The 72,089-nt window shown below is 41.4% G+C and overlaps 1 protein-coding gene, 1 long non-coding RNA gene and 1 pseudogene across 4 annotated transcripts; 1 reads left to right on the top strand and 2 right to left on the bottom strand.

Annotated features, from left to right (window-relative positions):
• Nucleotides 1–14,020: 14,020 nt before the first annotated feature.
• LOC115340446 lies at nt 14,021–25,912 on the bottom strand (annotated as a pseudogene).
• Nucleotides 25,913–38,185: 12,273 nt separating this feature from the next.
• PENK (proenkephalin) lies at nt 38,186–43,097 on the bottom strand. 2 transcript variants are annotated; one of them, XM_030012713.2, is made up of 3 exons: nt 42,851–43,097; nt 42,137–42,278; nt 38,186–39,164 (listed from the first exon to the last, which is right to left on the bottom strand). In XM_030012713.2, exons 2-3 carry the CDS (start codon nt 42,272–42,274, stop codon nt 38,499–38,501), a joined length of 804 nt encoding a protein of 267 aa, XP_029868573.1. In that variant the 5' UTR covers nt 42,275–42,278; nt 42,851–43,097; the 3' UTR covers nt 38,186–38,498. The 2 variants fall into 2 exon arrangements, with proteins under 2 accessions (XP_029868573.1, XP_029868572.1); XM_030012712.2 differs by lacking the exon at nt 42,851–43,097 and adding an exon at nt 42,430–42,448.
• Nucleotides 43,098–43,558: 461 nt separating this feature from the next.
• Nucleotides 43,559–55,158, top strand: LOC115340849. 2 transcript variants are annotated; one of them, XR_003923214.1, is made up of 5 exons: nt 43,559–43,718; nt 47,490–47,560; nt 49,302–49,442; nt 52,887–53,012; nt 55,101–55,158. It is a non-coding gene; the product is annotated as an uncharacterized LOC115340849 (long non-coding RNA). The 2 variants fall into 2 exon arrangements; XR_003923215.1 differs by lacking the exons at nt 52,887–53,012; nt 55,101–55,158 and adding an exon at nt 50,424–50,602.
• The last annotated feature ends 16,931 nt before the right edge of the window (nt 55,159–72,089 follow it).

Below are 72,089 nucleotides of genomic sequence, written 5' to 3'. Positions count from 1 at the left end.
CAGCCAGGACAGCTGATCCAAAGTGGCCAACGGGGTATTCCATACCATGTGACATCATGCCCAGTATATAAACTGGGGGAGTGGGGGTGAGGGTGTGGATTGCTGCTCCGAAACTAACTGGGCTTTGCTCAGCGAGTGGTGAGCAATTGCATTGTGCATCACTGTATTGGGTTTGTGTGGCAAGGTTTTGGGAGAGGGCAGTTACAGGGGTGGCTTCTGTAAGAAGCTGCTGGAAGCTTCCCCTGTGTCCGACAGCCAAGGCCAGCCGGCTCCAAGACGGACCCGCCACTGGCCAAGGCTGAGCCCATCAGTGACAGTGGCAGCACCTCTGGGATAATGTATTTAAGAAGCGAAAAAAAGTTGCTGGGGCACAGAAACAGCAGCCGGAGAGAGGAGTGAGAACATGTGAGAGAAACAACCCTGCAGACCCCCAGGTCAGTGAAGAAGGAGGGGCAGGAGGTGCTCCAGGCACCGGAGCAGAGATTCCCCTGCAGCCCGTGGGGAAGACCATGGTGAGGCAGGCTGTCCCCCTGCAGCCCAGGGAGGTCCACGGTGGAGCAGATATCCACCTGCAGCCCGGGGAGGACCCCACAGTGGAGCAGGTGGGTGCCCAAAGGACGCTGTGACCCCAAGGGAAGCCCGTGCTGGAGCAGGCTCCTGGTAGGACCTAAGGCCCCATGCAGAGAGGAGCCCACGCTGGAGCAGGTTTTCTGGCAGGACTTGTGACCCCGTGGGGCACCCATGCTGGAGCAGTCCGTGCCTGAAGGACTGCAGGCCATGGGAGTGACCCACGCTGGAGCAGGGGAAGAGTGTGAGGAGTCCTGCCCCTGAAGAGGATGAAGCGGCAGAGACAACGTGTGATGAACTGACCACAACACCCATTCCCCATCCCCCTGCGCTGCAGGGGTGGGGGGTAGGTAGAGAATTTGGGAGTGAAGCTGTGCCTGGGAAGAAGGGAGGGGTGGGGGGAAGGTGTTTTAAGATTTGGTTTTATTTCTCATTACCCTACTCTGGTTTGGTTGGCAATAAATTAAGTTAATTTTCTCCAAGTCAAGTCTGTTTTGCCTGTGATGGTAATTGGTTGAGTGATCTCTCCCTCTCCTTATCTTGACCCATGAGCCTTTTGTTATATTTTTCTCTCCCCTGTCTAGCTGAGGCGGGGAGTGATAGAGCAGCTGCATGGTGCTTAGTTGCTGGCTGGGGTTAAACTACGACAGTACCTTAGCAATTTGCATGATAATAAAGAGATAAAAAACCTCAGAATTTGAACCCAAACTTCACATCTTCATCAGTATTTTTCATGACATGTTTACCTTTCTGAAGTTGTGAATAAGAAATGGGAAGCAATTCTTTTAGCCAAGACCACACTCACTAAAGCTGTTTTGGAAATGGGAACTACTAATTCCTAACCTCAATAGCATTTCTGAGGATAATATCCCATAAAGTGCAAAAATCTTTCACTCAGCATTGATTTACACAGAGAATGAGTGATGCGAGACAGATTTTCCCAGAGCAAAGCTGTTTACCTAAAATACTAATTTAAACACCTGTAACTAATTCAATAGTCATAGGAAAGACATCTGGTGTTTAATTGCCTGCTGCATTCAACTCAGAATCTATTGTTTCCAGCTTGCCCAATTAGTACAAATTCAGAACTTATAAATAATTGCTATCTATGTAGTAAAGAAAGAAGGAATAATCCAACATATCAACAGCACTGTGATGTTTTGGTATTATATATAGTTATAGTATATACGTAATTTTTAGTAAGATTTTAAACCTGTATATAATTTAGCTATATCCTTCCTGTTTTGTGATGAATATTAAAAATCCAAATATTTGAACTCATATCACTAAGAACATAAGGTGGAATTCCTCTACCCCATATTTAAACAATTAAATGGACACCTCAGGATAGGAAATCCATCCAAACTTCCTCATCTGCTGGTAGAAATAAATAGCTGCAAAGTAATTTGTGCTATCAGAAACCAATCAGGCAATGAAATGAGTAGCTTGGGTCTGCCACCTCACCTCCAGATAACCAAAATTAAGTGAGACGGATCACATACTTACTGCTGTGGGATCATTCAGGTGAGCAGACACATTTTAGTATAAATAAGTGAGTGCTGCATAGTTAGGTCTTCAATTTAAAGTATGCTGCAATTCTAGGTAATCTACTTCGAATTTAAATTAGTGTCATCAGGGAATATTCCTTCTGCTATTTAAACTCAGGAGAGCACTTCTATGATAGTCAGTGATGAAAAGGAAGATGTTTGCATGCAAATAAAGCAAATGACCTCATGATATTAACAAGTGAAAATTGGGAAAGACTATCATGGGTTTAATTAATCTTCTTCATTCTGTTTTTTTGTGAGGACAAATAGAATATCTGGGAATAAATGCCATAGATGCATTTAAGATTTTATTTATGAAATCGGTTTCACCTTGACAGGTTTAAAAAAAAAAAAGTTTACACAAGGCACCAGAAACCCCGGTGTTTTGCCCATTTTTGGTCCAGTCAGAGAATTTTACTGACAGGGAAGGCAGCTTTGCTGCCTGTCTCAGGGTTGTGGAGGAGCATTTTTCAGAGGAGGAATCATTGCCTCCAAACCAAAGGAACTGTTTTACCTGTCCTGTTTGTGCTAAGAATGGCAGTAACCAACTTCAGACTGACCTTCCCTTTTTCCAAGTCACCTATTCCTTCCTTGGTCCTTTTTTCTCAGTCAGGATGGAAAGAGCTAACTGTGGACCAGTGTTAGGCTAGGAATTTATTAGGAATTAAGTGTTGTGGGAACACTTTTAGCTTAAATGGAAATGTGTATAACTACTGAATTAGCCATTTTAACAGAATATTTCTGTCAAGGAGTACATAGTCTGGGGATACAGTGTCATCCAAGTCCTTTCTGATGAGGTAAGATTACATATGTCTAAAAGGACAGCAAGCTCCTGATTTTTTCCCCACATTTGTGGGGAGGCAGGAGGTTGCTGGTAGCACGGACTTGGTCTCCAGCACGTTCCAGAGTACATTGGGAGCTGCTGAATTAAACAAGACTTTCCAGGTGGTTGATACTGGCTAAGGCTAGTCCAATTCAAAGTGACTGGGTCAGGTTAATGACTATTTGAATATAATTTGAATGATGCTAAAGAAGGTTTTTTTTTTTTTTTTTTTATGGTAGAATGCATTTTTTAATATATCTTAAACCCAAGAGAAATGCTAAGAATCTTTTGCCTTTTGGACCAGTCACCTGTGGGAAGACTGGCACTGTGGCAGGCCAAAGACCCAGTTGTTCTGGGAAGAAGAAGCAATGATGTGGACATCAGCCTTTGCCTGACCTCTCTGTAACTGCAGGAGGTACCCAGGTGTGGGGGGCAATGATGCCTCAGACGTCCATGGTAGCCTCACCTCCAGTGAGTAGGGAAAATTGGGAGGCAGCCTTCTGTTATTTGATGTGACATACATTACAGGTATCTTTTCTAATACCTGGGGATTTCTGAGCAATTTCACCTGCTCTAACGTAAAGGGGGGAAGTGTGGCTGTGTGTTAGCATTTGTGAATGGTGACAGAAAATACTCCCACCGGCGTGAGGCAGGAGGAGTTCCCTGGCCAACCTCGAGCTCTCCAGCAGCCTCCGCTGTCCGCTGGATCTCAGCATACTTCAGGAGGGGCCCGAATCCTCTGAACCTATGCAGAGTGGTTTTTCTTGAGGGGGAGGAAAGAGGTATAAAGTGTTAGGTGTCTTTTTGTAGCTTTCCATGCCTTTCCTTCCTTAGATACCTGTCTGTAATTTATTCTGCCAACATCTACTCAGGATAAATCCCCTTTCTGCCACATTCTTAGCACTTTCTACCAAAATCGTTGACACAAGACTGTAATTGCTTGCTGTCCTTTGCTGAAAGGCGTATTTCAGGGAAACAAATGAAAAGGTTCTCCCTTACCTGAGAGTTGTGCATTGATTTGGCACAGGTGATAAAAAGATTTTTTCCATGTAGCTTTCTATTTTGTTGCTTTTCATTGCTCTTGTTGCGGCTTACAGTTTTAGGAAAACTGGTTAGTTCTTTCTGACTCTGAGAGGCTGAAATAAATATATCTGGAAACAAGTATTCCTTATAAGAAAGAGTCTTTGAAGTTTTTGCCTCTAGTAAGTGGGCTTCATTTAGTAGCCCGAAGAGTTTGAAAATGGATCTTCTCATGTTTGCAATCAGTGGAATGTTATTTTTCTGTTATATTTTAGCAACATTTAGGTCACAGCCAGCAAAGCTGAGGAGAAAGTGGAGCTGAAGAGCCAAGCGAAGGCAGACTGCTGTGTCCTTGTGCTGTAGCTGTGGTGAATACCACAAGCAGAGTTTTGCCCTTGCTGTGCCACCCAGGTATAAGGCATCAGCTAGACTGAGACACTAATACCGTCCTTGTTCCTAGTCACATCCCTGAAACCACAGTATTACCAGGCACTGCTGCTGCTGATACACATTTGACTAAACATAAAAGACAAAAGCAGAAGTAGGTTTCCTGCTTTGTATTCTTTCTTGGTACCCTTTGAAAACTTTGAGTCTTAGCCAGCCAAAGGGGAAAACTTCAATTTTTACACCTAATTCTGATCTTTGACCAAAGCATCTAATCTGTTTTATGGGAAAGGTTTAAGGTGAAGCAGTTTCCAAGGCACACTGGACTATCTGTTACAGACACAGTTTAAGTGTTGTTTACAACTTCCTTGTTGAATTAGAAAAAGATTATAGTCCTGTTTGTTTAATCCCCTTTTCCAAATGTCACGATTTAATAAAACATAATCTTAGCAGATGTACTCTTCTAAGCAATAACCACACATCAGCAAGAAATCCTCTTTTACCTGTGTGGCCCTCCTCCCTACTCCTGCAGCCATGCCAGTGGGCAGACATTCCTTATGCTTAATTTTCTCCAGCTTAGCTAAAAGTCCCTCTTTCTACTTTCTTTGTCAGTGACCTAGAGCACTAGGATAGCTCCAACTATATCACAGTTTAAGGCAAACTGCCTTTCAATCCTATCTGAAGCTCTGCTTCTGCAGCAGTGCTTTTTCTGTCTGGAGGAAATATGGATGATACAGAAGCCTCAGAGAAGACTCCTAGGGATTGAAGTGTCTCCGAGGTAATTTCACATGAGAAACACAAAGGATAATTCTCTAATAAGAAAGCAAACAAACCAGAAGCAAAAACATTTCATTGAAACATAAAAATACTGGGACAAAAAAAGGCCTTGTGCACTTAAGAGCTAAATATGTCCCACCTCTGTTTTCCATGCAATGCTAGTTAATGCTAAATGCTTCTTCCTCATGTTTTCCCAGAAGGATGACATTTCCTATTAATAGTACAAGAGAAACACTATACTGCAAGGGTAGTAGTGTCAAATTCTCCTAATATTAATCTTCTGCACTTTCCACTTAGATATTTTAACTGGTTATGTTAATAAGTATCTGAATGCATCTATGTTGCAATAATAATAATAAAGGAGCTATTTTAAAGGTATTTTGCATTTGGTGGAATACAAACCACTAAAACTAATAAATCAGCATTAGCATCATTAAATACGATGCTAGCTCCGAGCTGGAAACCTGCCTTTCATTTACAAAGTGCATGTGATGAGAATTTATCCCAACAATGCATCACTTGCAGTTATGTGTGGTTGAAGTCACCCAAGTTTTACATTGTGAGAAAGGTATCACGGTTCACAAATAATGTAGGTTGTTCCTTATGTAGGAATTCTGTCTATTGCTTCTGCTGATATATAACAAACTTGTTTCTTTCCCTTCCTGATTTTTACTTTAGTTATTGCAGTGTCTTCTGACTCATGTAAAAGTATGTGCCTCCTTTGGAAATGAAATTGTAAAAAACGAAAATTGAAGAAAATCATTAATTAGAAAGCCACTGTAAAGTCTTTGCATAGCAAGCAATCAGCTGTCATGAAATTACATATATTAAGGAATTATATATGTTAAAGAAACACCACCAGTTTACTAGGTGGTAAACATATCTGTATAAGGAAAGCATGGTCCTATGTAACATGGCTTAAATATTGAAGGGAAAAATTTTTCTTACCATTTCCACTCCCACATGAGCCCAGAGTGTGGGCGGTCACCTCCTGCATTCAAAGGCATGGTTAGAGTCATGGCTTTTCTCTTGACAACTGCTAATTTATGTGGGGACTCTAAGATTTACCAGTTTAGCAGTTAAGGCACTGCTATTCCTTCAGCTTGCAGGGAGAGGTAAGCTACAGATAACGAAGGACTTTAGATAACAAGGCAGACATCAGGTCTAGCCTGCTTTCCTACTTCAAGCTTGTTTGCTGTCAGACTCTAAGTAGCTTTCAAAGACCTTTCCAGGACTATCACACTCTCTGGCTTCTTTCAAACTCTTTTCCTATTCTGGAAGAGTATCTATCTTATTCCTTATTTCCTGTTACCTCCCAGCATATCACCCCAGGCAGACAGGCAACATTGCTGACTCTTGAGCCGACTCTACTTAGCCCATTCTCTTGCAGAAAGGAAAGTATCTTTATGTGTATAAATGTAAGAGAAGAATATATATGCTTGCATCTGCATGACATTTGCATTTCATTTAACTATGTGAAACAAAAAAAAAAGTGAGAAAACAAGCATTAACTAACGTTTTAAAAAAGATGATTTTAGCATCCTTCTTAAAGGTTAGTATGTGTGACTCAGCTAGAGAAATTTCAAGGAATTTAAATCTTTTGGGGAAGCTGTTTTCCGATACACATAGACTAGCAGCTACAACCATGTCATTTATATTTATCCCCCTCTTTCATATATATGTACTCTAATTATATATGCGCTCTCCTTTGACACTAGACCTTTTGTACCATTCTTTGTAGGACAGTTGAATCCTGTGTACATTCTGTAATGTCCCAAACTCAAGAAGCACATCAAAGTATAGTATAATTGAGCTGAAAATTGTATTAGGCCTTTTCCACTAAAATGAAAACCAAAGGGATTTAGAACCGAGTTCATTTTACATATACTCATCTGGTGATAAAGTACCCTGAAAGCCTAGCCTTAGCAAGGCACATGTAACTTGGCTGACTATACCGTCAAAAGGAAGAGTAAAATTAAAAAAATAAATTGCAATATAGGGAGATGCCTAGAACTAACCCATGGGCAATGCTGATAGCATCTGAAGAGCTATGGAGCCGTTAGTGTCTTAGAACATGGAAGTATTTCACAAGACTTGCGTAGTTCTCAATTACCAGGTCAGATGGGTTAGATAATGGAAGATATTTGAATTTTACTCCTGGATAACTTGTCTGTTTGTGTGTCAACATCTCTGTTGTTTGTACTGGGCTTATCACTGTTGCTACTTACAAACGCTTTTTCTAGAAGGACCTGAGTTTGGTAAAAAGTAAATAATTTGACAGTGTAAGATATTTACTGAGTAATTTCTTCATGTGGAACTCGTGATTTGCCTGTACTTCAAAAAATTTATTTGTAAGACCATAAATATGTAATTTAAAATGCTACTAATTTAAAAATGCTAACAGTGAAAAGATAATTTTCAATAATGATTTTTAAAGATTTGTGGGTCTTTTGACTAAGCAATTGAGAAATGGAGAAATAAAGCAACAGTTTCTGTCCTTACATCATCTTTTTGTCTCTCATAGGTGACAAATAGAAACAATACATTTACACATATGTTATGTCACACTATTTTTTTGTGCTTCCCAGATTACAAATGCAGCTATCGGAACAGCAAATGTGTTGTGTAGGACAATTTGATGAAGAAGTGCCTTTAATCATCCTCCCACAGCTTGGGGGGATGACAAGGAATGTTTCCGGTGAAGAACTGCTACAACAGTGTAGTGAAAAAAATACCATTTGAGATTTCTGAATCTTCCCTCCATTAGATAGGAGGGCTGCCCTGCTATCTGGGGAATTCAGTTGACCCAAAGTAGACATCTACATTGTACACACCTGTAGACACAAGCTTTCTAGACTCCAATGCAACAGCAAAGGCATTTCTGGGTATGATTCATCTCATCCTAAACCAGACAGCAATAAGGAATGAGGTGAATGGTGACTTAAACGGCACCCAAAATGCGTATTGGAAATACTAATGTGTTCTTTTGTTAACCACATTTCTGAGAAAGAAGAAATAGAGTAAGTGACACAGCAACCACTGGAATGCCACTTCCACTGGCACAGTATATTTGATCAATGAACACCCGGGAAGCATGGAGTTTATGAAAGCATCGAGCAATGCCTCATGACTATTTAAATCACTGCTACCTCAGGCAGTGCTGCCAGCTGAGATTAGTTAATGAAATGGATGGCCACCTGATCAGTTATTTGGCTTCAGCAGCAGTTCTGTGCAATGTTAAATGGCAATTAGATCTGTATTCATGATTTTTAAAATTAAAACAGTCATTCTTTATTAGCAGTCTGTGGCATCCCGAAGCATCTGAAGTATTGAACAGAAGCATTGTATTGACTACAGAAAGAAGCTAGAAAAATCCATAATAATAATCATAGCTGAATTTTGATCTGTTAGTAACTGCACTCTTTGGATTGATTTAGGCCTTTCTACCTCATGAAATTATATGAAGTATTGAAAATCATGAGATAATATAGAAAACAATAATGTTTTTCTAGGTGTAAAAGTAAAGAGATGAAGATTTTATTTCTACTTAGCCTGAAAAATTGTATAAGCACAAAGCCTCCTTGTCAACAACTTTGTAATAGTGAAAAATAGGGGCAGTACATTTATACATACTTTTTGCCACTTTCACTATTTTTTGTGTTTCCCGGAGTACAAATAAGGATATTGGAAGAGCAGGATTAAACCTTTTGGTCAAAGACAAAGGTAGTGATGGAGGAACAGGGAATTTCCTGACTTCCATCTCCAAGTCTATTCCTCCACAACTGTCCCATTACTTGTGGGAACTGTGAACTAAACAACTTTCCACATAAAAGCTAAGAAGAAGATAAAAGTTACTCATGAACAAGACTTCAGATACTGCAGGATTTGAAAATACGCTTTTCACTGTTGTCCTAGTTTCTTGTTTTATACCCATTAGTACAACATACCTTTTCAGAGCATATTTTGCTTATAGAGGAAGTAGTAGAATGGGCTATCTTGTAAAGAACAGTAATCATATTCAAATTATAAGCATTTTGAGGAAAGAAACATTTGTAACTGTGAGTTAGTATGTAAAACTAACCTCAGATCAGCTTTCAGTATCTTAGAGTGTCTTTTTATAAAAGCTGTCCTACTAAAATAATTTCCTTTATTTCTCCTACTCCAGGTAATCTTGCAATAGATTCCCCAATTTCAGAATTACTGCTCGATAAAATAGGAGAATAAGGTGACACTGGGAACTCCTAGTGTCTAGTAAGCAATATGCCTGTAGCATGTGTTTCAACAGTAAGTGAAATTAATGGGAATCTTCCCATATTCAAATACTTACTTATGTGTGCTGCTCTGTGGTCTGTGTGCAAATGCATCTGTAGCCTTTGTGCAGGCTGGGAGCATCTGATGGAAATGAATTGTCCTTCTCTGGTATCCCAAGACCTTTGGCTGGGTTTCCTGCAAGCACCAGTATCTTGGTGGCATGCAAGGGAACCCTTGCACACAAAGGTCTTCAGGCTGGCCCCTGTGTTATGCGGTCTTTTCCCATTTGTTTCCTTTGGTCTTCTCTTTGACTGTGCTAGTCATTTACTCTCTCAGATTGGTTTCGCTCTTCAAAACAAACCCATTAGATAACTTAAAATGATGAGTTTTCCAGGGTGACATTTATGGAAGGTGATCGAGCCTTTGGAAAGCCTGAGGTTGTTCTGGGGAACATTAATTATAATTTAATGGGATAATGCCAATTCAGGTGATTAAACAGAACAAGCTATCAGAATTTCTGGGAAAGTCCAGTTGTTTCTATATGTGCTGCAAGTTACACCTCAGTGTCTCTAAGCTGTTGTTACATGCTTAAGTATACAAAAGAAGAATTTGAGCATATAGGAGAAACTGCAATGATGACTTAGCGGGAATATAAAATGAATTTAATTGGATGGAAACATTTCTCTCTCAAGTAAAAGATGAACTAAAAAATGTAGGAGGACGTATATAATATATCTCCACCTCCATGCAATGGCTGTCTTCACTAGAGCTGTGTATTTCAGATGGTTATCCTGATTTGGCTGTGACAGTGCATTATACACCCAGAAAGAACTGCAGACATTTTGGATCTGCGCCGAGAAGGCTACTGCATAATGATGGCTATGGTATAGTGTATGGTACATTTGTATCATACATAGTACAAAATTCTCTGCTTTCTGCAGATGCTTTAAAAACACTCTTTCTCCAGAAGGAACTTTGATGCAGGGCAGGAACTAAGCTGCACTGAGCCACCCAGCCTGTGGACTTAATGGGACAAGGTGCTACAGTGACCATCTCTCTCTTTTTCATGCTCTGGAAAGAAGTAGTCTCAGGGTGCTGTTTACCACCAAAAACACCTGAGCCCTTGCTTGGGTGCTCAGGGAGAGTCATGGAGTGGCACTGAAATATCCAAGACGTTACAGAAATTGCTGAGAAATTAAAGTTGCATGTGGTTGCCACTAAGATTTATTTAAAGATTTTTGTTAGATTACAAGGTGACCTAGCATCATTCAAATGTTTCTTTCCTCAAAATGCTTATAATTTGAATATGATTAATGTTCTTTACAAGATAGCCCATTCTACAACTTCCTCTATAAGCAAAATATGCTCTGAAAAGGTATGTTGTACTAATGGGTATAAAACAAGAGCAAGAAACTCTATTTTATCTGACATCACAGGTTACCTCTCTGTTGATACAACAACACAGGTAGATTCAGCCAATGGCTAATCTGCCTAATCCGCTTGTCTCTTCTTCATCAGTTTTGCAGAGAACCAGGAGTGCTCCCAAAGGGGAAAAAAAATGAAGATAAACTGCCTTCCAGTCCCATTTGCAGCTTCAGTAGTAACTGAATTTCTCCTGCAACGTTGTTTTTGTGTGGAGGAATTACAAATAAGATGAAAGCCTCGAAGAAGGAAAGCACACATTTCTCAGAAGTTGTTAGTAACTCTGAGATACTTCTTAAGTGGCACATTATATTTCAAACCAGAAAAGATAATTTTAAATTAAAAAAACTGGAACGGCATCTGATTGCATCTTCTGAACTTTAAGAGGAAGGTCTTGGTTTACAGTTTTAGAATTGTGTTACAGGATCCATCACACTTCTTTTCTGTACAAATAAAAAATGAAATATTTTCCTGGTATTTTCATAGAAAAGAATGAGTTACTGATTTCTAGGGCTGATAAGAAGATCTAACAGATCACTGTGAGACTTAGAAAGTATAAGCTTTACAAAATCCTTCTTGAGACAAGCAGATTAGCCAGAAAAAATGGAGCCAAAGAGTGCCCTTGGCTGAGATTGCAGCAATACAGAATAAGGTTCTGCAGGGTGGCTATGCAGAGTAGGTGAAATATGCCTTAGAAAATAAAGCATTGTTTCCTTTATATTGTTCTTAATCTTCTCATGTCCTGTGTATATAGACAGTAAACTTACAACCACAAATGTCAGTGGCAAGGTTTACATATTCTAGTTAAAGAAACTGAAAAAAAAAGGTACTGAAAGGAGAGCTTTTACAATGTGTTCTTTGGCTGTAAATATTTCATCCTGACACACTAGATTTTTAGTGATGGCTAGTCCACCAAATCTTAATGTCACTAACAGGTAACTACTTCAAATGGGAGCCTCATTTTACAAAGTGTTTTATAACATATGTCTCTTGCCTCATGAGCTCTGCAGCACAAACAATGAAATTATGTATTAAGCATATTCAGGCCCACAAATATAATGTCATGCCAGTTTGTATAGTCTCTTGTAATCATACTTAAAAACAATCAATCATAGATCTAGAGCCAAATTGCAACATTCATGTTGAATAAGGGAATCCCAATATTCAACATATTTGCTTGCAGTTGAGAAAAGGATCGTTACTTGCAGGGAACAATTTAGACTTTGTTCCTGTTTCATTAGTAGGAAGAAAAGCATGTTTAAATCAGTTAAAAAACTGATCACCTAGAGAGTTTTTCAAAATATAAATCAATAAACCTTGCTTTCCAAAGAGCCAAACTTCAGATAGCTCTCTCCTTCTCTCAGCTAAAATTGTCCCCATAATATCTACAGGGTACATGAAAGAATTACTGTATGTTATGTGTACTTTGAAAACACTGGCATTTAAAAATATAGGTTTTTAATTGGAGTGTGCTGGAAGGGATCTTGTAAGTATGGGGTTAGTTGAGTACACTAGAAATATGGTGACAAATGTGGGCAATAGGTGACTGTTCAAGGTTCTCTTTAATTCCTTACAGTGGAGTTTTATAAACTATGCTTTGTAGATTCCCTATGCTGGTCTGCAATTTATTTATTTATTTTAAAATTAAGCAGATTATGAGTATTTTATGTTAGCATTTTCTGAAAATTTGCATGAGGATTGACTTTTATCAATTAAGTACCTGCACATACTTTTACTTAATTAATCTTTGAAATTTTGCTCTTGGGGAGTTTTTTCATTTAGGACCTTTAGGTTGTAATTTCATTTAAAGACAGTTGAAGGACATGGGTGTGACTTCGCTACTAAAATAAGAAGAGATTTTGCCCAAGAGCCAGCCCATAATTGTCCAAGAATACATGAGGTATTCCTCTTGTCTACATTCCTCTTCCCATGATTTATAGCAGAGTTATGTTTCATACCAACAAACAGGCTACCTCATTAAAGTTTCAGTCTCTGAAAGCAATACAGTCCATGCAAAGTTGTTGCTTGGTCACTTAACATAATACCTATGTAATTTTAAATTGTAATGATTTTTCAAAAATTACTCAGAAAATTGTCAAAAATTTCTTGCACAGATTTCTCACAATATTCAACAATTCAACAATTTTCTAAGTAATTTTACTAAGGTCACTGAAACTAAACAGAACTTGTGTGGGCTAGTTTGCAGGTCCAGAATCAGCTGCTGACTTCAGGCACCTAACACCTTGAACCCAATTACCTGGTGCCAGCAGGGTGCTTCAAAGCTGCATAGGAGTCTCTAGGGTCAGAGAAGGGAGTCAGGTGCCTCTGGGCTTCACCAGTCTTCAACATGCAGCTGCCTACAGCAGATGCTCACCGTAGAGCCTATGTTTATAAACTGTGACTCTTGCATTGTGGGAACGTTTTACAAAATTTACAGAGGCTATTAATCACCACATAAGTAATTTCTAGAATGGATTTTTTTCCTGTCTGCTTCCTCTGGTTGTGGGACTTCATCATCTCTCTGAGTAGGCACATGATTTTTTGCCACCACTACAGTTTTACAAATGCTCTTTCTAAGCCACAGTCTTTGACAAAAGATCTGATCTCAGCCTCCAGCCATGGATTAAAACTGAGGCACACACATCCCGTAGAAGTGCGTTTAGAAGAGCACGCTGTGACTAACGAGGAGCACAGTAAGTGGCACAGCACTGCACACACTTTATCAGCGCTCACTGCAGCTCACCCCTTTTCAGGACACAGGCTCCCCACGCAGCTCAACAGCCAGAGCACATCATCCCACAGTGCCCTTTTTCATGTCGGCTTTGTGTGAACTGCAGTGCTATTTTAACCCTGAAAGGGAAATATGTTCAATGCTTTGTGGTTTTTTTCCTTTCTGCATGAAGAGTAGTGCGTTTTTCCCATGCTTCGAGATTTTGCTCAGAAATGGAGAATTCAGAGTATGAAATGAAGTAAAAAATCCCTGCCTGGTCTTACTGACTTTTATTGAGAGCTCAGATAAAAGCAGCATGCCATCATGAAATGAGAGAGCGGACTGTGGCTAAAAATCAGTGATTAAAAGACAGTTATGAAGAATTAAATTGCATGCTGACCAATGTCAAATATCATACAAGAAGCAAATTTTCTGTCAAAGAATAAACATGATTCAAAATTAATTTTCACTGAATTTTTTCAATTAGATGGCACTCAAGGTCTTCAGAATATTTTGGTTTCAATCTTTTTTCATCCAACTGAAGGCTTTATCCAAGCTGTTGGTGATCTTAAGGCAAGATTTGAAGAGTAATACCATTTTTCTAGGAATGAGACTGATGAGACAAACACCGAGTTAGCCTTATGTTTTTTTAGAAAAATGTACTCTATAAATAAATAAATGATAAATTCATTATATGTGCTCAATACTTCTAATGCCTGGCAATAACACATTTGGTGCTCCCATGTTATAAATGGGGGAAATGAATGACAGATCAGGCCATTTTGTGAAAGCCCAGCCAGTGGTGGAGGCAGTTACTGGAAGCAGACAGTTCTAGGCCAGGCATTGCTCCCAGTGTACCATCCCAGGAACATTTTTGAAATTTCTATACCCAACTGTAGCTTAAGATGTATATTAGAGACAGAAGTGGCCAGAGAAATGCTATTCACCTAGATTATTAAAAATTAAACCCACTGTTTCTTCATAGTTGGGTACATATAACTGGATTGACTGCAGGAATACTAACTAAAGGACTGTTTTTACTAAACTTTCCTGCTGATTTTGCAGGCATATGGCAAAGGAAAGAAGGCAATGCTAGAAGATGAGTCACACTCTTACATTTTGAAAGCAAGAAAGTGTAAAGTCAGAGGAATGATTAGATAAAACTTTTGCTTTGGAATTGCATCCATGATCTTGCAGGCTACATACTCTGCATCATAAACAGGAAGAAAAAGGTGGTTGCTGGTGAAACAAGAAACAAAGCATTATGAAATTGTAAAACTTTACTTTTGAGATGTAGTCTAACACAGAAATAATTTAATTAAATCATTTAAGAATTTTTCCCCATCCCCTCAAGTAGTCTTGAAAAGGAGACTCCAATCCTCTTTGTTCGCCCTATCATCAAAATAAATTGAAAACATTTTGGTGATTTGAGCATTTTAATGACTAATGTGTAACTTTTTGTGCAAGCCGTGCTCAGACCCTAATGAAGTTAATGACCACAGTGACTGCGGCATTGAAAACTTCCCAGCTAATCCATAGTATATGCTGTTCTATGCATGCCAGTTCTGCCCTCCACACACCTTCTCATTTTCTACTGCAGATGTTGAGGTGACAACTAAATAGATGAGGACCAGGCCTGTTTCCAGCCAGGAAAAATGCTGTGCTTTGCATAATATATGTTACTACAGGATGATGAATGGTGGAAGCAGGAGCAGAGCACTGAAAAACCAAGATAACTGGTACTGCACTACTGCAATGGCTGATTAGGTGCCTGCAGCCTCTCCCATCACTACAACCATACAGCCACCCACCAGATACTACCACCACAGCTATTCTCACTCAGAGAAGTATAGTACCTGCTAATACAGACAGTGGGGCATTGTTAATAATGACAGGTCACGGGTATCCTGACAGCCATAACTGTAATCACAGTGCCAAAATTACTTGGGGCAGAGAACCTCAACAGTGCCCATTCTACTGACAAATAAGGTTGCCTTAAATACTGCCGTGCATCCTGTCCTAGTTTCGGCTGAGATAGAGTTAATTTTCTTTGTAGTAACTGGTATAGTGCTGTGTCTTGGATTCGGTATGAGAAGAATGTTGATAACACGCTGATGTTTTCAGTTGTTGCCAAGTAGTGTTTAGTCTAAAGTCCAGGATTTTTCAGCTTCTCATGCCCTCCTAGCAAGAAGGCTAGAGGGGCACAAGAGTTTGGGAGGGGACACAGCCAGGGCAGCTGACCCAAACTGGGCAAAGGGGTATTCCATACCATGTGATGTCTAGTATATAAACTGGGAGAGTTCGCCTGGGGGGGGTCTGGATTGCTGCTTGGGAACTAACTGGGCATTGCTCAGCGAGTGGTGAGCAATTGCATTGCGCATCACTTGGTTTGTATATTCCAATTCTTTTATTATTATTATTGTCATTTTATTATTGTTATTATTATCATTGTTAGTGTCTTCCTTTCTGTTCTATTAAACTGTTCTTATCTCAACCCATGAGTTTTACCTATTTCCTTCCGATTCTCTCCCCCACCCCACTGGGTGGGGGGGAGTGAATGAGTGGCTGCATGGTGCTTAGTTGCTGGCTGGGGTTAAACCACGACACATCCCTAACCCTTCCTTGACTGTGAGGTTATTACACAGTCCCTGTTGCATGTCAGTTATTAATTGTATGCAAGACTTGGATTTCTTATGTCAAGAGACATAGTTGTATGTGCCAATAAGGCAAAAATACTGAATTGAAAAGCAAATCAGCCTTATAATAGCTAGAGACTGAATATGGCATATCTAGTGAGTAGTGATTATTTTTCACATATGAAACAGTACATGATCTAAGTTTTACTTATTGGGTTTGAAAAGCTTTAGCTAATTCAGTATTAATAAAATAAGGGCAAATTATTGTGGTTTTAATGCCTTGTTTTCCTGCATGATACATTTCCGAATCTAAGGTTTCCATCATTCCAATGATTGCATAATTACTTCCAGCATAATCTGAAAAGTGAAAAAAGAAGAAACATCCAAAATATGTGAAAAGCACCACAGTAAGTGTTATATACAGGATTTAATGTTTTGTAATACTATTTAAGCCCTGATATTACCTAGTTATATAATTAGCAGTCTTGTAATTAGTATATTAAGGATGCTGTGCATATTGGTGATGCTAACTCTGAAGGTTAATGGCTCTTCCCCTGATTGATGCACAGTTGTCTAAGGATAAGACTAATCCTTGCCAGAGGACTTTTTTTCAGTGCACTATAGAGAGAGATAGGAAGATGAGCTTAATCAACATTTCATGTACATTTCCAGATACTCATATACAAGCCATGAATTCTTTCAGTTCAGAATGTCTTCACCCTTTAGTATCACAGGTTACATTCTGGCAACAACTATTTCTAGTGGTAAAATCTAAATACCCTACTTATCAATGCTGCTTCAACCTATTACCTCTTCTTCTGATTTGCCCTGCAACTACAATATCATTTTGTTTGCCCAGGAAACCTAAATCTTGTCTAATTTTTATGGTTTGATGAATGTATGGAACTCCATCCTTGGAGATAATCAAAATTTGCCCTCACAAGACCTTGTGCAACCTGATCTAAGTTGGGTCTGCTTTTATTTGGGGGTATGGACCAAATGACCTGCAGAGATTCCTTCCAACCCAGATTATTCTACAATTTGCAACTGTAAGAACCTTATTTTCATATAGGAATTTACATGTGGTTTCCTAAGGCTTTTTCAAATGTGTGTGAAAATAGTTTTTATATACAATGAAATCCAATTTTGCTAAAAGTGTAACCTCAAAAACTGGCATCAGAGACGGTTTGTTATTCTTCAGGGATTCACCCATATTGGAACCATACAACCTAAAAATGCATAGCTAAGGTGTAAAAAGTTATAATGCATGGATGGGCAGGTCCACTCTCACAAGCCTTACAGTTAAATGATGAAAGCTGGACGTTACTTATTATCAATACCAAATCTGACCCAATGATAACAGGTGGCAAATAAACACTACAGTAATATCATCAATCAGCAGAAGAAACAAGAGATACTTATTATACTGAAGTTCACATTCTCATAAGGTGACCTAGGAGATACAATCAGGATGTCAAAGAGGCTTGAGGAGAGACTGCGCAGCAGACCCAGGCAGATGAAATAGTCAGGACTGTAGCAGACAGCTCATTTGAGGGGAACAGCTGAGAATATGGAGCTGTTAAATAGTTTAAAACACAGTTAATTCAAATTAATTTTAATGAAAATTCTGCCAAAATGCCTTCTTGACCTGAAAACCATTTTCCAACTAAATGTCTAATTCCAGGTATAACCCACGTATATCTCAGGACTCTGAACATTCATCTGCAGAAAACCTGGCATGAGAAAGTGTTAGACAACCCATATGCAGGGCTCCCTTCCACTGCATATTTACGAGCTGTATTGCCCTTCTTCTGTGGCAATAAGACAGGCTGCAGTCAGACAGTAAAATCTGCAGTGAGCTCCCTGTGCCACTCAGGCAACGTCACCACCATCCTTTTCAATGCACCACCACCTTTCATATCTGCAGGTTCTTCCTGAGTGTTCAGTATGTTGGTATAAACTGCTTAAGCCGAGCATTTATGAGATCTCTAAGAGAAGTTACTGGTACGTAGATCTAATTTGTAATGGCACTTGATGGTACTAACCTGACATACTGTAGACTCCTAACAATCCTGCTGCACTGGTGGTGCTAACCAGGTGTCCACGGTTACAGGTCATCATGGCTGGAAGAAAGGCCTTGCAAGTCTAAGAGACATATTAAGAAAACCCCTTTATAACTAGACATGCCAAAAATGTTGCATTCCAAATTAGGCTTTACAACCCAATTTGCTTTCTGGGGCTTCAATACACAAGAAGCCCAACTGACCTTCTATCTCTGTAAGAATTTATAAATGAGAGACAGCATGTCCTTGAATGACTGCCCTCTATCTGGAGATCTGTTAGCATTAAAATTGTGTTATTAAAAAGCAGCAAAGTTTGTATTTTCTCTGCCTCCTGGTTCCTCACGATTTGTCTATTTGAGACTATTACCAAAGATTTGGTACACAAGAGGGAGCTAGAAGTCAACACATCAAGGGAAGCTCAGCTGCCTATGGGCCCTGTTTGTTACAAACTGAGCTTCCTGACAACTCGGGCACCCCAGACCACCACTGTGGGTGATACTAACTATATAAGGAGGACGCTAGTGTTTTATGAGGGGGGAGAAAAAAGACAAGAGCAGTAACAAATTTTTTTTCAATAGCTGAGGTGTCCTGCAACGTCTGTTCGGCGCCAGATGTGTGTGCCTAGTACATGTTTTTTTGGTCGAGGGCCCGTGCTCACTGTGCTCCTGCCCTATGCCTCTTCAGACCCGTCAGGAGCAACATCTCTCCCAGTCCCTTTGCCTCAAGTATTTGGAAGAATTATGTGCTGTGGGCTGGGAAATGATTAGAGGACTTCTTTCTGCAATGATTTTCCATTGAGAAATGCCATTTAGCGAGGGAGTTGCAATGCTACATTTTCCCCCAATACAGGCTGCTCACTCAGGCATATAAACAATAAATGCAAGAGGGAGCAAGAGTAACGCTCTGTGCTGGTTTTGGCTGGGATAGAGTTAATTTTCTTCACAGTAGCTAGTATGGGGCTGTGTTTTGGATTTGTGCTGAAAACAGTGTTGATAATTCAGGGATGTTTTCGCTCCTGCTGAGCAGTGCTGACACAGCGTCAAGGCCTTTTCTGCTTCTCAGCCCACCCCACCAGCGAGGACGCTGGGGGGGCACAAGGAGTTGGGAGGGGACACAGCTGGGACAGCTGACCCCAACTGACCCAAGGGATAGTCCAGACCATATGACGTCATGCGCAGCGTATAAAGCTGGGGGAAGGAGAAGGCGGGGGGGACATTCGGAGTGATGGCATTTGTCTTCCCAAGTCGCCGTTAGGCATGATGGAGCCCTGCTTTCCTGGAGATGGCTGAACACCTGCCTGCCCATGGGAAGTGGTAAATCAATTCCTTGTTTTGCTTTGCTTGTGTGTGTGGTTTTTGCTTTACTTATTAAACTGTCTTTATCTCAACCCACGAGTTTTCTCATTTTTACCCTTCTGATTCTCTCCCCAACCCCACTGTGAGGGAGGTGAGTGAGCAGCTGTGTGTGGCTTAGTTGCCAGCTGGGGTTAAACCACGACACACTTCCTCACAACAAAACCTCCTAAAGGTCAACTGAGACCCCAACTAACAGCAAATTTCTTCAGAGGTATGAAAACAAAACAAAGATAACACATACTATCCAGATTAGTTTTCAATGTACATTAAGCAGATGGTGACTAGGAATGAAAGCACAACCTGAAGACTAACACGAACATGTGCAGCATAGGATCATAGAATCATAGAATAATTTAGATCTTTAAGATCATCGAGTCCAGCCATAAACCTAGCACTGCCAAGTCCACTACTAAACCGTGGATGTGCCTCCCTACAAGTCTATTAGACAAAGCCTTCTGATGCCAGCAAACGTCAGGAGCAGGAAACTCACATGCCATCATGTCAGCACTAACTTCAGCCACAGCTGTTACAGATAGAGCATGGTTCACAATACAGTTGCACAGACTTTTGATTTACCAGAGTGCCTTGGCAGGTTTGTGTTAACATTACTGAGACGTTGTGGGGAGACTGTAAAATTGGTGTGTCTCTAATTACAGGATGATTGAAAAAATGTATCTTCCCCCATTCAAGGCCCTTCCTATCCCTATTCCAAATTGGGTTCCCCAGGTAGGTGCCACCATGGTGATTTTCACACTAAAATACTTGCCTGTACCTTTTGGTCACCCAGGAAAGAAAAAATACATTACCCAGACTTGAGAGAGGAAGTTGACTCTTAAGGTCTTTTCAAAATCTGCATCTAGAATGTCACAGAACTTTTTCCCAAGCAGTATGCCGGCATTATTGATTAGAATAGTAACATCCCCACTTCTTTTCTAACCTGAATAAAAAAAGGATAAACAGAAAGCTTTAGAAGGTATTCTTGTCTCTTGTGCTTCATTTATGAAAATGTTTAGTGATATTTGCAATTATTTGTATCTCTACTGGAAATGTAAGTATGTAAGAACTGCTGTACTGCATCAGAGCAAAGGTCCATCTAGTCCCATAGCCCTTGTCTCACGGTGGAAAGCAGTAAAAAAAAGACCAGGACTCTCAGATCTCCTTCAGTGTACTCCTCAACTTTTCACACTCTGCAGCTTACGATTTTTCTGAGAGAGATAAGTTATCTATATCTTTGTATTTAATATACCTCCACGATTTTTTTTCCCCCAAGAATTTGTCTAATTGCTTCCTGAACTCCAGAATGCTTCTGGTTTCCACAGGAACCTAATGTAATGAGTTACAAAGCTTTAGTGTGAACTGTGAGCATGCTTTAATTGCAACCTGAACATTTCTTGTCCCCTATTTCTGGTATTACAAGAATCTGTGTTCCTCAGCTAAGCCTTTTCAACCCCTTTTCTAGATAATTTCTACTGAACAGGAAAGAATCCAGCACAGATCCCTGGGGGATACCAATCCTTTGAGTACAGAAGCATGTACCATGAAATAGATAGATAACATCACTTGGAGAGAAGGCCAAAATCACCATTACCTCCATTTGGGTTTGTTATGAAAAGAATTTAATCCACAATTTAGATTTATATCAAAGCAGATGGCCAAGATTTACTTATAGTATTAAGAAACAGGCTCACTGCAGAGATTTCTGTGCTGGAGGCAAACGGTTATTTGATGTCTCAAAAATTATAGAATGACTACAAAAACATATATGCTGCTGTCTGGCAATTTGAAAATAGGTGCTTGGATCTGATGCGTGAACATTTGACCTTCCTTTGGCTCTGTCAGGCCACCTTAGTGTTCAGTGAAGACTTGTTTGATACTCTTCTGGCTGTGCCAGGCTGTCTCCTTGTCATAGACAAGCAGGGCTCAGATATTAGCACCTTTCTACCTGCACAAATGAATGCATAGCTAGACACTGCTGAGTATGGCAGGAATACCCAACTCCTCCTTTGTGGGATATATCTGTACTTTGTCCCCACTTGTAGCTTTTAACTACTGTGTCAGTCCATATGACGATCCTTTTTTTTTTTTTTTTTTTTTCACATGTCAACATAGCTTCCCCAATGGCAACATTTTATTTAATCTGGCTTCATTTGACCTGTTTACCCACTACCCCCAAAAAAGTGGGAAGACTGACTTCCATTTACAAAAAGTCAAACTGATTATTCTTCATGATGTATTTCTTTAGCGGTCTATTAATTCTTCTCTTTATTATCGTTTCTTCCAATTTTCTGTAAGACAGATTTGTAGTTTCTTTGTGTCCTCTTAAGTAAGTGCTCTTTAAAAACTGGCATTTTTGCTATTCTTCGTTCCTTGGACACCTGTTATAGCACACGCCCCCCCTGCATTTCTAGCTCATCAGAACCATATCTGATTTCCTTCAGAATTCCCTAGTGGACACTGCCTAATCCTGAAAATTAGTTGCTGTTCACTTTACCAGGTTATTCTAAAACCTCTTCTTTAGGGACTTTGATGACCTGACTTGCTTCCTAGAAAGAAAGCTTCCATTATGGGAAAATACCTAGGTTTTTCTGCAGTGAATATACCAATAAAAGTAATTAATTTAACTTTTCTGCTATTGTTTTATCTTCTGTGTTCAAGCTCAAGACTTTTCATATTACCAATCAAAATGTTGCAGGTATTTCCAAGAGTGGAGGAGGCCTCTAGCTGAAAACCTCTTGATTTAAAAAAATTTCTGGCTCCATTATGACTGTTCAATTCATGCAAATACCTACAAAGATGTTGGTATTGTTAACAAAAGTTTAGCAACTTCACAGCAATTCCTGAATTTTAAACAGCTCTTTGAGTTTCTGCTTATAGGTCAGTCTGTGCACTTCAGAATATTCTCTGCTGATTCGGGCATGGCAAATTTGGCAGGCTGGAGCCCTGTGGCTGATTCAGTTAATGTGTTTGGAGATTGAGAATGCACAAAACAAACATTTTGAGACTCTGTTAAACTAAGAACAAACAAATCATTTCAAAATGTTCAGCATCGACAGGAAAGTCCAACAGAGAAATTACTTACTGTGGTGGGTTGACCCTGGCTGAAGGCCAGGTGCCCACCAAAGCCATTCTATCACTCCCCCCTCCTCAGCTGGACAAGGGAGAGAAAATACAACAAAGAGCTTGTGGGTCGACATAAGGACAGGAGAGATCACTCACCAATTACCATCATGGGCAAAACAGACTCAGCTTGGGGAAAATTAACTCAATTTATTACCAATCAACCAGAGTAGGGTAATAAAAAATAAACCCAAATCTCAGAACACCTTCCCTCCACCCCTCCCTTCTTCCCAGGCACAACTTCACTCCCGGATTCTCTACCTAACCCCCTGCAGCGGTGCAGGGGGACGGGGAATGGGGGTTACGGTCAGTTCATCACATGTTATTTCTGCCACTTCATCCTCCTCAGGGGCAGGATTCCTCACACTCTTCCCCTGCTCCAGCGTGGGGTCCTTCCCACGGGAGACAGTCCTCCACGAACTTCTCCAGCGTGGGTCCTTCCCATGGGCTGCAGTTCTTCATGAACTGCTCCAGCACGGGTCCCTTCCGCGGGGTGCAGTACTTCAGGAGCACACTGCTCCAGTGTGGGTCCCCCATGGGGTCACAAGTCCTGCCAGAAAACTTGCTCCAGCGTGGGCTCCTCTCTCCACGGATCCGCAGGTCCTGCCAGGACCCTGCTCCAGCGCAGGGTTCCCATGGGGTCACAGCCTCCTTTGGGCACCCACCTGCTCCGGCGTGGGGTCCTCCCCGGGCTGCAGGTGGATATCTGCTCCACCGTGGACCTCCCTGGGCTGCAGGGGGACAGCCTGCCTCACCATGGTCTTCCCCACGGGCTGCAGGGGAATCTCTGCTCCGGCGCCTGGAGCACCTCCTGCCCCTCCTTCTTCACTGACCTGGGGGTCTGCAGGGCTGTTCCTCTTACATGTTCTCACTCCTCTCTCAGGCTGCTGTTTCTGTCCGTCCCAGCAACTTTTTTTTTCCTTCTTAAATCTGTTATCCCAGAGGCACTACCACTATTGCTGATTGGCTCGGCCTTGGCTGGTGGCGGGTCCATCTTAAAGGCGGCTGGCCTTGGCTCTGTCGGACAGAGGGGAAGCTTTTAGCAGCTTCTTACAGAAGCCACCCCTGTAACCCGCCCCCCGCTACCAAAACCTTGCCACACAAAACCAATACACTTATATAAGCTTAAACTAATAATTTTGGTTCATGTCTTTGCAAGAAGCAGATAGCATTTATGGGAATAAATTTATGGGAATAGGAATTTAATGCCAATTTAAAATATTACTTTTTAAAGAGATTTGGTCTTGGTAAATACTAAAGTGAGTTTTTTCCTTGCAAAAAGGGGATTCTAAAGGAATTGCTGTTTGATTTATAGTATCAATCCAAATAAAGGTCAAGTGTCATATATGAAGTACTGAACATGGGTTGCTCAGACTGATTTTTTTTTATCTTGCTGGGAAGTGACAACAGGTATTAAGATTGTTGAAATTACTGGGATTCTTACTCCAAAATTATAGGAGTCATAATCAATGTCTTATGTGGTGAGGATCACGTCACCTGTGCTGCCCAAGTAATTGGCAAAGATCATCCTCCTTGAACACTGTGTCGGGTCAGCATGGGCCAGAACACTCAACAACTTGCTCATCTCTGCAAACGTACTATTGTGGTACAATATAACCTTGCCACCACTGTCCAAGTAATACTATAATACCACTTGTGGTTCTTAACATCTATCACTAATGGCCCCACATGGAATTTTTTCTATGCACTGTTAATGGCTGTGCCCCCAATGCTGCTAACAAGTATGGGTAAAATAATACCTCGCTGATTGCAACAATGAGAATTGCAGATCCAGATACTTCCAGATCCTGAATCCAACTTACCCTTTAGAAGTACTTTTCATCGGGAACATTTCTTGAGGAAAAACTTTTATTTCAAAATTTCATAGCTGTGTTCAGAAAGAATTAATCTGTTTTGGTTAAAATTGAAAGCAACAACCACAAAACAAAGACCCCCCCCCCGACAACTCATAGAAAATTAATGTTACATTTCAAGGCTATTCCAAAACAATCTGTCAACACTCACATGTCATGAAATATTTTAGCTAATTTCTTTGAGGTATGCCTTCGGACACAGAACGTCAAAAATGGTACTTGAGAGTCATGTATGTAAGTACATAAACTGAGAATTTAACAGAAGAAGAATTTATCCTTGGATAAAATGGCAGAGTGGCTAACTGGATTATAAGTGAGGTTATACTGGCAAATATTTTCAGGCAGTATGTAGTTTAAGGACAGGTAAATATTAATGATGTTAATTTAATGTCCAATTTCTGGACTCTGATAATAATAATATTAAAAAATAGTTTACAAAGCATAGGTCAGCACAACAGAAGACTCTCATTTAAAATGGACTCCTTCTCTACCTTACTTTCCAGCTGGATTGACCAAAAAATGAACTGAAGCTGAATCATCAATTTGACTGGAGACCAGCCATGTCCTGATGATATTTCTGAAACAATTACACCCCACATCACCCTTTCAGAGCTACAGTATTCTGAACAAATGGATAAAGAAAAGGACCCCCCCCACAATTTCCACTGTTTGTTGTTTTTTTTTTTATTGATTGATATCTTAAAGAAATTTTAAAGTGTAAACAAGCTAATCCGTGGAGCTAACCTCTGCTTACATAACCATATTCTTAACCTAAAAGAAGTTAGCACCTCTCAACGAAGACTGGAAATGGATAAATCTTGACAGAACAGATTAAAGCCAATTACTTTATTGTGAACATAGTTTAAGTTCCATCTAGAAGCTACTTGTGAAAAAGAGAAAGTCATTGCCCTACATTATTACTTCCCTTTAGTTAATAGCATGGTGTCTAAAAAAAAATTTCAATAGCATATACTACTAAAAAGAAGCAAAAAATCAGAAGCAAGAAGCCAAATCAGAGGCCAGAAGCTGTATCTTACCTTGTCTGCCTTTTCATAGACCTCCTCCCTATTGCTGCAGTCACAGTGGTAGGCAAACACTCATTTAGCTCCATTTTTTTTGGCTAATCTGCTTGTTTCTTTGTTACCTTCATCATCCATGTCCCAGAGAACCAAGGTTGCTCCCAAAGAAGCAAAATTTAAGGCAATCTGGCTTCCAATCCCATTTGCAGAGCCAGTAATAAGCACTATTTCCCCAGCAGAAGTTTTTTTTTGCGTGAAGAAAATATGAGTAAGGTGAAATTCTCAAAAAATAAAAAATATAATTTCAGGAACTGTAGCATCTTCAGGATGCTTCTCAAGTTGAACATGATTTTTCAGGCACAAACACCACTCTTCTGTTATACAAACCCAGAAATACAGTATGTTACTGGCCCTTCAAAACACTGAGATACTGACTAAAAAAAGAGAAACAGCTATTTCTTTCACATCGTTCTTTTGTGCAAGTACAAAATACGTTACTAAAGACTTGTTTTGTGAAAGCTGCCGGCTTCTTACTAGTGGGGTTAAAGCAAATATCTTCTGCTAGATCCTACACACCTGCTGTTTTGTTCCAGAGTCCTGAGCTTCCATCTCAGTTTTTAAAAAGGTGTAGTAACATACATTTTATACAGGTATGTTGTGGCAATGGCTATAGCGTACTTTGTTTTCACAGCAAGGTGATACTGGCTGATCAAAAAAGTACTGGAAACACTGGTGTGACACCAGCCTTAGAAAGGAAGGTGTCCGTCCTCCTTAGCAGAGGCGGCCTGGGGAGCTGCGGGGCTGGGGCTGGGGCTGGGGCAGGCTGCCCGGCTCTAGGGAAGCGGGTGTCAGTCCCGGGTGGCTTCCCAAAGTCGTCTGTCGGGCGGCACCTTCTGCTCCCGGGTGGTGAAATTGCGCTGCTGCATCACCTGCCCTCCCGTGCCTTACCTGCCCGGAGCAGGAGGGTGGCATCGCAGGTTGGCATCTCGCTTCGGACTCGAGGAGCAACCTGGCCAAGGACTTGGAAAGCAAGTGCTCCCTCCTTCCTCTGCTGCTACTTTATTGTAGTTATGAAGTTAAACTCTTCCTACTTTGTATCATACATTACTGTTCTCCAGCTCACGCACTTGCTGGAATGGGAATAAAAAGGGAGATGCTGATCATAAACGCCGCCCTATAAAGCAGTGAAACCACCTGGTTATCATTGATTCACATCTTTAAAATGTCAGTTGTGGTTCCTCAGTTTTCCATGCATACATTTTCCAGGTTTAAAACCGCAGTCCCACACCACTGTAGCATCAGTATTTTTTTCCAAGATTGAATAGAAAGCCATGTTCCTACGCAGGCCCGTAAGACTCTGCTTTTCCTATTATGTTCTCAGCTTGTCTCGATCACCGTGACATCTTCCACACACTGTTTATGCAAAAGGGCAAATGAAGAGAGCCCTACTTATTTGCTGTACTTTGCATTTTGAATGAGTGATACTAAAGGTCTCGTCTTGTTTATCGGCAAGTCGTAGAAGGAAAGAATTTGAATAAAGTCATGGTGCACTCTGGTCCACACATCTATCTTGTAAACACAATTCAGATTACAGTTTATGGGGAATCATGGGGCATTCTTCATTTCAGCCGAAAAAAAAAAAATGGTAGTTCACATAATTTGATGTAATTTTCACTAAGAAATATGGTGGAAAATTCTACGTTGTCAGTGTTAATATTTGTATAGAAGCAATGTACTTCCATGCACAATTAACTGTTGCGTATTCTATTTAGATGCCACCAAAAGGTCAAGTTGAAACACACCCATTGAGGCTGAAGGCAGATCTCAAAGCCTCAATGAACTGTGGTTCCAAACAAGGCACAAACCAATGCAAAATAGGTGGGTAAGGTAACTCCAGGTGTCTTACACTGTAATCAGTAGTTACATGGCAAAAGCAGCAGATTATGGGAAGGGGATGGTGAAACGATTCAACGATGAATTCCTGGTAATGAAACAAACCAGAGGAGATGCTTCTTTACTAGGACAACATTTCAAAGTAAACCATATAGGTAAGGAATGGTGCTGCAACCAGAACTTTGCAAGATCTAAGGTAACAGGAGGAGCCTGTTTCCAAAGCACATGCTTATACGAGCATGTAACCACCTAACTTCCCTGCTCTTACGCTGAACTCACCTAAGGAGCAGCTAGCTATCATTCCATAAGTAGTCAAGATGACAGTGGTGATTAATAATTTAAATACCTAAATTAGAGGCTTCGGTGTGGTAGTGGAGGGTTACAGCTCATTGCTAGCTTTAGATAGAGTGGACATGGTAAGTGACAAGAGACTTGGGGGCCACACAGTGTATTTAGGATAGGTCACATTCTGCTCACCACCAGCTAGATGTGATGGCTCCTTTAGAGACCTGTTTAGCATTTGGAAATGATGTGTAGGTGTGGCTTTTTGTCCCAATTTTGTCCCAGTGTTTCAAAATGTTGAATTTTGTTGTCAAACAGAAACTTATTCTTCTGGCTGCTGTATGCACAGTAACTAGTCTCTAGCCCCAAACTTCCCTTTCTCTGCACTGAACTTCAAAGGGCTTGTACCAAAAGCTCCATTTCATAAGTGATAGTAAAAACATAGGAATGAAATTGTCTACAATGTTTGACTGCACTGAAAAAAATATGTAATGCTACAGCCAGAGAAGCCATGCAAACAGTTCTGTGAGAGGTATTTTTATTATTGACTTTCCAGTAACAAACCTTCAGATGGCTGGCATTAGTTTTAATCATAACAAAGCTATTAAATATATGAAACAGGGCAAATGCACAAACAGATTAATTTAAAAGTTAAAGGTATGCCACTAACAAGATCAAGAACAGAAATAACCACACAACTGAGAATACCTAAAAATGACAGTACACCAGCATCTTTATGCACCTCTGTATACTTTGTATATACTCCATGTTATGAGAAGTTATAGTAGGCATATCAAATTAAGACTATCAAGTCTATTAAGTGAGTCTAGTACAATAAATCACTATCCTGCTTTTTTGACTGCATAAGAATTGGTCAAACACGCATGCTAAAATCTACCCATGTAGTGAGGGATTTGGCTGATTTTTTTTCATGGTGTAAATCCTCTGGCATACTTGCAGTTGCCAAGGTGATAAAGATGACATAATATTTCAGTAAGTATATGTTTGTTGTGATACACTGAATTGTCAAAACTGCTATAGGCCATGCATAGTAAATACAAATGTAACTTATTTTATCGGCCTCTTGATTGGCAGTAAAGATTAGAGTTAGAGAATTGCCTCCTGTTCTCAAGCCAGCTGGACCTTTCGAATATTTTTTTGTGGATTACACATTGACCATCTCTTGTTACTGAGAAAGAAGCTTACTTGCAAGGTGCTGAGGCGAATGATTGAAATGCCTCTTGACCTCTGAACTGCAATGTATACTTTAAAAACATGTTATTAATTAGTGGTAATTATTATATTTCACAGCTTTTTATAAATGGTTATTAAGTGTTTATCAATATATGGATTTAGTAGAACAAGATTACTTTATTAAAGTGCTTCATGAACAGTTATTTTACTGGGCAGCTGTATGACTAATGTTTGCCTTTATAAAACTTAATATAAGCCATTCACATGCTGCAGAGATGTGCCAAACAAATATTTTCATAAATATAAATTAAGTGATATTTTAATATTTTCTGACAAAACTTATTTCTGAAGACTCAAATAGTGCTTTAGATCTTTGCTGAATTTGTGGAAGAATTTTATTTCAGGCATTCGAAAGTAGTTTGATATTGTATCAGTGCTAACAATTAACGTAGCTGTGCAGATCACATGGTAAAGTAATTTGTATTCATATATTTGGAGAAACAAAAAAAATCCAGATATGCCTAATTCCTCAAAAGGTGAACTATTTAGCACTGGTAAGGGTGGGTGAGGAAAAGCAGCTCTCTGCAGGTCACTAGTATTCAGTGATGTTAGTGAACAGATATTATTAAAAGAAAATGTCCAGGTTTTTAAGGACCTGGACAAGAAGTTTATAGCATCTGTCTGTGATACTGAATTTAGTCATGTGATTGACTTTTAACAGTGATCCAATATGGGACACAAGATGGAATGTGGGAATCCCTTATTACACAGGATATGCGACAACCTTAACTCTCCAGCCCTTCTTTAATAATTTTAACTTTCAGAAGAGCAGGGAAAGCTCAAATTGTCTCCTAAGTGTCTGTGTCAAAACATACTTTTGATCCATAGGGTCGAAGGTGTCAGTCTGAAATCTCACCAGATACCTAAGACTTAAGCTAAACGAAATCAAAGTAGTGGTTCTATTAATTCATGAGAAGGAAATTAAATCCTCAGCACAAAATGTATCCCTTGGATCTGTGCATATTATTTCTAACAGCTTTGGCCAAAACTCAGGACTACAACAGAGCACCCAGGACAGAATACACTCTGCAGTGAACCTGTCATTCTACCTCAAGATGAAGTTGATCAGGGATAGGAGGGAAGTGGCTGTACACCTTATAAATGAAGAGGAAGAGGAGTTCCAGCTCACAAAACTTGGATCTTGTATCTTGAAACAAAGCCCGAGTTGCTTTCTTTCCAAGGAATAGTAGGGAGCAAAGAAGACCTCCTTTCGTCCTTTTCTTTTCTTCTAATTGGTTCAATATACTTCATCGCACAGTCAGCCAAATTAATTTAATTTCCAGTCCAAGTGTTGAAAATTATGAGTTGCTGTATCAGATGGCTGTTGCAATACTTCTGGGACATGATCCGGGAGATAACCATAGGCTACTGCAGCTATGGGAGGGTTTGTATTTCTCACAGGCATTTAAGAAAGCCTTAATACTGTAAAGAAAATCCTCAGCTATTGATTTTAAGCCATCCTACAGGGAGCCTCCTACAGAGGTGTTGCAGCTCAGATCTCTATAGCTATGCAGGGATCCCTCGGCAGGCCTCTGCATGCCACATCCATCTTCGAAGCTGTTCTCATCTGCATCTAGCCCTGCAAGTGCTTAATGTTCTGCCCATTGGTAATTACAATGTCGGTCAAAGAGCAACACCATCCCATGACTGAGAAGGTGCTTGGAGCATACACCTAGCCAGCACCAGGTTTGTACTCCCTGTGATCTGGCAGTATCCAGATTTGGTATCTATGGAAGTACAGGCATACCTGGCGTAAGATTTGGAGGGCACCAATACTTGTCTGCTGCTTCTCCAAGGAAAACACACAGCTGATGGTACCGTTCCTGAGGAAGAAGGCACAAAGCACAGAGCTTGGCGTTATTGTGCCTAAAGACACTTAAGGGTTTAAGCTGCAGAACCTCAAATCCCTAGAAATGTGTGTCATTTGGGAAAAGCTACTGTTGACTGTGCTCTTCACAAGGAAAAAGCCAAACATCTTGGAGAGAGGGTTAGGCAAATGAGCAGAGGACAAAGTTATAAAGTTTTTGCTTGTATATAGGCAGGTCAAAACCAAAACTGGCTTTGCTTCCCAGGGTGAAAATGTCCATATTCACCAGAAGAAGCTGGGGAGGAGAATGATGTCTTCTGTAAGTTAGTCAGACACACAAAGCCTTTTCTTATGTAGTCTGACCAGTTCTTTCTGTCAAACGGTATTCCCTGTCTCCCAAATAAATGAAAAGACTGAAATGATTTTTGACTCTGGAACTATATATTCTTCTCTCTCTTTAACCCCTTTCAGCTTGAATGATAAGCAATTGGGCTATTTCACTAGGATGAGTTGTTTACTTGCATGTGGGTATAATGACACTTGAATGTACTCTTAAATAATTTGCCTTTCTTCTTGTATACTGAAAAAATGAGTTCTTATATGAGTGACAGTAGTGCTAAGGACTACAGAAGTGGGTTGTCTAATCTCTTTGAGCCTGACTAAACAGTACCCAGGGCCGCTGTGCCACTGTAGATCCTAAGAGTGATGGGTAAGGGGAAGGAAACATGGTATTCTTGCTCAGGAAGGGTCTTTTTTCTGAGATCACTTTCTGAGATCAGGGACTTTGGGTTGGATTCAAGGACTCTGAACTCCAACAGTAGTGAGACAGTACAGAGCAGAAGGCAAAGGGGATATGCTGATGGATTGTCTAGGCACTTAGGCAGACAAACTGCTATGTTTTGTAGTAGTTGGAGATTTCTCAAGGCGTGACTCAATGCATCTAATGAACTTGAATAATCAAATAGTCTGAAAATCACCAAAGAGAGAATAATGATGACAGGAAGAAGTGCAACCAAGAGACCAGAACAGCTGGAGTCTACTAACAGTGGCAGTGAACCACAGAAGATCTCAAAACTGTGCAGGAATTGGAGGGGCGGGTGTCTTCAGTAGTGAGGGATATTATTCAGAGAATTATTTCCTCTAAGCATTTCTCTTTACCTACTGCTATGCCTATTTATTTTGCCTCAGATTAAGGTTAGTTAGTGATTTAATTGCTCTTTCCATCAAGATATTGAGAAAACTGAATGATGATGGTATTCACATTTACATGAAGAAGGCAGAGTAGGTGTGTTGGCATGCTGCCATCTCTTTTGGCCAGGCCTCACCAGTGACTTTAGCCTTTGGAGGGCCCACAAGGATTGGTGCTGGGACAGTGAAGGTTGGTATGTTTAAAAGGATTTTGCAGGTGCAATGTGTTGTAAATGGTCATGATGCTGTGAACAGATTCATTTTATGCAGTGATGGTGAAACTCCTTGAGTCTAAGAGATCTCCGAAGAATTCAGAGGGAGAAGCTGTTACTTCTGAACCTCATAATCTAGCCCGAGAACCCTGTTTAAGCAATTTTTGTCTCAGTTACTACAGAGAAACTGAGTATAATGGATAGCTGGGAGTGAAACACCTCCCATATCTCGAGTCTGCTGATCCGCAGCTCGGTAAGCAAAGTTTAAGCATGCATGGGCTCCCATGGAAGTTCTTTGCTTTGACTAGTTTCCACTGCTTCTGTTCAGATGGAAGCTGACAGCTTTCTTCTGGCTGACGGGCAAAGAATGAGTTAATCACTTTCTGAGAATGACTTTGTCACATTAACTGTGTCATTAGCTGTCACGGCATGACAGCTATGCCATATTAACAAAAAATAAAATAAAAAAGATATTCTTCTACGGAATATTTTTCTAGGAGGAGAAATGTGGTGCAATTGAAATTTCAGCCCCATTTCCCACCCTTGTCAGCTAGTTGTTTGCAGAGATGAAGGTGGAAATGTAGAGAAATGTGAAAGTCCCATTTATACTGCAGGTCATGTTTGAAAAATGCTGGTGTATATGTTCTAAGAAAGGCTTATGCAGTTTATCTGCCTTAACTGCTTTTATGAGAGAAATTCACCTGTTATTTATACTGCTGCTGCCATTGTTTTCTGCTCATGAGAGAAAGAAAAAGCATTACCCGCATAAGTGTTTTAGAATATTTTCCAGAGGCATTGTCTAAGAGTTAAGATGCAGATTCTCATAGGAGAGTAGGAAAAGTTTTCATAACTCAGTGTCTTGTAATTTTATATAGATTGGAATCAAGATGAGCTCTGATCAGAGGTCTGCACACAGATCTCACTGCACTTGGAGTGCAAGTCAATGCATACTTTTATATTTAGTGGGAAAATACAGGGTTGGCAGGATCTTTTGCAGTCACTGTTGGGCCGGAGAAGACTGTGCCGAGAAAGGGAGCAATGGCAGAAAGGCAAGAGGCAAAGGTCATGTATGCCCCTGTATACCTACAGACATGAATAGCTATGGAAAGGTTTGGCACTCATAATCTGTCTACAAGGACATGCCAGCCTTCTCCTTGAGGAAGCAGTGCAGTGCAGTGCTTTTAACAAATCATTTAGCAGAGTGATGCGCTTTTGTGATGACTGTTTAACCTTGAGAGATTTCATTCCATGGTTTCAGCAAGGATTACAGTAAATGCTCAATTTAGGTAAAGTCACAATCTAATTAAACAAATTCAGTCTAAATCCCTGCTGGGCCAGTAAAGATTTGTCTGTCAAATATCTCTAAGCATTTTCGTTTTCTATAGCAACAGTTAATTGGATATGCAACTGTCAGTGTAAATGCTTTCAATGAGGCTGATGGGATTAGTAATTGAATGCTCGGATTAATGATTTACAGCTGGCTTTGCTACCCTGTTCATTGCATACAGCTATGTTCATGATAGCTCTCTACCCTTATCAGGTGGGTGGAATAGTGGTTTATAATGGCAATATAGTTATGGTATTATGAAATACAGTTATGATACAGATTTGATGTAATCAGTGCATTGCTGTTGATACGTATAACTGTTTTTAACACTGTGGGCAACAACGGATTATGACCAAAATATTAAAAGCAGAAAATCTAAAAATAGCCACCTAACCTCCACAGTTAGGACTTGGAGCTGGAGGTCTTAGTCATTCTCCAGTTAAATGTATACAATTGTCTTTTATGGTTTGAGTCAGAAAGCAAACCTCAGTGTTGTGGGTAGTGAAATTATACCCAAGGCTGTGAGTGGAGGCTGACAAAGTGATTTCTATGAGAGGTGGTAGGACTGCAAAGGAAGTGGAAGAGATGAAGTCTGTGCACTGCCAAAGTGGCTGCTTGTGGAGAAAGAGACCAGACTGCAAAGCTTTGTCAGGTAGAGGGATCTCTTTGGTGATCCTTGAATCACCCATCTTGGTGGACACTGAAGAGAAGCATGAAAGTTTTAAGACTCTGATAGGGAAGTGGTTAAACTGTTCTCTGTGTGACTCTTTTGATCCCGCTTCAGTGCTTTGAAATATGGTACGCTCCCTGGGATTGTCCCAGAACGTCACTGTAAATAAAATGGGTTTTGAGGCCAGGTAACATATACCAGGAATTTTTTCATTCTCCAAGCAACCTAGGGTCAGGGAACTTAACTGTTCATTTGCCTTTTAAGTTGCAAATTCTGGGATGCTCTGGTTGGCATAAGAAGGAATCTTGCTGTTTGTGTCCACCTGAGCTCAGTAGTGCTTGAGGAAGAAGGCTGTAAAGAAAACTTTCCGTGGCACTGAGATGTATACATAAACTGTAGAGTTGTGCTATGAATTTGTCGTTTTGCCTTATGTATAGGCCTCTAACCCCATCCTTAATGACAGAGAGGCCCTTATACACCATACACTGAAAATTTTGGTTCTTGTTAATTAAGTTCCCTTCAGAATTAAAATGAGCCAGTGCATATTTAGAGTCTATGTTCAACACAGTTTAATAATACTTATTTCAATATATTAAACTAGAATATGTTTCTGTTCTTATAAAGATTCTATCTTGGGAAACATTATCTGAAACAGCTAACAACATTGATGTTACAATTACTTGTATTTATGACATGGTTATAAACAATTATAAAGTAAATTATTATAATAATTTAGACATAATTACAAAATAATTATTGTAATAATAATTTTGTAGTTATTTATATTTATTGTATATCATACTGCATATTCATTTACCAGAAAAAACCCCCAGGATATTCAAAGTTATGCTCTGCATATTTCAGCTCATAGAATATGCCAAGTTCATCTGAGTTGTGGGAATGGCTCTATGACCTTTCCTCATTATCCCAAGATTTAAGCTTAGGTTTTCCGGCAGAACTCCAGCTGCATGCAGTTTGGTGTTCAGAAATCATTGTATTCATCAGCTTCTCTCTCCCTCATGATCTGTTCCTGCATGTGAACTCCATTTGGTTCAGGAAACTCCCCCCCTCTTTTTTTTTCCCTCCTTCTTCTAATTAGTTCCTATTAAAAAGCCCATCTCATCCTTGCCTAACCTCAACTAGACTATCTTTTTCTTCCTTTTGTTCCTAATGCAGAGGCATTAATCTGTTTAACTGGTCTAGACCCTTCCAGCATTCATTGTTCATATTCAGTTTTTGTTATACTTACTCAGTATTCAGACCAATGATACTATATTTGATCATATTCTGGAATATTGAGTGCTGTGTAAAAATGCCAAGCCAATAATAAAAAACAGGGAAAGGAAATGTAGAATTTGGTTTTTGGTCTCAGGATGACATTTCTTTCTTCAGAATACTCTTGCAATTAATTTTCTTTCCAGACATCAGGCTTTCCTCCTTTTTGCTTTTATCTAGATAATACAGCTGTTTCAATAATCTTCCGATGAAGTGACAGTTCTAGGAATGCATTGTAAGAGGGAAATCGGGGGACCCTTTCAGAACTTGGACCAAGAGTGAGATGCCCTTTTTCATCTCCCAGCCCAGTAGACCCTATCTTCAACCTTAGTGTTGATTTGTGATTTAGTAAAGTGGACTTCAGGAAACCTTGCTTAATTCGCTGGCAAATTTTGAGCAGATTTAATCTGAAATGTTAATTACTGAGAATGTTAGAACACTTTAGTGTTAGAGAGCCCCTGAGTGATGGCATGACTGAAAGTCATAAGATAAGAAATTCCACGTCAACAGAAGAAATTGGATCTTATTCTAATTTCACATCTTTTAAATTGTAATTATTAAAGCAAGAAGGTGTCTGACTGGAGACGTTTTCAGTTATAATGGAAGGAATGTGGACTACTCAGCTTTGCTATTTCATTCAGAGAATCAAAGTTGCATCCCCCTTCCATGTACATTGTCACCTGCCCATTCAACCTTGGCCCTCACTCCTGTTTTGGGTTGCATGCATATATCCCAGTTAGATGTTTGTATCAAGTACTTTTTTTTACTATATAAATTGATATAAATGGGAAGGTTTAGTAGATCTAAACACTTCATTCTTCAAGATAAATACTAGGTGTCTAGAGCTTTGGGAGTTTTATTCCTCATTAAATCACTGATTTTCTGTTAATTGTGAAGGATGGGTGACAACTGGTAAAAGTTTTGCATCAAGTACAACAATGATTGTTTTAGGAGGTTGGCAAGGGCCTCTCTGATTAGATTAGAAGTAAGTTTTAGGGAAAGGAAGTGAATAAATGTTGAAGTGAAAGAGTAAGGGTGCAACTGCATTGTCATTTTAGTTCTTTCTGGAGTGTGTGTTTGAAGCAAACCTGTTGCTGACACCTGCATCCCATGCGTGGATTTGTGCTGCAGAGCAAGCTCAGTGTGCGCAGCCTGAGGTGCTTGTGGATGAAACCACTTGGGCGATGTGTTCCAGGAGCCCGACTGATGTCCTCCAGCCACTGGTGGGCAGGTGCTCTGGGGGAAAGAACAGGGAGAAGACTTTTCTTGTGGCTAGTGCCATCTTGAAGAACTCTCCAAAAAGGTGATAGGGAACACAACTGAATCCTGAAAAGGCCATGGAGCTTCTACAGGCATTTGTATTTTCTGCCTTTTAAAATTTGGTATCATCAATTCTGAACAGCAGGAAGAGGAAAATAGGTGTCCTGCTGTTTACTGGAGGAAAAGGAACGCCTTGTGTTTTCTCAATCCTTCAGCAGGATTTTGGCCACTTCAGACCACCTATATCATTCTCTAAGGGCCAAGCTAAAAATCATCACAACTAACTGTATGTGATGAGGCTTTTAAGTGCATGTTTAAACACAGCTTAATATTTAAAAGTCCTGAGTACCTAGAAGATCCCAATGACTTGAGGTTAAAGAAAAGTCAGACCCTTAATTTGCCCTTTGTGTCAACAGGTAGTACTGTGCAAAACTGAAATAGATATTGAATGCAGAGCCACAGAAGGTTTTAGATACCTAGCTCCCATAAACTATTTCAGCACTTATCAGGTGCTAACAGCCTAAACAGATTTTGACTGTAGAAACTTCAAATTATTGTTAGTGCTGGTGGTCAAAGCGATTTTTATCATGTTACTTTAAGTGGGAGGTAACCACTTAACTAGTAGCAGTAAGTGGGGGAAAAGGGCTCACAGACTAGGAATCTAGGGGCACAGTCAGAATTATGGAAGGAAGCACACACTGGGGTGGGAGCTGGCCTTTGATGTAAGTGCCACCTATGTAAATACCAAAGGATCTACAGTGTCAGTGTTGTGTTTTCTGTTTGTTCTCAGATTTACTTATACTACCTTTGTTTGAAACAGAAAAGATTGACCAGCAGTTTCCCATATGCCAGTAGTGCCAAAGATGATTTATAGCAGCTGAGGAATCAAACACAAAGCTCTTCCATGGAAAATCGTTTGTCAGGTTCTCTGTAAAATTAGGATTTTGAAGTTTTTTTATGTGGCTTTGGTTCATGTTTATTTTGCACAAACTGACTTACCACTTTTTGAGTTAGTGTTTATAACTTTAAGGTCAACTCTACAATCCTATATTGGATGGATATAAAAGGTGCAACTAATCAAATGTGGCATTGAGTTGTGCACTGGAGATGTTTTTAGTGCTTTAAGTCAAACACACTTAGGATTTTTTTTTTAATGTAAATTGGCTGAACACTATGAATTATAAATTTAGGCATTAAACATTTATTCTGTTAACTGGTTAAAATGAGAGCTGTTAGAACAAATACAGTTATATTCACTTTAGAGCATATTTATTATTCTAGTATGCTAAGAAACTGTGAAAACTAAAGAAAAAAATGTTTCAGCTGTTGTGTGCGCAGTACAAATTCTGTAATTACAGAAAAGAGGCTGGCATTGCTCTGATTGCTTAAAGAAAAAATGAGATGTTGTTTGATTAAATGACTGAGAGAAAACAAATAACATTTCAGAATTTATGCAGTTAGGATGAAGAATTTATTGTATATACAGTTAAGCAACTCTCCTGTAGATGTACTTCCTTTTTGAAGAAAATGAATACAGTAATCAAAATAGTTCTAGCATGGAAACTACAATACAGACTGAAACTTTACTAAAACAGAAATTAGTAATTTGACTTGAAAGAACACAGAACCTGAAACAACAAATCGCAGGTTGCATCATTAACCAAGGACAGTAAAAAACTGTACAGTACAAGCAACACGTTACAATAAGTTATGACCAATAAGGCAGTCTTTCTCATTTAGGACAAAAGGGATAAAGGGAAAGGTGTTAAAATCTCATAAATCCACCATATCTCTTTTCCATCTCTGGGACCTCTTTGGAATAAGTTTCCCCATCTTCTTCTGAAGGGAGAATGGAGTCGGCAAAGCGCTTAAGAAACCCACCGTATCGTTTCTGGTAATCCAGCCACCATTCTGGTCTGCCCACTCTTCTCATGAAACCACCGTATCTCTTTTGCAGCTCTTTGGCTTCACCTTCCAATTCGGGGCTGCGCTTTATGCTTCTCATGAAGCCTCCATATCTTTTGCTGACGTCCCCGTCGTTTTCATTTATCTCTCGGTAATGCCCTGCTTCAGGGTTATCCCCTGTTCCTAGGAGCTCCTTCAGCAGATCAGAGGAATTAGCAAGGGCATCGTCATCTGAGTCTTTCTTCATAAACCCTCCATACCTCTTAGCCAGGATTTCTCCTCCATTAGCTTCATCCTCCGGTTCTACCTGGTAGAGCTCATCCATTTTCTTCATGAACCCCCCGTATCTTTTCATGAAACCTCCGTACTTCTTCGCAAGAAAATGGTTCTCATCCAGCTCTTTCTTCTCTCCTGGAGAAATGTTGCCATCCTCAGAAAGATCCAGCTTTGCCAGTTGCAGGAGCTCCTTGCAGGTCTCCCAGGCTTTGGCAGAAGGCAGCTTTCCTTCACATTCTAGTGTACATGCCTGAAAAATGGATGCGGTTTACTGAGAACGATTCGATAGTAACAAGCACCTCACTGCCTAGCTTTACTTGTTTTTAAAAGACCATGAGTGAGCCTCTCTGTGAATGGGTTGGAAGGACTGCTCTTGGTGAGCAGCTGATTTGGTACCTGCCTGTTCTGAAGTTCTTCGTATTCCTCTCTGAGGGACACAGTAGTCTCCACTCTAAGAGACAGAATACTGGACAACGTGGGTCATGGGTCCTGTGTGTCAAGGCTGCCCCTATGTTTCTGTTTCAAAGGAAGCCACATGTACAGTTCCCGCACCTCCCTTATGCCCGGGTGTGTTCTCATGAAATTTTTTGTATTTACTAATGGTAAGCTAAAAACTGATTGTGGTTTGCTTCATGATGAAAGTGTAGAAGAGGATTCAGTCTTCTTAATTAAAAGTAGCATTCAGAAATTTTAGGAAATAAATTAACTTAGAGCAAATGTCATTGATGTTGCAAAGAAACCAGCTGTGCTGTACTGCTCAGTATCTTCAACACACTGCACAGCTCTAAAGCTGTATTTCTGTCTATTATCATTAGTTTCTCTTCATGGAACAGATCTTTCAAACATGTACCAATACAAATGTAGAAACACAGGTGTTTTTAGGCAGGATCAAGCCTCTGGCTTTGCTAGTTTGACATACAAAGTAGCGACCATCAGAAAGAGGGAAAAAATCCTAAGCTGTGTTGCTTCTGACTGTAGTGAAAAATTTTCTGGCTAAGACATAAAAAGGTTTTCAGTACCTGTATGCATATCTCATAACCTGTCATGTAAAGATAATAACATACATATTAGCCATTACTATCTCTGTTGTGTCAGGGGAATTTACTTCTTGTGAAGCCACACTCTTCGGTCGGAAAAAAAGTGAATCCAGTGGTTTTTTTTCTTGCCCATGGATTTTATACCATGATAATTAAACAAGAAATCATCAATATTTTTAATAAGAGAAACACTTATTCTGCCTGTTGTTTTCTAAGGATCTTGATGTGCTTTAAAAGTGTGAAATTAAACCCCAGCATAGTTTTCTTTAATAGCTAATTGACCAGCTCTCTACCTCTGGCCTTACCTGACTGTTGCGTCCCATTTTAGCCTGCGAAATTTATGTAGGTTTTTTGATATGATTGAAAGAAAATTAAAGGGATTTATGTATTTTGCAAGAATAATTTATTTATTTTAACTGGCACTACATGCTTGTTGTTATATAATTATGCTGTAAAGAGAACGTGATCTCAGCTTCAGTCTGACTTTGAAATTTCTCTAAATCAAAGCAAGAATAGGTCTTTCCCTTCCTTTTCCCTTCTCAATCAGTTTAAATAACCCCCTATGGCCAAATTAAGACACGCTATCTCATAGGTGTGAATGACGAGGTACAATGTGTTAACTCTTGTACCTTACAGATACAATGTGATAAAATCAGTTATGATGTTACTAGATGCTAGTATCTACAAACATTTGTTTCTAAAAGCTGTTTGTATGTGTATAAGGAATATATGGTACAGCACATTGCTTCTTTTCCCATTTCAACTAGTAAGCGTTGTTATGGAATGGGACTTTGGTTCTTTCTTGAATAATTGCTGAAGGTGTACAAGAGAGAATATGAATATAGACACCCACAGCATATGCTCCGAAAAGCATGTGTCCCTCCCTCTGAAAGAGCAAACTACCACTTTTTTTCCCCAGTTGAAACTGACGTTTGATTGAAAGCTAATGTAAGCAAAAGTATAGGGAACTGTTTTGCCAGCCACCCTAAGAATATTGCCTTTATGAACCTGTTGTGGCCAAGAGTGAGTTCTTACTTTTGGATTAGGCAGAAGTACTCAGTGATTCATAATTCTGTGTAAGAACAGGGTCCAGTCCTTCCTTTTGTGTGCTCCCAAATAACCGATGACCTCTTAGGAGCAAAACTTTTCAGATCATTTAGATGTGCTGCTGAGAGCATGATGCCTCAATACGCATCTATATGAGGTCAGGAACGGCAGTTGCCACCGGGAAAGGACTCGGCAGTCTGAGTTCCCACCTTCTTCAGGGAGGGCTGAGGGACCACAGACTATCACTGACCCCGATCCTTAAAATTCAAGTTGAGCTGCTTCTGTGACTATACTTTTAAATAATTTCAATATCACTAAAATTACAGATTAAGACACCCTATTCCCCCCCCCCCCCCCTCGCATTCTGGAGTTTTCTTGGCATAATTTGTCTTAGGCGACAATGTCAAAGGGATCTTTCACAGGCACGTTCCTAACGCTGTGCAGCACCGTGCAAAGAGGAAGAGCAGAGGGAGGTATTGCTACTCAAACCAGGCTTGAACCCCGCTTTCTGTGAGATTTCAGGCAGATCCGCCGCTTTGCAGCTCGACAGCCATCCTGCCTGAAGGGAACTCATCCTGCCGGGGAGCCCGCTGCCGGGGGTCGGGACCCCTCCTCCCGTCCCGCCCGGCTTCCCTCCAGCCCTGCCGGGGCTGAAGTGCCCGGCGGCCACCTCTCCTTTCCCTGCGGAGCTGCCCTCTCCGGCCGCATTTCCCTTCCCTCTGACGTTTTCACTCGGCTTTTTCCTTGCTCCCCCCGGGGCTGCCCGGCACGGGGTGTCCGTCCCGTCCCGTCCCGTCCCGTCCTCCCCGAAAGCCGCGGCTCGCTGACGGGCAGCGGGAGGGACGGGCGGGCTGGGGGGTCTCCTCGGGGCGCGCTGCCTTTGTGTCGGCGCCGCCCGCCCCCCTCCGCCCGCCGCCCCGCCTCGCCCTCTCCCCGGGGCCCGCTCCCCGCCCCCCTCGAGGGGTCTTCCAAGCGACGCCGGCCGCTTCCCCCACTACTTATCTTTGTAACTTTGCCCCTTTGCTTCCCTCCCAAAGTTACCGCGGGGCGGGGGCCCGGGCCGGCCCTGCCCGGCCGAGGGGGTCTCCGCGGGGCTGAAGCGGCCGGGCGGCCCCCCCCCGGCCCCGCTCCCGCTTACCAGGGGGTGGATGCCGGCGCGGGGTCCCAGGCGGTAGGCGCAGGCGGTGCAGTCGCGGCCGCAGTCCGCCCGCGCCCTCGGGAGCAGGCAGGTGCTGAGGGCCAGCAGCGAGCAGCCGAGTCTCAGGAGCATGGCCATGGGGCTGCAAGAAGGAGAGGTCAGCCGGCAGCCGCCTCCCCCCCACCCCCGGCACTGCCTCCCCCAGCTTCGGGGCGGGAGAAGGCGGCACGAAACTCTTCGGCCGCGGCGGTGTAAAGCCAAGTCCTAGGTGGCACGCAACTCCGGTAACTCACGGGCTTTTTTGGAGCCGGAGCGGTTGCGCTGGCGAGGTAAGCAAGCAGGCGCTTGGCAGGTACAAGGTCAACGGACCTGCGTCCGGAGAGGAGCGGACCCGAAGGATGAGGCGCCCAGAAGTTCCCGTCCGGTGAAAGTGTTCGTCCCCAAACCCTTCCCGCAGCCCTTCCCGCCGCGCCCGCGCCTCGGGGAGAGACCCGCCGGGACGGCAGCCCCCCTCCCGGGACGGCAGCCCCTCTCCCGGGACGGCAGCCCCTCTCCCGGGACGGCAGCCCCCCTCCCGGGACGGCTTTCCCGCCGGAGCGCCCCGAGCAGCCGCCCCGACGACGGGCACCAGCCCCGGCAGAGCCGCCCCCGGCCCTCCCACGGTCGTCCCCGTCCCCCCCCCGCCCCCCACCGCAGGCCGAGCAGTTCACTCACACACAGGCTCCCCGCGGGGCTCCCGGGAGTTGCTCGTGAGCGAGCTGCGCCTTTGCCGGAGCCTCGGCGTCGGAGCCGCTATTATTTACGGCAGGGCCGAGCAGCCTCTGGAGAAACCCCGCTGGAGGGGGAGCGGGGGGAGGAACTCGGCGGCCGCTGACAGCTTCACCGCGGGCGGCTTTTGGGGGCGCCGAGCCGAGCGCCCGCTGCCGAGCGGAGCGGAGCGGGTGCGGGCGGCGGCGGCGGCGGCACTTTATAATTAGCGAACGCGGGGAGAGGGCGGCCTCCCCCAATCGCCGTCGGGCTCCCGCTGACGCAGCACCTACGACATGCCCCCCCCGGCGCCGCTGCCCCTCCGTCAGTGACTCCGACGGAGCTTGGGATGGGAGCGGGGGGGGGTTGTGGTTGTGTGTGTGTGTGCGCGCCCCTGACGTCGGGGGGAGCGGGAGACCGGCACCGGGAAAGTTACCGGGGGGAGTTTTCACCGGGGGCGGGCGGGGATGAGACATCGGCGTGAGTCACGCCGGGTGGGGGGGGGGGGGGGAGGCCCCCCGGGGCTCCTCGGCGGCAGCCCCTCTCCCCGGGCCGGCGGGCACCGTTTCCCGGTGGAGCGTTGCACAGCGCCGGGGAGCAGGGTTGCGTCTGGGGATGTTCGGGTTTTTTTGGTTCGGTTGGTTATTTTTTGTTCGTTGGTTGTTTTGGTCTTCTTTTCTCTCTGCCGCCCTGCCAAAACCCCAAGTGGCTGGCGCCTTCTGCCTCCCTCCCTCCCTGGACCTCAGGTGTAAACCGCTGTGTCGGGGGGAAGCAGGTTTCACTAGAGCGAGCGAGAAGACAAGGTTTGTGGTTTGAAAATATTGGAATTTCACAGGTATGGATAGATTTGCCTTATTTGGACAATTTTGGTGATCAGGAAAAACACAGATAGGAAGGAACCAGATAGAGGCAACACCCTAAGCACTTCTGCAAGGTTCTCAACCCCAGCAGCTGGGGCAGCTCACTGCTCTGCTCCGTTTCACAGCCTGCAGAACTGGCGTAGGGCGATGACGCTGATGCCTGGCACCTCTTGTTTGTAGAGGGCTCTGCCTCAGCCGTGCTAAGCTGCGTTTCTTTGACTGTCAGAAGCCACCTTCTATTTCCAGCCCCAAATTATTTCTAGTGGTTTATATTTATTTGATCTTCTTTCAGCATTGTCCTTGAGTTTAAAGAGCTGTTTTCCCCTTCCTGGTGTGTTTCTGGGGGGGGGATTGTTCTCCCTAGTCCTCATTTTGCTGAAGTGAACAAGCTGTGCCCTTCAGCTTTCTGTCTTGAGATGGGCCCTTTTCATGTAAATGTTCTGCTCTGCATTCGCTGTACTTGGAGTTCATAATTTCTGGGCATGAGTGATGGGAACAGTACACAGTATGTTGGTTGAAATTTCATTAGGGCATTAATGCATAATTATCTCCCCTGGAGGAGGAAGACACCTCAATTTATACCTCCTCAGATCTCATTTGCCTTTCTTAATGCTGCAGTACATCGATGTCACGCACCCGTCTGGTAACTGAGATATGGCTAGGTCTTTATCCTTCAGAACTAACACAAAATCCAGTACTGTTATTGTATGGAAACACTTTCTGCCACCTGCTAGTCTTTACATCAGCTATCTGACTCAGATTGAGAACACTCAAATGAATGTTTGGATTTTCAGAAATAAATCCATGCAAGCCAAAGACATAGCTCTTGCGTCTAACCAGTGTATATGAGAAGAGAATCAGGCTCTCTGTGCAGTAGTATCAGCCAACTTTGTAAGTGAACCCTCAAGAGAAGAGGTAGACATTTTAAAAATCATCCCAGTGGGTATATTTATGTTAGCATGTGAGGGATCTGCATTTGGAGCAATGAGCAAATTGCTATGCCGCTGAATCAACAGGGATGCTATACAGTTTGTTCCTAAGATGGTTAGGGAAGCACTGACTAACTCCAGAGGCGACACATTCGGTGCTGCTTTTGCTGTAAAGATACTCTCTACAAGCAGAGCTTTTTGTGATGGACATCATCAGATTAGTCCTCTGGGTCAATTACTGACCCTCGGCTCTGCCATCGTTTATTGGCTTGCACTCCAATAGTCAGCATGGCATGATGGGACAGATAGCTCAGTAGCCTCTTGATTATTCCTCCTGCAGTATACGTCCCTGGGCTGACTGACTCCCGCTTTCATCGCTCTGCACATGAGCATCCATGCTCAGCCTGCCCACTCGGCTACTCAGTCTGCCATGTCCGTCATTACTCTGTTTAATGTGATTTATTGTGTTTAATCTGGTCATGATGAAAACCCAGCCAGTGTCAGAATCTCCCTGTGTACAGAGGTGTAGATAATCCCCGTAGATAAGATACAGACTATAACAGGAAAAGATGGAGGATGAGGTAAGAGTAAAGCATATAAAAGGACCAAATAAAAGGCATGTAAATTCTGTCTAGAAAAGGAATAACGGGGAGGGTTATTTTACAGTGGCTAAGTCTTATGGCTGCTGGTGGGGACCAGGGAAGAGGAAAAGATGGAAAGAGATCGGGTGTGAAATGCATAGGTGCAAGGACACCGTAAGAGAGAGGAGAGGTACCTGTGCACAGCCAGCACTGGGCAGAAGAAGTCCAGCCATGGCTGTTGGAAGTGCTACAGATATTCAGCACTTTGGTTCATCTGCTTTTCCGTATGCTCTGTCATTTGAGTCTTTGGCCTTGTCCTGGTCCTCACCCTGCATCCTTACAGAAGTTGTATGTGTGTCCCCAGGGCCCGGCAGAGTGGGGAGTGGGAAGAAGGTCCCAGCCGGACTCTCGTTTTACCCTTTTCTCACTAGGTGTAGCAGTGCCTGCTACACAGAGTCCTCTCCTTCCTCCTGAAAGATGCTAATATTCACAGAGAATGAGTATTAATACAAAGAAGGAGTAATTAAGAAAATATTTCTTGAAGAGCTCACTTTTCCCAGTGTCAGCAGATGAAAGCTCTGTAATTTCCAGTCTGAGTTCAATTTTGTATGGGGAAAGTATTCTTTGCAGAGAGAGGATGAAAACAGGCAATAATTTGGAAAATTTTAACAAAATACTACACAGCAAAAACTACATAAGGAAAATTACTCACTGTAGGAGTGGAGGATAATATTTCCTCAGCAACCGAGGACCAAAAAACAAAGAAATAGGGAGGCATAAAAAGAAAGAGAACACTTTTCACAGCAGTAAAGAGGGTAACTTGTTGCTCCCTACTAACTTTATAATAAAAAAGTCCTGGTGTTGATAAAAGCTTTGGCACTTATATAATCCAGAATTACTACAGACACCAACTGCTTTTTATCTGTCATCAAAATACACCAGCCAAAAGAAACCTGTTTGTGTGACAGTAGTGCTTGCAGCCCCAAGGGCCCTGTTGTCCTACAGCTTGCCCAGACTCCCAGACTTAAGCTAGAACAAGGTGAAGCCAAGATAAAATAATTTTCATTTTACTGATTGAGAACACAATTTGAATGACTTTACAAAGTTTTGCCAAAAGTGGGCAGCCGAGTTAGAAACTGAATCTGTCTTTCTTGGATTTCACATCAGTATTTTTACTGCAGGACCAGCTTTCCGTTCCAAACTCTACTCATCGTGCTAATCAAGCTGCTACAAAATCATTAAATGAAGATGGATTTACGGAAATATGAAATAAACATGCTGTTAGCACTCCAAGCAACCCTTCTCACAACACAGAGCCTTTTTGATAGAATTGAAATGAGGAACAGAGAATGTAAACCAGCATGTTGATTATTTTCTTCAGCTCAGTGCAAAAGGTCACAGCGTTTCTAAAGACCAAGCCGTCAGGTTCCATTTAGCTCAGTCAAATGGGCTTCATTTTTAATGGGAACATATATAACTGATATCAGAGCTGAGAAAGGCATTGCAGGTCAACTCTCCTATACCAAACTTATCATCAAAGTAATTTAGAGACATGAGTTATTAATCTATAGATACAAGTTATGAATTGCTACTTTTTAAATATCTTTATTAAATTATGTCTAATGTAAGCAGAGAGGAACTGTAATACAGAGAGATGCTCAATGTACGATTGGTATGGCATTGCCCAAAATGTACCTTTACAGGACAGAGATGTTTCAGTGCTTCCCATATCTCTGTATATCCCTTAATATACACCTAGGTGTATCATTTAAGACATGAAGAAATAAGAACAGTATCAGTGATGCAGACATTTCTGCTCACAGCTGCCGAAGACAATCTTGTATGAAGAACTGGAATGCTAAACTTTTCATCTCAGACAAAGCTGCGTCTTCTTAGTAATATTTTTGCCCTTGAACAAATTACACCTTTTTTAGAAGGCAAAGCCATGCGCTGATGTAGTGGTGATAAGCAGATGTTTTCACTGAAAGAGCAATGACAGCTACTGTCCCTGTCTCACGGCTGATGTCGTGCAGCTTTCTAAGGGGGGAGGAGGTTTCACACTACTTTCTCTGAGTGTGACATGAATTCAGTATAAGCATACAACAAATACCATTTTTGGTGCATTTGTTTACCTGCGATTGTATCAGACAAGATAAGATCGAAGCAGAGAAGTTTATACCGTTCTGTGGAGATACATGGAGATTCACTTTATTACATGCTTCTCTCTTTCTCACAGGCACATGAGTATGTGCACTCAAAGACTTCTGAGATCAGGCCTGAACTGCAGTAAGTAGAATGTGCTGCAGAGTAAGCAGAACAAACTGTACGAAATCTGTATTCGTTATAAAAGCATTATGCTGCTCATTTCCACAGAGGCCATGGGAGGGGTATTTCCAATAAAATAAGAAGAAAACAGGGTGCTTGGTAGCAAAATACATTGTGATGGAATCCAGGCACAGTGATTATTATTTAAGACAATAACTACTCCACATGAGTGGAGTGATTTATCCTCATTTTTTTAATTAAGAAAACTCAACCATGAATTACAAAGGAAGTATTAGGTTCCATCTATGAAAAGGATTGCAGTGTCTAATGCATATGTGGAAGGATTAGCTGAAAATTGTAAATGAGAGATTTTGATCACTTCAGTCATATTAAGAAAAACAAACAAGCAGAGTCTAAATAATGTATCTGAAGTGCAAGCTTCAACTATTTTCCCATTATTCACATTCATACAGCAGAATTTTGGAGATTTTCCCCAGTTCCAGCCTCACATTTTCATTGCTAGTATTTTATTGCCCAGCTGGGGAGTGCTGTGTTCACACTTTAGCACAACATTCAAAACAAGTTGTTTTTGCAGACTGGAGCTGGAAGGAGAGCCTGATGCATTACATGCAGACAGGGTAAAGGCTGGCTGGATGCCCTGCTGCGCTCCTTGGGGGGCTCAGCTTGGTGCTACAGGGCAGGCAGAGGTGACTTGAAACTCCCATAGTTTGGGCAGTTCAGAAACGTAATTTAAAATGGTGTCGGTGGTTGCTGTGATTTCCAGCAGCCCAACAGGGAGTGTTTTACGGCCGAGCACTGAGGTCTCTTCTTCCCGCTCCCACCATGGCCTGAGCACGACCTCTCTTGCACCGTCTCCGGGCCATGAAGGGAACGGTGAAGGGCCATGTGCGCTCTCCTTCTTCTGCTCTTACACTGGAGGAATTCCCCAGAGGTGATCCGGATAGCAATGAGGGCCATACTTCATTTTGCTATGCCTCTTCTGGAAATTCCCTCATCCACACTGGGAATCTGTCTGCCTTATGGCCTGCTGTGGCTGTAGGCCACAGCCGGTGTGCAAGCAGGATGGAGCCTCTTGTGCTCTTACAACATACCTTGGTCTAATGGTGGGCTAAATTCCTCAGCTGCAAAGGCAACTTTATGCTCATTCATGGTAGAATTCACTCTAGATTAGCAACAGCCACACTTGTAATCCTTGTGGAATTGCAAATATTAAACGCATGACGTTCACACAAAAAATGGACTGGGAAAGGTGCATAAAACACAGGGTTCTCACAAGCACCATGTGAAAGGTCCACCATTTTTCTTTCAATGTAAATGATTTTCAGTTGCTTTACATGAATTGGGACTTCAGTTATGTTCCAGAAAGTGTTTTCCATAGGAAGGAATTCCATAGGAATCTGGAGGTTTAATTAATCAAGTTACATAGCTAGGACAGAGAAGAAGATGCTGACATAAGAAAACACCCTAAGAGCTTTTGAAAATTAAATAAGAAACATTATCATCACATTCCTTCATTTTACACATATTTGGCCTGTTCCACTGGCTATTGTTTGTACTTCTTTGCTCTTTGTATTTCTATTAAAAAACCTGGAAACTGAACTCTGACCTTTCCCTTCTTAGTTTACCGGTCTACATTCCTTTTCTTTAAAGCTGCTTGCTTTATATTTGAAAGTCATTTCATTTCTCCTACTGCATAACTGAACACTCCAGAAACTAAAAAGCAACCTCAGCCAGCTGAGCCCTTATTACTTTTCCTGTACAGAACTGGTGAAAACATTTCATGAAAGTTGAAGCTGTGAATCTGACTGGGGCCCAGGTTTAACCTGAAGATTGAATTTATGCAGAAGCTGAGAAGGTTCTGAATGATTTTGGAAGCAGAAGAGTTATCACGTTGAGCAAAAATGTAGGTACAGTGGCAGTGCATAGTAAAGGAAAATGACAGATGTGGTAAAATGTTTTGATTATTTTGGGACGACATACATGTATTGGAGGAGACTGCCTTGTGGTTGACTCCTTTCCCACCTTCCAGAGATACATCTCGCATTTTGGTTGTTATATGGCCTTGCTGTCACGACACGTAGCTTTTCCTTCGACAGTTTGAAAGCTTATAAAACCAGGGTGCCAACCACTGCTAAGGTGGAGGTATAATACAAGGTTTGTTTTTAATACGAAAGTGGTCAGAATGACATTGTCATACAGCTAACCAGTGCTGTCATGTCTTTTCTAGTTCTGCCAAAAGCTTTCTGTGTCACCTCAAAGTGGTGAATTCACCACTTCCCTCTAATGTAATGTAAATGCTACCAGTTATGACCTGATAATACCTGGCTTGGCAGCATTTTGCTAGACAAAGCAATTGATGCTCTTTCATAGGCTTTGACTGAGTTCATTCAAAGTATCAGGTATAGTATTTATATCTCTAGGACAGGACTAAAATGTCAGATATTTTAGACTTTTAACTTAGTGATTTGGACTACCTTTGGAGTGTCCCTTGTCTACACTGGTACCCAAGGATTTAATCAGCTGATGTGTTCAGACACATCTAAGGTAAACAGACTGGTGTGTGCTAAGATTTCAGAGAAAAAAGACATAGAATATAAAATAATGCAAATCTCACAATACTAAAATACTAATACATTTTAGGCAGAAATAAGTTGTACTTCAACTTACTCAAGTGCAGCAGCACTTTGAGTATAGAGAATGAGTACTGAGCAAATAATTCACAGAGAAGAAAAATTGAGTCTAGGATGGGGTAGAATGGGGAAAGTCACAGTTGTGAAGTTTTTAAGAGATTAGGCTAGTTTATGTCATAAAACGTTCCTCAAGGTGATTATCTTCCTCTGACTTTTCAGCTGTTGCCTGGTGTGTATTCGCCGCTTCTCTGCAGGAAGCAGTGCTGGTCAGTGGCTGAGGCAGACTCTCCACCTGCTTCCAAGACCATCCTAATAACTGCCTTGTCACCTTACCCAGTTCTTCAGGATGAGATGGAGTTTTATCATGGGACACGATGACTAGAGATAAATCATTTACTGAAATGAGGACTACTCTCCAAAAATGCAGCAGCAAAGTTTCTGTGCTACAAAGTTGACTAAAGTGCTCTGCTATTTTCTCGTGGCAATAAATAAAATGACTCATTTGTCTAATCATCTTGTTTTTTATGACTGAACTAGGCTGCAATTTCTAGAATATTTAGGATTGGTGTATATTTTGTGCTAAAACTGGATGTAATGTGTGTGCCAACAGAGTGATAACAGAATTTGGAGGACCTTTATTGGTGTTTTTCTGCTGGTTCTTTTAATGTCAGTTTAGTTCTGAAAAGCAGTAAGCTTGTTATTCGAAAGACTGCAAAAATAAATATTCATAAATATCTTTAAAATGATAGCAAACTAAATGATGCTGCAAAAATAATTGGCATCTGTATTGCCTGGTCAACTGATCAAAATATCACTGCAAACCAACAGAAGGAAGTGGGAAGCTTTCAAGGAGTGCTTCCAGGCAAGGGTGTATTGGCTTTGTGTGGCAAGGTTTTTAGTAGCGGGGGGGGGATGTAACAGGGGTGGCTTCTGTAAGAAGCTGCTGGAAGCTTCCCCTGTGTCCGACAGAGCCAATGCCAGCCGGCTCTAAGACAGACCCACCACTGGCCAAGGCTGAGCCAATCAGCGATAGTGGTAGTGCCTCTGGGATAACATATTTAAGAAGGAAAAAAGTTGCTGGGACAAAAAACGGCAGCCGGAGAGAGGAGTGAGAACATGTAAGAGAAACAACCCTGCAGACCCCCAGGTCAGTGAAGAAGGAGGGGGAGGAGATGCTCCAGGTGCCGGAGCAGAGATTCCCCTGCAGCCCGTGGGGAAGACCATGGTGAGGCAGGCTGTCCCCCTGCAGCCCAGGGAGGTCCACGGTGGAGCAGATATCCACCTGCAGCCCGGGGAGGACCCCATGCCGGAGCAGGTGGGTGTCCAAAGGAGGCTGTGACCCCGTGGGAAGCCCAAGCTGGAGCAGGGTCCTGGCAGGACCTGCGGACCCGTGGAGAGAGGAGCCCACGCTGGAGCAAGTTTTCTGGCAGGACTTGTGACCCCAGGGGGAACCCATGCTGGAGCAGTCTGTGCCTGAAGGACTGCACGCCGTGGAAGGGACCCATGCTGGAGCAGTTCATGAAGAACTGCAGCCTGTGGGAAGTACCCACGCTGGAGAAGTTCATGGAGGACTGTCTCCCATGGGAGGGACCCCACGCTGGAGCAAGGGAAGAGTGTGAGGAGTCCTGCCCCTGAGGAGGATGAAGCGGCAGAAATAACGTGTGATGAACTGACCGTAAACCCCATTCCCCGTCCCCCTGTACCGCTGCGGGGAGGGGTTAGGTAGAGAATCCGGGAGTGAAGTTGTGCCTGGGAAGAAGGGAGGGGTGGAGGGAAGCTGTTTTGAGATTTGGTTTTATTTTTTATTACCCTACTCTGCTTGATTGGTAATAAATTGAGTTAATTTTCCCCAAGCTGAGTCTGTTCTGCCCATGACGGTAATTGGTGAGTGATGTCCCCTGTCCTTATCTCGACCCACAAGCCCTTTGTTATATATTCTCTCCCCTGTCCAGCTGAGGAGGGGGGAGTGATAGAACAGCCTTGGTGGGCACCTGGTGTCCAGCCACGGCCAACCCACCACCTCTATCACCTGTCTGGTTGTTCAGCTCTTGGCTTCAGCACTTGGGGATAGAGTGGTGTGTTGTCACACAGCTGCTTTGCTTCCCTTTGAAGATGGGATGTATAAAGTAATTCCCATAAGAGCTGACTGTCATTTTGAGCCTTAGCCCATTGTTCTTACTCCTGTTTAGGCAGTGCAGAAAGATATGGGACTACCTGCAGGTGGTGGAGGGGTCCCGTGTCAGGTTTCATCACTGACAGAATATGTGGGCTGGTTGCCTTCTAAATGTTTGAGATGTCAAGTTTTTTCTCCATGGTACGTTTCTGTTTTTGTTAGGACAACGATGGGACCTCTGACAGCACTCAGTAGTCGAGCTTCTGGTTCTTCTGTTAAGACCATGTATGAACTCAGGAACAGTTGCAGATGGGATGCCCAATACGACTTGCATGCATGTAAACCTACTGAAAGGATGTGTGAAGTAAACTAACTATAAATCAGTAAACTATAACTATGAATCAGTAAACTCTAAGTATATAATGTAAAGCTCAGAGTTAGATCTCATGAAGAAAAATGTCAGACAAAATACTTCATTAATGTAATTTCCAATTTTTTCAAAATGAAGTTCTTGTGGAGGTCTGCTAGACAGATACAGTTCCAGTAATTTCTGCTTTATCTTGTCTGCAGACTTATTGTCTTCTGGATGTTTGATGCCCTCCAGGTTCTCTATGTCCAAGCTGGAGCTCCCTGTCTTTGTGTGTGGTGGGCCATGGCCAAATGAACATCTTCTCTGATTAGTTCTTATGAAGAATGGAGCTGCAGCAACAGAAAACAGAGATGGGAGAAAGTATAAGGCACAGCATGTTTTTCAATATTGCCGGTTATTTTATATTAAGGTGAAAATCTTCCACCCATCATCGGGTTTAGTCTGATATCCATGTTTGTATTATCCTTTGTCGTGGGCCATTGAAAGGTGCTTTGGAGGGCAGAAGTGGTTGCTCTCTTTTTTGCATAGTCTGAATGTGCACTTGAGTCCAAGAAAATATTTACCAATCCATTTTAATAAAAATATGGTCTGCGGGGAGATAACCCAGTGTTTGAAATCCAAGGTTGGTGCTTTGGGCCTGGCTTGGCTGCTTAACTGTGATGAACCCCACTGATCACTTCTGAATCTCAGTGTTTTGAGTCAAAATCACATCTTCCTCTCTCCCATAAGCTACCTGCCTTCTCTGCTAATGTTTGCAGGAGTGTATATTTTCTATTTCACACCTCCAGAGTTTTCCATCAAAAAGTTAGACAACAGCATGCTAATTGAAATCTAATGACTGGAAGACCCTTTATGGATTATCGTAGTCTGTAAACTAACAAGGAGAAAAATGAAAACAAAGGCAGGTCAATTCAGTGTTAATATATTTGACATCTGTGGCCTAGGTATTATTTATAAGAGTATTTGGTAGTGCAATACAGTAATTTTATTGTTGCATATCTGTTCAAAAAAGGGAACTGTAATGTGAGACATTGCAAATACTCAGCAAAATGGGTTGAGAATAATAGAGGAGATATAAGTTTTAATTTTTTAAAGGATGGGTACATTTTTAATTTATCAGATATGGATTAATTAGTTTTCTTACATCAAAATTGCAATAAAAATGCGAAATTAAATATAAGTAGTATGGAGCAACATGAAGTTCAAAGAAAGATGATGTCTTTACCTCTTAATACTGTCTTCAGTTAAAAGTTTAATTAAATTATAACTTGGAGCTTCCTCACAAGTTTACCACTATAAATGTGCAGAATCCAGTAATGTCCAGTAATGCACACAGAGAGATGAATAGTGCGTGTATTTTTACAGGGTGAGAACCTTCCTGTAAGCCTTTGTCTCTGAAAGAAAACTATAATCAAACTGAATCTGGTATTTTCAAACACATTTTACAAACGCAGAATTAATGCAATCCTGTAAAACCCTTCATTTAACTTTTACAGTAGTTTATGGCTAATTTATATGTGGCTTTATGATACTCAGTTCCAGGAGGCCGATTTAAAACAGAGGTTCTGTTTTAATCACATACTCCCTCCTTGATCTTGTGAAAAGGAACTCTCCACTTTGTTTGAGTTGTGATTAGTATCTATTGTGCAGTTAGCTGAGTTACAAATTAGAACATACGAAAGTTGCGGGGGAATAGTATCTGAAGTGCAGTGATCTAAGTATTAAATAATTACTACTTTTATGGATCATTGCTTCTTGAACATCAACTTGAAATAGAAAGCAATTACAATGTGTTACAGAAAAGAAACTCATGGCATTAGTACCGTGATAATATTTACTCTCCAGGTTACTTTTCCTTTTTGTTCCACCTTTTCTGAGCATGAGGAAGGGTTACAGGTAATTTACTGTGCTGGGTAATCTGGGTTTCTTGAGTGTCCCCCAAATACCAGCATTTAACTCTCTCTTTAATAAAATAACCCATGAAATCATGAGAGATTTTCAGTTCTCCATCTTTCCCTGCCTGTTCAGAGCAGTCTCCTTGCCTGATCTTAGTTAATCTCTACTAAAGAATTAAGATCCCCTGTCTCAGACCCATGAGGAATAATTTCATGGCAGAGGAGTACAAAGTATACCCTTTAGAAATGTAGTGCCAATATCTTGGCTGGTCCAAATTCATGTAGCTACAGTGATACCATATTTTGTATTCTAGATGAAGTTCAAAACTACTTTTCCTTGTCTGCGTGTCCTGTACCCATGTTAATGTTTTTCCAGTCTGCCAGTTTTTATGGCACTGATCATTTTAGTTGCTATGCATCATTTGATTTAATTCCATTACAGACAATGATTTATAACTGCTTTATTATAAAGAAAAACAGTCAGAAAAGAAGAAGATAGATGCATGACTGTGAGCAGACATTAAACTGAGCTAACACCTGATGTACTTTTCAGGAAAATCTTTCAACGTAATGAAGTGCTTAGCCTGTTCCCCAAAATTAAGCTGCATATGAGGTAAGTGGTGGCACCCCTGTTGCTTGATTTAGTTTGAGCCAGTTGATTTAATTATGCAGTGGGGAACAGTATATCAGTGCAGTAAGGATGTTTAGGAAAGGTCACTCCAGCTCTTATTTGGATGCTTTGATGCACAGTATATTTCAATGAGAATGTACCTATAAGCCCATAAATATCTATGTACTGAAGATAAGCCTTGCAGACCTTGTTAATTCTGTTACTATTGGCAAAGCCAAACTTATCTTAAAAGAATGAAGAAAAATTTTATTTCTTTTAAAATTCAGTAGAATTTTGCTCAGTTGTTTTGTATCCATACACTTCCCGTCCAAGCATCTCAAAGCACTTGCATTGAACAAGCTAGTCAGTCTCATTCCTGCAAGGGCAGTACTCTCTATGTGGTTTGAGAAAGAATGAGTTCATCTATGTAATTTCCTACGGATGCCACTTGAATTGCCTCCTTCTTAATCAACCTATTCATATTTTTTCCATATACCATTCACTACTTCTGCGTGTTCCTATATGCGTTGAACTTTTCTGATTTTACTTTGTCAGTTTTCTCTAATTGCCTCTAAAAATATGGGGGAGGTGATCCTCACCTGAAGACTTACTTCAGATTACTAAGCCTTTCAAGGGTGACCTTTGCAAAAATTTGACATTTCTGTGTTATCTCAGGTTTGTACCATAATCTGATCTCATTAGGATTATCCATTGCTTTAAGCCAAGGTTGTGCATGAGTAGTGAGAAGATCAGAACCTTGTGATTCCCATTTCCTTGTCCTCTTGAATGACATTTCCCATTTAACATTTACATTGCTGCATCTCAGGCAGCATTATAGAATAGATGACCATTTCTTTTGCTGTCAAAACACAGTTTATGTGACCGTATTTTTAAGTCTTGGTGTATATAGATTTCAAGGACTTCTATTGTCTCCTACACAAAATCCATGTGCTATAGATTCTGCCTGCAATTTTAATTCAGCTAAATTGCAGTTGCATATTTATCATATAAATATGTGTATATAAACAAGTGAAACAATTCTTCATATTTAAGTAGGAATTTACATGTATTTTAAAGCCAGCTATAGCCTTCTGTTGCTTGAGTTTTACTCTGTCACACGGCAGCTTTACTGGTTCTATTACAGATGACTCCTCATGCTTCATGTTGATAGGGAAAAAACCTAGCTCAATTTCTTGAAGTTTCCAAATCAATTCTGTAAACAAGTTTTAAAAATGAAGGTAACGGCAGATAATGATCAGAAAATGTTAACTGCCTGTCACAGGAACTGTTTATGAAAACAACAGAGCTATGTCTAAGAAGCCGTTGGTAGCATCATAGATATGAAATTTTATTTCCATTGATTAGACAATGATGTCTTTTACTATTCAAGGACAGGAGACAGAAAATATCAACTTTTCATAACACAAATTTTTAACTTTTTCATTTTGGCAGAAGCAGGAGAGAGACAGCAGGATGCAAAACAGACAAAGTAAAGAATAAATGTATGTGATTATAGATTTCAGTTAAAGCAATCAGAGCTTTGCCTAAGACATGTCTACATTTGTCAAATCCAAGACAAACTCTGTAAACTCTGATAAATAATTTGGAGCTGCAGTTTGCAAGGCTCACTCAGACTAAGGTTATCTTAGCAGTAAATTATTTCTCATCCATCACTCCCTCCATCTTGGTTTATTGCAACACAGATTTGATAAGATAGGATTATTTGCACAAAGGATAGCTTTCCTCCCTTTCAGACTGCACATCATAGTCTGTTATATGTACTCCTTAAACTGAGAAACAATTTTTTCTATAGTAAATTGGTCCATATGGAACCAATCTTTGAAAAGTAACCTAGATTTCAAACTCAGTCAGTAGGAAGTTAGGCAGCACATTATCTTGATAAGTCTTGCCTAATAATAAAAATCTCAGTGACAGAAAAATGTTTATTATTCTTATTTTGAAGGTGACTTTCAAGGGATAAGAATCTGTTTATTCATCATGTGTAGGTCTTTAAACAAAATGCAGTCCTGGAAGTCTGCAACATAACCCTGCCTGTCTCAACTAAAGACACAAGGAAGAAAGCAGCTCTTCATCCTTGCTGGCACATAGCAGTGCTGGAGTAAATGGGCCACTGACAAAGTTACAAAAACCACAACTCACTCAGGCTGCTGAGTGAAACAAGCCAATAATGAGCCAACATCAAGGAACCTTCTGGCTAAGTCAGTGCTGAAATGGCAGGGGATACTCTAAAAAACTTAGTAGGAAGCTTAGAAGGAAATGGTGGCCAAGTGATGTTGGTCTGTGCACAGCAGCTTGCAGGCACAAAGGAAGCACAGCAACACCAACAGATTAATGCATTTTGAATGGTCATTATTATTCTTTTGAGGAGTTCCATGGCTCAGGAGCATCTCTGCCATCTCTAATTCATGAAGATTTTAGGTTTCATCCAACCTATGTTCAGTTTTCACAGATTTTAGTAGTTTGTGCCAAATATGCCAGAAATTCCTATCTAATTCTGTGTTGTCTAATGTTACAGACATTACAATTACTTCCTTCTGCCAAAATGCAGTACATGGGTGAGGTGGTGTGGCTGTGCGTGAATTTAATCTGTTGCTCTCTGTCATATACTACTCCCTGCAGAAATAGTGCATATGTCCCCATGTTCAGGTAATGCTTTCTACCATCATTATCTTTATTCAATTTACATAAAGATATTTAATATTACTTTTATAATGAGAGAGAAAACAAAACAAGTAATAAGTTCTTACATTTTTATTTGAATCCCATGTACCCAAGAATGAGTTCATACTAGCTGGCTTTTAAAGAGACAGAGCCTTTGCAGCTGATTGATAAATAGGGCTCAAGCCATGTTTAATAAGTCCTTATCATTACAAAATACCAAACAGAAATGTTAGTTTCTCTTTCAAGTCCATCCCTCTCTCTGCTGCTCTGAAAAGACAGACATCCTTTTTTTTTTGTTGTCAGATGATGAATAGTGAAAATAAGATTTCTTTAATGAGGAATAATATCAATAAATGAAGAATAAAAACACCTCATGTCCTTTTACCACTGATATCAGGAAGGATTAATTTTAAGAATAATAAAAAGGTCACATTTATGACATTTCAAGCTACCAACAGAATAGAAAATATTCTTTTCAGATAATCATCGTCTAAATCAATGCTAAGGTCTAATAAGTATCTTCCTGAGCCAATTCCCTTTAGTAAATTCAATGAAAACAGTGCATGTATAATGTGCTTTTAAAATGAAGTTGGACACAATTTCATTGAATTTTACATAAGGAGAGAAGTCTTGCTGAAGTTCAGCTGCTTTTTCATCTCTCTCTCCATTTTGTCTTAATAAACCATGTTAGCACCCTGAAAAAGAACTATGCTATTTAACATTAAAACCAAAAACATTTAAATTGTAGGACTCTTGTTTTGCTGATACATGTGTGAAGATGAAAACTTGTTAAGTTTGATTAATTGTTCTGCTGTATGGTTGACACTTCACCAACAAAGCTGCTAAGAACTGCTCATTTAAATTGAAAGTGTTAGTTTCCATATTTCAGAATTTAAGATAGCGGGTTTAAATGAGGAAAGCAGAATACAGTGAGAATATCTGTCATTAATTATCAAGTGACATAAATACCAGCCTACATTTCCAACATTTCATTTGCCATTTCCCATCATTCTTTATTTCTCATTAAAAACCTCAAGTGTTAAATCTGGGGTTTGTGAAATTACTTTCCCTGGTGCATCTTGTCACACGTGGGCAAAACTATCTATTTAAATTTCCTCCTTCAATTCCTGGGGTTTTAGAAAGACTCAGATTCCATTTAAAGTACTTTTTCATTCCTGTGTTCATCATTCCATCAAGATCCATCAGCCCAGATGCATCAATCCATTGAAAGGACTTTAACATGTAAGTTATTTAATTTTTTTAATTTGTTATTCTGAAGGTGAGTAGTGCAAAATATCTGGAAACTTGTTTACATTTTCTTCAAGCACCAAGATAACCAAAGCATTTTTGCTTGCTTTTTTTCTGTGCTGTATTACTACAGCAGATGCCCTTCAGGCTATGACTTTGCCCCTAAGTACTGTGGTACTCCAAAAGCAGCACTTGCATTAGGTGAGAGTGGATTCCATCAAGTCTGCATAGTAATTCTTTACCACATTTTCAGCTTTCTAAATTTTGATTCATGTTATTTTCTGCTGGTTTTAAGACCAGAATTGACTATTAAGGCCGGTCTTATCCTCTTGTTATCATAGGTCATTCAACTTCATCCAGTTACCCTGTTATGAGGCCAACATCTTGGCTTTAGAAGCAGCATGTTGTTCTAAGGATATCCAGAGATGGAAAATGCTCAGATTCTTTTCATAGCTTTTTCCAGTAATTAACGTCTTTCCCCGGAATTATGCAGTGATGCCTAATTTTTAATTTAAATTAGTTTTGCTTAGAATTCAGCTCTTGATCCTTACAATCCTTCTTCTGCAGGATTACACAACCTTTCCTATCTGATGTTTTCTTTCCAGGGCAGTATTTATGCACTGTAATAAGATCTTTTCTAAATGTACTTTTTCAAATGAGCTATTAAGATCTGTCTTGTCTGGTCTCTCACAGTAAAGAATTTTCTCCAACTCTCAAATAATTTTTGTAGTCCCTCTATTTTCCTAATACCTTTAGAAAACATTGATCCCAGAAGTGGACACATAATTCTAGCACTGATCTCTATCAATGTTGTTATATTAAAGAAGGAAATCAGACCTTTTAGACATCACTCTTTTGTGACATTGACAAGTGTTAACTACCTTTTCCTATTGGTAAATGCTATGTGATTATCTGTTGAATCTGTAATTACTCCAGCTCATACCCTGAGAAATAATGTCCCTGTTGCTTGTACAAACAGGAATTCCAACAAACCCTTATGCTAAACCAAATAACCAGTTATTCTTTTTATTTTTTTTTTTTTTCCCCTCCAGCATGCTTAGGAGTGCCAAATGCTTAGCAATCTACAGATTTCAAGTTTCCCTTAAAAAGTGATTAGCTTTCCCCTTCCCCCCACCCCTAATTTCTTAAAATCAGGTGTGTCAAAATCTCTTTCTCAGGGCAGGAGAAGGGATCACTGTATGTGACAGATGATCTAAATCATGTGCAAACTTGAGAGATAATCTGCAAGTTTAGAAAGAAGGGGCAGAGATAGCAATGGGATATCAGCCCTCTCCAATCCCAGGACTGGAAGGAGAAAAGGCTTCTATCAATGCCATGATGCATTTCCTCATCCCAAGCTAGTTTCAAAATTCACTGCCAAACTCTACAAGCCACCTGCAGATATTCTGACTACCACTGAATAATATTTGATGAGAATTGCATTGATTTCTGCAGAACCACACATGCAGCATGATATTGCTCAACGTGACTGAAAGAAAAATTTGGCCCCAAAGAAAATGACTCATGCTAGTCTCCCTTTGCAGTTATTTTAATAATGAAGTAATTAGAACTGAGCCTGACTATTTCTCTGGTTTCTTTCTCCCCAGCCCACCGACAGCTCTATTTTATGCCAACCCACTGGCACCATGTCCAGGTAGCTGACAGCTATCTTGTTAACAAGAGGATTTATGATTTTTTTCCAAGTAGTTCATACTCCACACAATCCTTTTATACAATTGCCAAATTGAAAGGGCTTAAGTACAGTTTTACTACTTAAATATTAGACAAAATAATCTTTATAGCATTTATTGAAAGATGAAAATTGCAGAAAGCTTATAAATACTTCCCTGTATTGGACAAAACTCCTGCAGAATATGAACGTTATTGATCTGAGTGTTATGTCTGTCTTATGGCCTGTCATATGCAGAGTCCTGTGTGCTCCTTAGCTGCCCCTTTGACAGAAAGGAATCAATCTTGGAGAATGGTTTTGAGAAAGGGTCTGACTTGGGCTTGTTAATGTGCAGGATCACAACATGTTCTTTGAAGGAGGGTAGCCAGAAAACACCTGAGGTTTGTAGACATTCCTCTGCATTTTCTCTTTGGTAAAGTGAAGCACAAGAATTCATAATCATAAACCAAGATAATTTTGTGATACTTTTTTCCTGTTGAAAAATTCTCTCTTCCTTCTTTCATCATAATAAAATGAGCCATCCTGGCTTAGATCAGAGATCCATTTAGTTCAACATCCAGTATCCCACCGTGTCTGTAAGTACCCAGTTACATCACTGTCTAGGAAAGTGCAAGAACAGGCCAAGCATTTGTAATACTTCCCTCTTATATTTTCTTAGTCTTTAATTATTTCAGCACAGGCACCTCCTGAGCTGGATTGGTTTCTGTGTGTCCCATAGTAGAGGACTCCTCTCACATGAACAGCTCCCCTGGAAACCTCGTCAATTTTTAGCATTCACAGGGTCATCTCTCGAGGATTTCTGCAGATCCATACATGTGGGACCCCCAACTTCCCCATAATCCTTTTTTAAGCTGACTCCTAATAGCTTCATTTGTAGTTCTGGTATAAGAGGAGGCAGTGAAATGTTGAATCCTATCCACCCTTTCCACATCACAAATGATTTTGTGGCTCTCTGTTGTATTCTCCATAAGTCTTCTCTTTCCCAAACTGAAACACATTGGCTTATGAAGCAGTTCCTCACACAGAAACTGGTCTATGACTTGATTCCTCTTCCTGCCCTACTCTGAAAGTTTTCCAGTTCTGGTCTGTATATTTCTTAAAGATAAGGAGATCAGAACTGTGTGTTGTGTTCATGATGTGGATGAGCCATGGATTTATACAGTGAAGTTTTCCTCTTTCTACATTTATAAATGCATTTTCATTGGTTTTGACTTTTCTATTTGCTGTTAGAAAGAATGGTAGTGAATACTGGTAGGAAATACAATAACGGTTTTAGGAGTTCAGGGGAAAAAGTTGTGCATGTATGCACAGTATATAAGCATGCAACTGTATATATAAGCATCCACCTTCTGAAATACTTGCTGTATATACGCTTAGGAGCTTAAGAGATCCTTTCCTTGTTTTGGGCTGAGATATTTTTATAGACTACTGAACACATTTTATGTTGTCCTGGTTTTGGCTGGGATAGAGTTAATTTTCTTTCTAGTAGCTGGTATAGTGCTATGTCTTGGGTCCACTATGAGAAGAATGTTGATAATACACTGATGTTTTCAGTTGTTGTTAAGTAGTGTTTAGGCAAGGATTTTTCAGCTTCTGATGCCCAGCCAGCAGGAAGGCTGGAGGGGCACAAGAAGTTGGGAGGGGGCACAGCCAGGGCAGCTGACCCAAACTGGCCAAAGAGGTATTCCATACCATATGACGTCATGTCTAGTATATAAACTGGGAGGAGTGGGGGTGGGGGGAATCGCCGCTCGGGAACTAACTGGGCATCAATCAGCAAGTGGTGAGCAATTGCATTGTGCATCACTTGGTTTGTATATTCCAATCCTTTTATTATTATTATTGTCATTTTATTATTGTTATTATTATCATGATTAGTTTCTTCCTTTCAGTTCTATTAAACTGTTCTTATCTCAACCCATGAGTTTTACCTTTTTCCTTCCGATTCTCTCCCCCATCCCACTGGGTGGGGAGGAGTGAATGAGCGGCTGCGTGGTGCTTAGTTGTTGGCTGGGATTAAACCACAACAGTCCATTTTGGCACCCAACGTGGGGCACAAAGTGTTGAGATAACATCAGATCAGACCAGAGTGTGCTAAAACAAATTTGTTACAAGCATTCATTATATTAGTTTAATAGTCGTGAGTCATGATGTCGATTTATGGGCTCTTAGAGTTGTGGCGCTCATTTTTAGAGTTCTGTTGTGTATCACCTCACCTGCTGTATGTAGTCTCTGTGCTGCTGCTTATCATCCATGGGAGGTGGATTAAGGTTTTCTCTTTGATGTATTGTATAATACTGGCTTATGGTATGATAAAATTATCGGTCGTGGGACTAATCTGGTATTTGCACTCAGCACTGTCATCACCTCCACACTTCGGGAGCCATCTGTGTGAAACTATTAATAAGTACACCCTTTACCTTTCCTCCTTGGACAGCCAATCTGTGGGTGAGACATCTTTCTTCCCCTTTCTCTTCTCCTCCAGTCTAATTACAATGGCATTTAAGAATATTGAAAAATTTGAATACCCTTGGGATGTTGAAACCAGCACGGTCCTACTGTTAGGAACTAGCATGTTCCTGAATGTGGTTCAGGCCTTGTTTAGGGTTAAACAACTATTTAAGAAGATCACTCAGAGATCTGCCCCAAGGCTGGATAATTATGAGTGGCAGGTTGTGTGGGGTAATATGGGCAAATGCCTAGGGCAGTGGGCACCTCCAGGGTTTTGGAACTTCACCCTTGAACAAGTGCAGAATCCTGAAAAACTAGTAGAACATTTGGAAAAAGTATGCTGTAATCCCAACAATTGGGAGACACAAATTGCTGCAATGCTCTGGGGCCTGGCCCATCCCTATCGAGCCCTGTTCAACACTGTTCAGTACCCTCAAGGGGAAGTGAAGGTATGTGGATCTGACAACAAGGCGACAGGCACTGCGGCCACTCCAACCCCAGCAACAGGCACTGCAGCTGAACCAGTGAACCAACCCACACCAGTATCAGTTGCCCCCATACAGAAGAAGAAATATAAAAAAAAAAAATCAGTTTGCTTAACAAAGGATGGAGATGAACCAGGGTCATCATGAGAACAGGAGGAAGAGGCAGAACCAGAGGTAATCACCCAATCCCTATCCCTGAGTGAGCTGTGGCAGATGTGAAAAGACTTCAGTGGTCATCCAGGTGAGCACATTGTCACCTGGCTGCTCCGATGCTGCGATAACGGGGCTAGTAGCCTGGAATTAGAGGGTAGGGAAGCCAAGCAGCTGGGATTGCTTGCTAGGGAAGGTGGCACTGACAAGGCAATTGGAAAAGGGACACAAACCCTCAGCCTCTGGAGGTGGCTCCTGTCAAACGTGAAGGAAAGGTACCCCTTTAAGGAAGATGTTATATGTCGGTCAGGCAAGTGGACCACCATGGAGAAAGGTATCCAATATCTGAGGGAATTAGCCATGGTAGAGAAGATTTATTATGACCTGGACAATGCACAATTGCCCACAGATCCAGATGAAGTCCAATGCACACGACCCATGTGGCGGAAGTTTGTGCAGAGTGCACCATCATCCTGTGCCAACCCACTGGCAATAATGACCTGGAAAGATGAAGAGGGACCAACGGTGGATGAATTGGCTGGCTGACTCTAGCAATATGAAGAAAGTCTCTCTTCGTCCCTACAAACCTGCATTTCTGCTGTGGAGAAGCTGCCCTGGGATTTCCAGCAATTCAAAGAGGATAAGTCCTACTCCCCACCTGTATGGACCAATGCCTCAGCTATTAGGAGTGAGAGTTCCTCTGCCCAAGAGAGAGAATATAGAAGGTACACACCACGAGATGCCCTGTGGTTTTATCTATGTGACCACGGAGAGGACGTGAGGAAATGGGATGGAAAACCTACCTTGGTCCTAGACACATGGGTACGAGAGTTGCGAGGAAAAACCACCACAAAAGGGGATTCTTCCAGGGAAAATGCCGCTTCAGTTTCCAAACAGAGTAGAAAAGCTGATCCTACTTCTGATCCTCTTGAAGGGACTTCTAAGTCAGTTTTACAAGAAATGAGTAATGGATACTCTGAGCAGGATTAGAGGGGCCCTGCCTCCAGCCAGGTGGAGGAAAGGGACAACCGCATTTATTGGACTGTGTGGATTCAATGGCCTAGCGCATCAGAATCCCACAGGAGTACAAGGCTCTAGTGGACACAGGTGCACAGTGTACCCTAATGGCATCAAGTTATAAAGGCGCAGAACCCATCTGTATTTCTGGTGTGACAGGGGGATCCCAACAGCTAACTGTATTGGAGGCTGAAGTAAGCCTAACTGGGAATGACTGGCAGAAACACCCCATTGTGACTGGCCCAGAGGCCAGTGTATCCTTGGCATAGACTGCCTCAGGAGAGGGTATTTCAAGGACCCAAAGGGGTGTTGGTCGGCTTTCGGTATAGCTGCCTTGGAGATGGAGGGAATTAAACAGCTGTCTACCCTGCCTGGTCTCTCTCAAGACCCTTCAATTCTGGGGTTGCTGAGGTTTGAAGAACAAGTGCCCATTGCTACCACAACGGTGCACCGGCGGCAATGTCGCACCAACCGAGACTCCCTGATTCCCATCCATATGCTGATTCGTCAACTGGAGAGCCAAGGAGTGATCAGCAAAACTCACTCACCCTTTAACAGTCCCATATGGCCCGTGTGAGGGTCTAATGGGGAGTGGGGACTAACAGTTGACTATCATGGCCTGAATGAAGTCAAGCCACCACCGAGCGCTGCCGTTCCGGATATGCTAGAACTTCAATACAAAGTAGAGTCAAAGGCAACCAAGTGGTACGCCACAACTGACATCGCTAATATGTTTTTCTCAATCCCTCTGGCAACAGAGTGCTGGCCACAGTTTGCTTTTACTTGGAGAGGTGTCCAGTACACCTGGAATCAACTGCCCCAGGGGTGGCAACACAGCCCCCCATTTACCATGGACTGATCCAGACTGCACTGGAGAAGGGTGAAGCTCCGGAACACCTGCAGTATATTGATGACATCATCGTATGGGGTGACACAGCAGAAGAAGTTTTTGAGAAAGGGAAGAAACTAATCCAAATCCTTCTGAAAGCTGGTTTTGCCATAAAAGAAAGTAAGGTCAAGGGACCTGCACAGGAGATCCAGTTTGTAGGAATAAAATGGCACGATGGACGTCGTCAGATCCCAATGGATGTGATCAACAAGATAGCAGCTATGTCTTCACTGACTAATAAAAAGGAAACACAGGCCTTCTTAGGTGTTGTGGGTTTTGGAGAATGTATATTCCAAATTACAGTCTGATTGTAAGCCCTCTCTATCAAGTGACCTGGAAGAAGAATGATTTTAAATGGGTCCCTGAGCAACAACAAGCCTTTGAACAAATTAAGCGGGAGATTGTTCATGCAGTAGCCTTTGGACCAGTCCGAGCAGGACAAGATGTTAAAAATGTGCTCTATATTCTCTCCCCCATCCCACTGGGTGAGGGGGAGTGAGTAAGCAGCTGCGTGGTGTTTAGTTGCTGGCTGGGGTTAAACCACGACATACGTGTACAAGAAAACACCATTCAGCCTCACTAACTTTCCCTCTGCTCTATGCTACTGTCACCATCATCCCCATTGCTCCCAGCCATGTTAAGATGCATATGAGCAGTGCTCCTGCTCCATATACCGGTTCTATTCTTTGGAACATAGCTACCAAATACAAACTAATGCAAACTTGTTTCTCATATCAGCTCAGGTGTCTGCTTGCTTTACAAAGGCATTTGAGGTAAAATGCATATCAAAATGTGCAGATTATACTTTTTGCTAAATTGATTAACTATAGAGTAGATGGATTGGTTTTCTTTGCATTATTGTTGCTGTGTTTGATAGGAGGTGTAGCACCGTAGCACAAATAGTAGTGTAGTGCACATTATGTAGTTATGTGATTTAGTTTTACATTAGATACTAGTTCTGCACAAGCTTTATGCTAGTAAGCTTTTACCTTATTGTTCTGTGGTAGGCAAAATGAATAATTGGAAATGTAATTCCAAGCTTCACTGGCAGCAAGAACAGTGTTTGTTTCCTAAGCAGTATGCTGTATAGGCATGTCAAAGCATTACTGATTCTTCAATATCGCTGGTTGTATGATGCTCTGAACATATTTCTCAAGAGGATAATGAACAGCAGGCTGTTCATATCAGCGCTTTTTTTTTTCTTTAGGTTTGCTGTATTCTTCACAACAGAATTTCTTTGTTTTATCTTGCTGCTGAAGGAGCTGTTCTGCTTTACTTTGGTGCCCCATCCCACTTGATGGATTCTGAAAGACATGGTGGTAGTCTATTTATTTTCCTCACTATAGAAAGATACAAGCTCAAATCCAGATTCAATTCTACTCTACAGTTCCACTTTGAGGACATGTGAACTCTCTCTTTCTCTTGCTCTGATTTCCAAAGAATTTGGTGTCAATGAAAAAGGTCCCCCAGATAACACAACTACTACACTTTCTAGAAGGCAAATGAGGTTATGGTTAACCTGATTTGTATTTACCATGAACTAACTCTGTCAAGCTGTTCCAGTGAAATAAATGCCAGGGGATTTTCTTATAAGTGTTACTCCCAAGAGATGTTGGGATGAAGCAACTTATGACTAGATAGGGTCTGTATTATCTCCTTATCTGCAGAGCTGGGATTTTGTTGGAATTCATTCAGTATGTAAATTCACGGAGTTAAACACATGGCAAACTACAGGTATTTCCCCTGATTTGCAGCAGTGTTCCCGAAAGGCTCTCTCTCCTGCTTTTAACCATGTTCTTCAATATTCCAACAGGGACTATTTGTCTACAGCCGTGTAGAATTTAGCTGAATTTGAGAACAGTTACACAGCAAAAAATCAAATAACATTTAGCAAAATATCTCTGCTGGATGCATAAAAACCAGCAGCCCCCCCCCCCCCAAAAAAAAATTAAGAAGGTACTGAGTTTTTAGGTTAATTTCAATAAAACCCTGCTGAAGTTCTTTAGAACCTGATTGGTTGAATGTCTATAAGGGATGTTAATAGTCTGGATTTTCCACAAAAGAAAAGTTGTTTTCCATGGCACTGGGCAATGACTGTTTAGTTTACCAAATTCTACCCAACATTTCCTATTAGCCAATGTCTGATTTGAAAAGTCAAAAATATTTCTTAGGGACCTCAACTAAATATAATGAAAAATCAGTTCACAACATTTCTTTGATGTTTTGCCTAAAACCAATGAAGAATATTAGTTAGAATGCTGATGTCATTCCATACTGAATTATTCTTTTGATGGAAAATATCAGCACTATAGTTCTGCTTATCATATCACTTTGTATGCCCTATGCACATAAAATCAGAGATACTATTGCAGGAGCTGTTGGCCTTAATTTAGTACAAAAGGAGGATTTTTTATACTTCCCTTCTAGCAGGGATTAAAAAAAGTATTTAAAACAATTTCGCGACCTTTTTGGTTCAAGAATGGCATATTCATGTACAAACCAATAGAACCACATAACTTTGCTACTTTTTGAGGTTAAAATTACATTATTTTCAGGCATTATTTAAAAGGATGCTATCCACAGTAGCATTAGCAGCTGTAAAACTTCCAAGTGAATGAAACCATGCATAGGAAAACTGCTGATACTTTATTCAAAGAGGATGTAGGCTACTCATCCCTGAATAGCCAAACATTATAGAATAAGGTGAGGATAGAGAAAAAGATGAGAGGATGAGGATTTCTTTTTGCTTAAGCTGGTAAGATTTAGAGCAAAGGGTGAAACATTTGTACATTTGGATAGAAGCTGCCAGTGGGGTTTTGGGGCTCCAAATGAAGAGGAGAGAGAACTGAGTGCATTTTGGTGAAGGTTTGTTGTCAGCTCTGTTGGGAGCGGTGTATGACAGAGCTATTGAGCTGCAGGTCAGCAGTTTAAAAATAGACAGCTTCCACAGGAGTGGGGCATTGCTGCTGCTTCTATGACATGATTTTGGTGCATAACCAGTTCTCTCTCTCCATCTCCCTGGGTGCCACAGAAACTAGCAAGACCGTTCAGAAGAACATTTAGCCCTTCCCATGTACATGAGTAAAAGAGGACATCACTCATCAGGCCTATGAAGCCAAGACTATCTCAGTTAATCAAATTTCCTGTTTGTTCTGAGGGAAATGAACAAGAAAATGAACTGATATGCCTCACAAGTAAGTTTCAACTTATTAATTAAAAAAATAAAAAATCAAAGTGAGACTTTTTATGTTTGTGTTTTTAAACCAAAGTTTCTGAAGTGATGCCTGCATGATCAGGGTAGAAAGCCACATGTCATCTCTGCCCATGCTCGAGGGCAGCAGGCAACAGAGCCAGGTCAGGTCTCAACAGTAGGCAGACAGGGCAGGACTTACCAACTGCACTAAACTGTTCCTGTATCAGCCAGCTCTGGCTTCTGTCCGAAAAGCAAGAACAGAGAATGGAGTTAACAATGTGCATGAAAGCCCCTGCACATGACCCTGGAGACCTGTGGCAAAGTACTAAGGTTTTGGCGAGTTGTTTACTTTTTGCTTTAGATGACGACAAATTCTATATTTTGAATCTATCCCCCTCTTTTGCTGCAGAAACTGAATGTGAACAAAAGGGAAAAGAAAAATTATAGGAGTGAATATAAAAGAAATGCTAAATTTGAAATTAAATGAAGTTCAGATAATCATCTGTCACTCAGTTTCCCAGTATTATCCCTTAATAACCTTATTGTCTCTTTGCCTATTTGCTTCTTATCTATTTAAAGCAGTTGTTTATCATTCACAGCCTGATTGGTTCATCATCTATGTACTTCCAAAAGAAAGGGAAGATAATATCCCTAGGACCCAGATAGTTTTTCCTCCTTTTTGTTCCATTAGTTGATGAGAAAGTGGAGAATTAGCATACACCCCCACCCCACCTCCCCCACCCCCTGCTTTGCTAGCACTAGATTAAACATGGCCTTGAAATACAGGGCTTGGAGCCAAATCCATCCTTCCCAAAGTTTGGATGAGCTCAGATTTGGGCTTTAGGCTTTAGCTTCCAAAATGCTAATTCCAGGCTAGCAAGGCATAAAGTCCAGGAAAAGCACAGCCTTTTTGTTTCAAATGAACAACTGAGAGACACTGAGGGTCGCGACTGTCAATTGCTTAACATATTTAGTGTGGGGAGTATTCTGGGCTACCATAAGGCCAGAATTAAGTGCTTTAAAGTGCTTAAACACGTGCTGAATTTGAAGAGACCAAAGAACCCTGAGCCTGGCACAACTCAGGAAGCTACTGCTGCGGACACCTACAAAACACGTTCATCTTCACTCATGGAGTTGTTCAAATACAGTCAGTAGATCTGGCTTTACTAGGCAGTAAGTAAGTACATGCACATGTGCTCCAAGAATGAAGACTGAAGGTTTGAAATAGCACTTTTGGGGATAGCTAAGTAAGGGACGATATTTTACTTTGTGTCAGCCTGTTTTTAGACATATTGGTGCACTCAGGACTGGCAGCGTTGCTGCAGAGCCATCTCAGTGTTAAACCACACATATGAACCGAAGCTCTGTCCCAGCTGTGTGTGTAAGGATGCTCCACCCAGACCCAGCAGTAAATTGGTGCCGGGCTGTTTGAACTCATGATGGATGTCAGCCGTACTACTCTTTGGTGTGCTGTTGGTCAGAGAAATAAATTTGCTTTACTAAATAGATTCAGGTGGGCAAAGGGCTATGGGGTGGTAACCCATGTGTGTCAGCTTCTCCTGTACAGATGAGAATAAATATCATGTACCAACCCCACAAACATGTAAATCTTGCCTTTGCCATGTGGCTCTTGCCTGTGTTTCTTTGGCACAGTGTACAGGAACACTTTGAGGTATTTGACACACATTAAAATGGGAAATGTTATTGAGTTAAATATGAGTAAAACCTGATAACAGAGCCACTGCTGCACCTACCCTCCCTTCAGGTACTCTTATATGAAATTAAATATTGATTGGTTATGCTGTTCTTGCATCCTCAGTTTTCAGTCTGATCTGTAATAACAATATTGTGTGCAACGTCTGGTGGGTGCTGGCTGAAGGACGGTTTGATGGGTTCAAGTATCTGTGAGATAGCTTGGGATTGTATTACAGGTTTCAGGATCTCAGGTGGATTTTGATGCGACAGCTGAAGAAATTACCCCGGCAGATCATCTGGCAGGGATTTGGGATGCAAAGGCCTGAGCTATTTTAAACCAAACCAGAACGGATGGCACTTTCACTCGCACGCTGGGCTGTGAGTGAGGTGGTTGGATAGCATGGTCAGCTGTGGCATTGGTGGGGTCGGTAGCCTTGGGCAGGTGGGGTGGGAGGATGAAGGGGACAGAAACCACTGCTGCTGCTGCCCCACCGTGGGCTGTCAGACATAACGAGGGGTAGGGACTGGGAAGTGTCGCCTTGTGCACCGAGTCAGAGTGAACTGGGGTGACTGAAATGCCCCACTAATTCCTCACCTCCAGGAGTGGGATCTGTAGCAATTGTTGAACTGTGACAGCTTAGCAGGCTGAAGTAAACAAAAATTGTGTTTCCTACCCCAGGCTGTAAACTGTGGAGATGGGAGAGCTGTCACAAGACTGCTCAGCCGTGGTCTGAGCTGGTGCTTCGGGTGCAGGACCAGATGAACACCTGGGGGGAGTGGGGGGCAACTGATCCAGCCTAATAGTGGGAAATCAGCTCTTTTTTTGCCGAAGTGGTAGATATTTCTGTCGAAGCAGTGAACCAGTTAACGGTGCTGACACTTGAACGAGGGCCCTGGGTTTCTGGAGGAGCACCCCACAGCTGACCCCACTCGGAGCCCTCGCTGGTGTTCGCAAAGCTGCCGCTGAGAAAGGCATGTGGCTCCGAGGTTCCTCCCTGCGCATTCACAATTGTATAACATTCCTCTTTCAGATAAAGCAACTGTTTACATGGAAAATTAATGTTATTCACATTTTTTTCTTCTGGGTTTTTTTTACCCATCTTTTAATGTGATTTAACAGCTGGAGATGAGGAGAAGGCAGCACCAGGAGAGCAGCCAACTCTCTGCAGACAGGCAGACAGTGCTCTGGGGACTACCAGTGGTCCATGGATGACAGATGGGAACTTATGGTCTATAACTTAACAGATGGATCACAGCTCTGTTTTTTACTTGCATGGAGAGAATCAAATGATTATGGGGGGACTAAATAAAAGCAGCTAATCAGAAGGATCTGTGATTCAGTGTAGTGATTTGGGAGGATGTAATTTGCAGGGATGAAAACCTTGTGGCAGTGACTAATGTGTAAAAGCAATGGCAAGAAAGACGAATTATT

Source organism: Aquila chrysaetos, chromosome 4 (genome assembly GCF_900496995.4).
Source record: "Aquila chrysaetos chrysaetos chromosome 4, bAquChr1.4, whole genome shotgun sequence".
In the NCBI taxonomy this organism is placed as follows: domain Eukaryota; kingdom Metazoa; phylum Chordata; class Aves; order Accipitriformes; family Accipitridae; genus Aquila; species Aquila chrysaetos.
The sequence above is the reverse complement of the archived record's forward strand: the minus strand, read 5'-3'. Positions and strand labels throughout refer to the sequence as shown.

What these genes read in the sequence shown, in the direction of transcription:
- PENK (XM_030012713.2), bottom strand. Translation starts at nt 42,274, where the DNA reads ATGGCCATGCTCCTGAGACTCGGCTGCTCGCTGCTGGCCCTCAGCACC. An exon ending in GCGCCGGCATCCACCCCCTG is followed by an intron (nt 39,165 to 42,136) that starts GTAAGCGGGAGC and finishes TCCATTTTTCAG; the next exon opens with GCATGTACACTAGAATGTGA.